The sequence below is a fragment of the Erpetoichthys calabaricus genome, chromosome 13 (assembly GCF_900747795.2).
Source record: "Erpetoichthys calabaricus chromosome 13, fErpCal1.3, whole genome shotgun sequence".
NCBI lineage: Eukaryota > Metazoa > Chordata > Cladistia > Polypteriformes > Polypteridae > Erpetoichthys > Erpetoichthys calabaricus.
The window spans coordinates 74,775,138-74,847,226 of record NC_041406.2 but is presented as its reverse complement, the minus strand read 5'-3'; the positions used below and the strand labels follow the sequence as shown (position 1 = coordinate 74,847,226).

General features: G+C 39.5%; 1 protein-coding gene across 1 annotated transcript; it reads right to left on the bottom strand.

Annotated features, from left to right (window-relative positions):
• Positions 1-17,680: 17,680 nt before the first annotated feature.
• Positions 17,681-69,507, bottom strand: LOC114645141 (heat shock 70 kDa protein 12A-like). Its single transcript, XM_028793036.2, has 4 exons — positions 69,152-69,507; positions 57,116-57,340; positions 44,696-44,867; positions 17,681-22,305 (listed from the first exon to the last, which is right to left on the bottom strand). The coding sequence occupies exons 1-4, from the start codon at positions 69,422-69,424 to the stop codon at positions 21,257-21,259; spliced, it is 1,719 nt and encodes a 572-aa protein (XP_028648869.2). The 5' UTR covers positions 69,425-69,507; the 3' UTR covers positions 17,681-21,256.
• Positions 69,508-72,089: the final 2,582 nt, after the last annotated feature.

Below are 72,089 nucleotides of genomic sequence, written 5' to 3'. Positions count from 1 at the left end.
AACACAGTGAATGCGCCGTCTATCTATGTCTATGGGGTGAAAGGCCAGGGGCACGGAAGACCGACCCCTGTTGTGGCCACAACTGGAGACACATTTTCGAGCCTGCATGGGGGAATTGCACATCTCAAACAAAAACAAAGTGTTAATAAACACAATAAATTTGATCACTAACTAACATAGCAAAAATAAAACTCACCTAACATCGAGGCTAATAAGAAAAAAAAAGAAAAACGCTACGGTGTACATCCACTGGATTCCCAGATATCTGCGACTGCGCTTAGCCTTGGCCTCAACTTTAAAACACCGGTCAATAAACCATAGCTGAAACAAACAGCGGAACGTCCGAAGATTACAGAAACAATCTACCAGTAACTCCAAAACCTTGTTAAATATTTTTCCCCACTGTAAATCTGCTGACAGTTGTTTATTGCTGCTTACATTAATACTTACGGAATGTCTTGCTGCTCTTTTTCCGGTTGCAGTGCTGCATTGGCGTCTTGGTGAGGCTATAGTGTCACATGATGTATCTATCCAATTTGGATTTAATGAGTGTCAAAATATCCATGGAAAATAAGATGTACAACAAACTTGCTTAAAGGCAAACGGTACTAAAGCAAAGCTAAAACTATAACCTTGTACCCAAAGAAAATAAAGTAGGAGAGTCTATGTAAAGAAAGAGAGGCTCTGTGAAGCTGAGTGCGTTGCATCCTAGGATTAGGAAGACCACCTGTAAAAGCCTTGTGTAAGTCATTAGACTTTAAGAGCAAAAACTGGTACTTGTAGAATGTGAAAATAATACTGCAGCGACAGACAGCTTCTACAACTCAGGAGGCAATGTGATGCGGGACCTAAAATCATACCTTTAATTATAATTTCTTTGATATTCAGTTTTAAATAGTTTGTACCCTAAGTTCTTGTCTATAAGCCGGACTCATGTATTAGCCGGAGACCAAAAATCATACGAATTTTTAAAATAAAATCGTATCATAGATAAGCCGGACTCATGGATAAGCCGAACGTACTATAACCTATAACTAATAGAAGGGAGGGAGGTCAGTGGTCTCACTCGCGCCCATTTAATTTCTTTAAGGGGGGAGAGAGTGTGAGATATTGCCGTCTCTCTCACTCCCCACATGGCGCGGTTGGAGCGGCCGGAGCGCGTTCTTTCTGCTCTGGGCGTCGCCGAGTCAACACGAGCGCGTAGCGGTCATTTAAATTGTGATTTTATATGTAAGCATATTTAAATATATATCGCGGATTTCTGCGGACAATGGGTCTTTTAATTTCTGGTACATGCTTCCTCAGTTGGTTTGCCCAGTTGATTTCATACAAGGGACGCTATTGGCAGATGGCTGAGAAGCTACCCGGCTTACTGTTCTCTCTCTCTTGCGCTGACTATCTGTGATCCTGACGTATGGGGATTGAGCAGGGGGGCTGTTTGCACACCTAGACGATACGGACGCTCGTCTAAAAATGCTGAAAGATTATCTTCACGTTGCTATCTTTTGTAAAGCTGATTCCTGAAAAGACATGCTGCACAGTGCTTCGCATACTTAAAAGCTCGAAGGGCACGTATTGATTTTTGACTGAAAAACAAACTCTCCCTCTCTCTCTCTTTGTCTGCTCCTGACGGAGGGGGTGTGAGCTGCCGCCTTCAACAGCTTTGTGCCGCGGTGCTTCGCATACTTAAAAGCCAAACAGACATATTGATTTGTTTGCTTCACTCCTTTGAAGAGGAAGATATGTTTGCATTCTTTTAATTGTGAGACGGAACTGTCATCTCTGTCTTGTCATGGAGCACAGTTTAAACTTTTGAAAAAGAGACAAATGTTTGTTTGCAGTGTTTGAATAATGCTCCTGTCTCTCTACAACCTCCTGTGTTTCTGCGCAAATCTGTGACCCAAGCATGACAATATAAAAATAACCATATAAACATATGGTTTCTACTTCGCGGATATTCTTATTTCGCGGGTGGCTCTGGAACGCAACCCCCGCGATGGATGTATAAGCCGGACTTATGTATAAGCCGATATTCTATTTTTTCATTTTCACAACTTTTTTCCTTAGATAAGCCGCGGCTTATTGACAAGAATTTAGGGTAATATTTAATCTTGTTGTGTAGCTTTTGTCAGTGAGAGAGTTCTATTGGACCTGAGATGGGTGGTTTTGAGTTTGCCTACCATCACTAACTGATGCTGCCTGGTGTATGTTTACCGGTATCGGGACTGAAGGAGGTAGGCTTAATTTGAGTAGTGCCGTTCATACTGGTTGTTTGTGCTACCATTTCTAAAAAAATAGTTTAAAAAGTATTTTTTTATTGATAAATCAAGAGTGTCTGTTTGTTACAATACTGTAGCACCCTCGTTCCAGAAGTTAAAGGGACATGTTCCTCAGGTGATTGAGGACTGTCCGAAGGGATAGGGCTATGAGTTTCCTAGAGATGCCAGTCCTAAAAGCAGTTACTGAGAGCATGAAAACAGGAATTGCAGACAAACCACCTAGGGAAGCACTTTGAACATGCAGCCTGGCTGGTAAAGTACATTGACCTAGGTGCATGGACTTTGGTTTGAATCTCATCTCTTAGAGCAGGGAAAAGGGGTAGCAGGTGGGTTGCCTCTGGCCCAGAATGAGTGGAGTGAGGTGAAGCAAGACTAGTGGTATGTATGTGCTGGCACAATGATGAAGCAGCCGGAGCCACTGGAATTGCAAAAGACCTGTGATGCATTGAGGAGTGGCTGATGAAAGATATATCAGATCTGGCAGCTGAAGAAGAACGCCCATATGCACACTTAAAACTGAACTTTAGTTTTATGTGAAGCATGACCCATTCTGCTGATACACAAAGTGAACTTTCTTAATAAAGCCTGAAATATATAACCCTGGTGTTATTATACACTTGGACCTGAACAGTGAAGCATGAATTAACCATATTACTAAGACTCTTTCATTTCATTAAAGAAATATTGCAAAGTGGAGTCTTTTATAACATTTCAAGAAACTGAAAAAGTATTACACTAAATTACTGCAATGAACTCCTATTAGGACTATCTAAGACATACAGTAAATTGTCTGAAACTATCTTGGAATGCTGAAAAGCACTGGGTTCCCCATCATTACAAATGCCAGGCATAAAAGAACTGGAGGTAGCATTTTGATCTTGTGCACCGAAAATCTGGAATGATTTAGCAACAGAGATACACCAGGTTAACACTGTGGAACATTTAGCAATATTTTTACAAAGTCATTTTTGTTTTTTAATTTAGCCTAACGGGAGCAGCCAAAAGAATTTAGCCTTTTATACCCTAAATTCTTGTCAATAAGCCGCGGCTTATCTAAGGAAAAAAGTTGTGAAAATGAAAAAATAGAATATCGGCTTATACATAAGTCCGGCTTATACATCCATCGCGGGGGTTGCGTTCCAGAGCCACCCGCGAAATAAGAATATCCGCGAAGTAGAAACCATATGTTTATATGGTTATTTTTATATTGTCATGCTTGGGTCACAGATTTGCGCAGAAACACAGGAGGTTGTAGAGAGACAGGAGCGTTATTCAAACACTGCAAACAAACATTTGTCTCTTTTTCAAAAGTTTAAACTGTGCTCCATGACAAGACAGAGATGACAGTTCCGTCTCACAATTAAAAGAATGCAAACATATCTTCCTCTTCAAAGGAGTGAAGCAAACAAATCAATATGTCTGTTTGGCTTTTAAGTATGCGAAGCACCGCGGCACAAAGCTGTTGAAGGCGGCAGCTCACACCCCCTCCGTCAGGAGCAGACAAAGAGAGAGAGAGGGAGAGTTTGTTTTTCAGTCAAAAATCAATACGTGCCCTTCGAGCTTTTAAGTATGCGAAGCACTGTGCAGCATGTCTTTTCAGGAATCAGCTTTACAAAAGATAGCAACGTGAAGATAATCTTTCAGCATTTTTAGACGAGCGTCCGTATCGTCTAGGTGTGCAAACAGCCCCCCTGCTCAGTCCCCATACGTCAGGATCACAGATAGTCAGCGCAAGAGAGAGAGAACAGTAAGCCGGGTAGCTTCTCAGCCATCTGCCAATAGCGTCCCTTGTATGAAATCAACTGGGCAAACCAACTGAGGAAGCATGTACCAGAAATTAAAAGACCCATTGTCCGCAGAAATCCGCGATATATATTTAAATATGCTTACATATAAAATCACAATTTAAATGACCGCTACGCGCTCGTGTTGACTCGGCGACGCCCAGAGCAGAAAGAACGCGCTCCGGCCGCTCCAACCGCGCCATGCGGGGAGTGAGAGAGACGGCAATATCTCACACTCTCTCCCCCCTTAAAGAAATTAAATGGGCGCGAGTGAGACCACTGACCTCCCTCCCTTCTATTAGTTATAGGTTATAGTACGTTCGGCTTATCCATGAGTCCGGCTTATCTATGATACGATTTTATTTTAAAAATTCGTATGATTTTTGGTCTCCGGCTAATACATGAGTCCGGCTTATAGACAAGAACTTAGGGTACTTCCACTTTTAGATTATAATAAGTACAGTTGTATCACATACTTAAAAAAGTTTTTCACTAGTGACTAACCAGTATTTTCCGTTTTCTTTTTTGTTTTTTTTTGGCACTGCTGTCATCTACTAAAAATACTGTGTAGACACCTTTGAAACTGGAAGAGCTTTGAGTGCTACAACCATTGTCATGACATGCTCCATGTAATATTTTAGGCTGGTGCATCATAACAGTAACAGGAGTGGTCCTTTTCCTTTTTTTCTTTTTTTTAATTGGTATCTACTTGGCTAGAGTTTTTGTGTTGCGCTCCACACTGGCCATTTGATCAGATAGCCTATGTTATTAAAATGCATTTGCATTCTGAATTTAGCCATTATATCTTTTAGATACTTAAATGATGCTTATAGTTTCTAGTAATTTAATTTACAGTATGATTAATTCTGTCAGGAACTCTTCCATTATTTATTGATTGATTTGTATGTTTTTTGTTTATATTTTTTGATTGTAATTGTTTCTTTTATTATTTGTAAAGCAGTGCTAAACCTTTTGTATGAAAATGTGCTCTGTATATACAAAAGAAGTTGTTGTTGTTGTTTGGATTATAGTCCACTTTCTAGCCCTGATAACAAGTGCATAATTTATTCATCAAGGGTTTCAAAAGTAATTCTTCACTCGTATCTTTGCTGACTAGTGTAGGATTGTTTTCTTTTTGGGTTCTTTCTGAAGACGAAACAAACATTTAATTTACCTTGTATAACAAAGCTTGAATTAAATAAGATCAGATATTGTAGCTCTACTTTGAGTTTCTTTCCAACTGTCTGTGTGCCTCACTTTATCTCTAAAGCGGATTCCATACATCCTGTGAAGAAAGCTTGTTTCTGCCCCTTGTATCCATAATCTAGATATTTTGGTCACTTCCCAAAGCACCTTGGCCATAGGTGAGGGTAGGAAGGTAGGTTGACCAGCCTTTCGGCTCAGCTCTTTCTTCACCATGAATGTCCGGGACAATATCCACATAACTCCTTGTCGATCTCTTGCTTCCTTCTTCTCTCAAGACCCAGAGACACTTAAACTCCTCTGCTTGAGACAGCATCTCATTCACAACCTAGAGAGGACACTTTTCCGGCTAAGAACTATGACCTCAGACTTGGAGGTGCTGGTCCTCATCCCAGCTTCTTTACACTCAGCCACAAACTGCCCCAGAACACACATGTGGCTATCACCATATGAAGCCAACAGCACCACATCATCTGTAGAGATGTCAGCCTGGCCATGTTAACCCCAGGAGTTCTGGCCATGTTAACCCCAGGAGTTCTAGCCATACCCATTACTGAGAAATTGAGAACACTGAGTATTAGGACTAAGAGTCACTGTAACAATAAGGAAGGCAGACGCAGCAGCTGCAGCAGCAATTTATTGAAAAAAATGATCAACGTTCAACAAATGCAATGCCAGGTAATACTTTAATAAATAAATAAGAAAAACAAATGTTCATTAAAAAGTACAAAAAAAGGAGAAAAAATAACCTCCCAAAAAAAAAAAAATCTTTTTTAATGTGCTCAAGGTAGTCAGCCCTTACGATTAAAGAGAAACAAAAAAATCCTTTGAGCCTGCTTTCTCTCAATATCTAAAAATGCAGGAAACACTGGCCTGCCCTGGAAAAACAGAAATAACTGTCTTCCTGTGTGGAAGTCGCCCTTAAAATGCTTTTGGCCTGTACTGACTGCAATAAATGAACTCAAACTTCTCTCGGTCTGTACTGCTCTCACCAAACTAGCAAACAGACTTAACTTTTACCCCGGATCAAACATCATCTGACCCAAATCTAACACCCCCCCTCTTCCTGGTCACTCGCCTATCCTAGGCTATACACAGAATAAGCGGAGCACTGATTTCCCTTCCTGAGTCACCTAGTGGTTTGCTAGAATCACTTTGAGTTCAACCAAAGTAATTTTCAGTGACCTCACCAAACGCCTCCCATGTTTGAGTTTTTGTTTCCCCAACTGCCATTGTTGTATTATGTGTGGCTTCTCGGTACCTGTCAGCTGCCTCCAATAGCCATCAAGCTAGGGAAGCTTGGAATGCATTCTTCCTACACCTGACAGGTTCTTTAATTGCTGGCTTCCACCACCAGGTTTCAGGGATTACTCCACAGCAAGCTTGGAGCTGCAGCTTTGCTCTGCTCCCTCAGCAATGGATGCACAGAACATGGTCCATTCGGGTTCAATATGCTCAGGCTTTTTCAAGGTGCAAGAGAAATTTATCTGGAGATGTAACTTGAAGATCTCCGTGCGTTTAGCCCTGACACGTCTGTCTAGCATCTGATCCAACTCACTACCAGGTAGCAATCAGTTGACAGCTCTGCTGCTGTCTTCACCCGAGTGTCCAAGACATACCACTACGAAATCAATCATTGATCTATGTCCTAGGGCATCCTGGTGCCAAGTGCACTAATAGTCATGTGAAAAAGTAAGTAAACCCCATTGAAATTGTTACTTTTTTCAATTCATTTCAACAGGCAAACAATAGATCTTGGGGAAAGGTCACTTGTGTGGCAAAGAGGAGCTGGGACACATTTGCATCTCTCACAGTTTTCAGTCTGATTTGGTTTGTTTAGTCATAAAAAGATGGCCATGGTGAATAGAGTTACATTTTTGTTAATCCATAGCCTCATTTGTACATGGAATGTGGGGAACGCTCATATTAACCAGACATCATTTTAATTTCCATGATCAGTTCAGTTCACACATGACAGGTGTAGGACATGGACAACTCAACACAAGTTGTCATGCCTACTGTGAGACACGTTTCCGAACACCACCAGACAAACACCGCTTCTTTATAAAAACCACACGTTTATTAATTAAACACAGTCTCACACAGCACTCAGTGCTCCCGGCACCAATCACCCTTTCTCTCCCTGTCCGTGAGCCACCTTTCCTCTCTTCACGGGAACTTCGTCCTGTTCCCACTCCCGACTCTAGCTCCCTGATTGTAGGGAGGCGGCTCCTTTTATTTCCACCTGGATGTGCTCCAGGTGCTTGATGATGTTCTTCCGGCAGCACTTCCTGGTGGGGCAGAAGTGCTGCCCTTGCACCCGGAAGCACTCCGGGCGTTGCTGGAAGGATCTTGCTCCACCTTCCCAGGTGTGGTGGAAGTGCATGTTTCCCGGGCTCCATGAGGCTCGGGGCTCCCCTGGCAGAGGCCATGGGGCCCCAGTGGGCTTGAGCCTCCTTGCTCCTTTCCCGTGATCCCCTCAACATCCCCCTCGTGGCCCGGGGGGTCATATAAGCCACCTCCCAGTCCCTGCAGGAGTCCCAGCTGGGTCTGTCCCCCAGCCTCCTGTGACACTGCCCCATTGCCATCGAAGACCCATCGGGTGCAGTGGCACGTCCTGCAAGGGCAGATTTCCCATGAAGTGGGTCTGCGACATGCTCGTCCAGGGTCCGGTCCTGCAAAATAGTAAGCAGAACCGGGGGGGGCAGAGACGTTGCCCTGACACCACTGCCTGGCATCATCCATCAAGTCAAAGGGTCAACGTTCCCCCCTTCGGCCGGCACCCTGGCAGCTGGAACCTCGGCACCCGCTCCGCTGCCTCCGTGCCCACTTCCTCGGGTTGTCTGACAGGACCGCTCGCACTCTCTGCTTCCCCGCTGACTTGCCCATCTCCATACATGAGCTCATGGGCTCACGTCTCCCTTTGTGGGAAGAGCCGGCTTCACACCTCCGGCTCTTCCTTTTCCTCTGGGGTACCCTGATGGCTTGAGTCTCCCTATGGGAAAGGAAGAGACCCCTCGCCGTCTGCACCCCTGTGGAGAGACATGAGACTGACACTGGCTCTGGCAGTAGTGCACTAAGACCCACGGCACTCATCAGCCTGCGTCTTGGCACCACCCCAACCACGCGATCAGCCCTCCGTGTCACCTCCACTGTCGGAGATGTGCCTACTCGGTCACCGGAACCGCACGATACCGGGACGCATTCACTTGTGTCTCCTTTTCTTTTTATGGTGCAGGTCCCACTTACCTGCGCCGCTACGATTCTCCGGCCAGAGATTCTAGCTCCGCATTGCTCTGCCCACTGTTGTGTCTGACGTGGCGCAATCGCCTTCCTCTCCAGCTCGACTATACAGTCTCGAAGGTTGCGTATAACCTGTAGAAATGACTCGGTGAACCAAAGGGAAACCTCCAGGTTATGCTGAGCCACAGGCACAAACAGAGCGTTAGCCAGCGAAGGACTTACCTTTTGATCGGTCCTACTCGCCGGCTGCGCCCTGTGGAGCTTTCTTCCTCCTTCCGTCGGGTCCTCCCCCAGCTCGGGATGGATGTTCGCTGGTCCCACCTCTGACCAATCGTCGATGGGAACACGACACACACTGTCCAATCCCTCGTCTGTCATGGGGAGGGACTTCCGGTTCTCCGCTGTTCTCTTCCTCCTTCTCCCAAGGGGTTGGTGAGACTCGAGGCAGCACCTTGAGAAGCTGCGGCGGATCCTCCCTTTCTTTTAGCATTGCTGCCCAGGCTTCATTGTAGGGATCGACACACAATGGCCGGCGACGCAGATCCAGGCAGTCCCCTTCTGCAACACAATACAGGGCCCAGCACGACCGACCCCCACAGGCCAACTGCCTAAGGGCCTGGGACTCACCTCCTGGATCCCATCTCTTGGAGCTCCTCGCATCCTACTGGCCGCATCCATGGATGTCCCGACCCCGGTCTTCATGGGAACAGCGAACACTGGGGAGTCCGCAGCTCTCCCGCCTCACCTGACGTTCCTCTCCACCATCATGTTGGAAACGGCGCTTCGGTGAACCACCGGCGCTCTCTGGGTGCTTCGCGGACTGTCCGCGGTGCGTGTGCGGGTCGCTTCCATGTGGCTTGTGTGTGTGGTGGTCTGAGGTGCCGGACTGCTCACAAAATTATTTAATGGGGTTCCCGCCTTGCAACTGGCGGAGAGTCCCATCTGGGATGCCATTGTGGAAACTGGCCCGGACACAGACAGGCGGACACTGATGGTTCACCCAACAGTCCATATTTACAAGTGCCACACACAGCCCCAAAACTCCCCCAAAGTCCTGGCCTCAACAATACCTTTTCCTCTCTTCCAGCCACCTCCACTCCTCTCCTCCCAAGCACTGTCTCTCTACCTCCCGACTCAAGCCATCGAATGGAGGGAGGCAGCCACTTTTATACACACCCGGCCGTGCTCCAGGTGCCTCCTGATGAGCTTCCGCCGCCCCTTCCTGGTGTGACGGAAGTACCGTCTGCGCACCCAGAAGCACTATGGGCGTCCCTGGTCTTCTTCCCCCTAGCACTTCCGGGTTGAGTGGAAGTGCTGAGGGCCAGGGCTCCATAGGCATTGGGGCACCCCCTGGCGGTAACCATGGGCCCTTATAGGGTTGAGCTTCCAAGCTCACCAAAGCCACCAGGGTGGTCGTCCCCTCGTGGTCTGGAGGAGGCGTAATCCTTCCTCCGGACCTTCTGGGCGTCCCGGCTGGGTACCACCCCCAACCACTTGCCACACTACTCAATAGCAATGAAACTTCGAAGGTACAGTATATATTAGTGAAAGTGTGGAAGGGATACAGACAGGATTACCATTAAAGAAAAAAAAAATTAAGTGCTTACTGAAGATGGAAAAGTGCTATGTTGCCTAAACACTAGATACACTAAATTATGTGAATGCCCTCCTATCAATACAACCTAAGGAAGCCATAAATCAACTGCAGCTAGTCCAAAATGCAGAAGAAAAAATCCTAACCAATAAAGAAAATATGAGCACCTCTGTCACCCATATTTTAGGTTATTTGTGATCCTGTGACAGTTTCATTCATTTGGAAATGGGAAATTCTGGGGCAACCTAAGCATTTCTGGAGGATTCCTCTGCCTTGTTTATGGGCCATAAGTATAGTAATTCAGTTAATAAATTTTGAAGAAGTGTAATTATTTATTGCCATAGGGTTATACTCAAAAATGATAGCACTCTGGACAAGTGGTCCTGTTTGACAGATGAATTGTTGAATTCTACTTATGACTGGAGAAGTCACCTGGATTTTAATTGTTGGAATAATTAGCATAGTAAAAGGCATGATCATCAATATGCAACCAGTAATGAAGAAACTGAAAAAAAAAAACTCAAGAAGATACGTTCTGCTGGTCATAATAATGTCCTTACCTTTTTGCTTAGTTTAGGAGAGACACAGCCTTTGGGACATTACCCAGCATTAGCAGATTTATACTGTAGGAATTGAAGACTTGGTCACTGGCTACACTTAGCATATGCACATTGCCCCTCAGTGCTCTGCTCTGGAAACAGACTCCAGTTCTAGTCTGGGTGCTCAGCTGGCTTCTGCTCCTGCCCCGGACCAACTGGTCCCACTGCTGCCATGGACAAGAGTGCTGTGCGTCCTTTAGAGCATGCAATGACCGGGTTGACTTAGCTCCTGCAATTAAATCTGGACATATGATTAAAACCGTGAAGTTTAAAAACATTACAAAAGTACTAAAATCATCACCTGAACCAAGTAATAGATCAAAATTTAGGAAGTCTGTTTGATGATGATGTATCACTAGGTTATGATTAAGATAATTCTCAATCTCCAAATAAAGTCTGAAAGCAAAGCAGAGCCACGAAAATGACACTGAAAGTCAGAAAGTCATACAGTTTCCCCATCAAGCACTCCTAGCACGGATAAGAAAGATATGATGGTTGCTTGTGGCCCACCAGCTAAAGCTGACACAGACAAGCGTGGGACACAAGTTCAAGGCACACCAGGTTTATTTTTCTTTTTCCCTTGTGGGAAACGCCTTCCCTGATCCCCACAAGTATAACATATTCCAAAGCACAGTACAATGCACAAACAATTAATCCTTTCATTTACTCCTTGGGTCAAACTTCGTCGCTCCTCCTCCCGACTCTGACTCTTTGAGTAGTGGGTGCTGGCTCCTTTTATAAGGCCCCTGGAAGTGCTCCAGGTGCTTGATTACTCATTTCCGGCAGCCCTTCCAGGTGTGGCGGAAGAAGTGCCCATAAGGGCTCAGCAGCTCCTGCTGCAGCACCCCCTGGCGGCGCCTTGCGGATCCCAACAGGGCTGCAGCACACTCCAACTCTCATGAAGCCCGGGGGGGTTCCCATCTAGTGTCATGGGGGAGGTAATGCTCTGGACATGCTTGCTCCCCCGGGCCTCCCAGTGTGTTGGTGTCCCGGCCGGGCAGGGCCCTGGCCACACACTACAACTATTACAGTATATCATCCATTGGCACATACAGAATTGAAAGGAATAGTTAAAAAGTTCCCAAACACTAAATAGGAATTTTTGCCAAGAGGATTTATTCAAATTTCCTTGGATGCTGACAATAAAAAGTAGCCAAGGAGTCGAGAACTTCTTTTTCCACCAAGTTCTTTTTGAAGTCCCATCAATAAAGTTTTTAACAACACATTGTGTTATTAGTCACTTTCACATAATTCCATATAATGATTTGGAAGAAGGGAACCCAGTGTCTGTCTCCGTTACTCAAAATGTACTTATTTCTGTGGGACCTCTAAGTGTTCATGCTTTGCTACTTTCACAAGTTACTCTAGTTAATTTGCTAGGTAATGATCAGGTCTAAGGGTGGCACAGTGGTTCAGTGGTAGCGCTGCTTCCTTGCAGTAACAAGACCAGTACATGTTTGCGTGGGTTTCCTCTGGGTGCACCGGTTTCCCATGACTGTCTAATTACATGCAGGTTAGGCGACTTGGCAATTGCAAATTGGCCCTACTGTGTGCTTGGTGTGTTTTCCCTGTAGATAGATAGAGTGATGGGCTGGTGCCCTGTCCAGGGTTTGTTACTTGCCTTGCACCCTATGCGTGCTGGGATAGGGTCAGAACTAAGGGGGTTAGATAATCAGTGACTGACTGACTTGGTCTATAAATAGGTTTGTTAAATATATTGCTCCCCCAGCAGGTTGTATCTTGACTTTCAGCTCATCATTTCCAGTGTCTTCACCTCAGTATTTAGAAACTCTCTTGAACCACTTACTGATTGAATGAGAACACAATTCTGCAAATATCTATATGTTTATGCTACGTAAACTATTGGAAAGCCATCAGATGAAACTTTTCTTTCAGTAACATGCACTTCAATCCTCATTCACACTTGCATCCAAAATTCACAGCCAATATATTTCAGATTTTAATGCTTATAATCAATTAACTTTCTGTTTGTGTTAGGCCTGAATTCATTCCCTCATGTCTTATGTTTTTGGCTCAAGAACCTGTTGTGAGGAATCTTGAACCAATGATTAAGTTATTGTTGCATTTACCGTCATTGTCTTTATTTTCAGTCTTATAGTGGGTAATGGAAACGGTAGCACAGCTAGGCTTCCTGTCCTCAAATTTTCAAATGTTCCTCATTTTTGTTTTGCAATCTCTTATCCTGTCCTTGGTTTGTGTAACATACCCATTTTCCCTGTCAGGAAACCACATTCTGGCATCTCGCATTTTGTTCAGAATCTTCATGCTGATAATACATCTGTAATACTTCTGCACCTCATTTGTTCCCAAACATTTCACTGTTTTGTTCTTGATCCCCCTATTGCACTGTTGTGGAACTTGGCAGTGTTATTTTCCATTACTGACAGTTATAATCTGTTTCCTTTCTCTTTTGAAGGAAATCAGTAAATAAGGACTGCCCTCCATCAAGAATATTGTGAGACATTCATTCTGTTCAGTTGAACAGTGCCGTAATCAGACCTCGTGCTCTTTTTCTGCATCACCGCTTGTCCAGTACCATTAATCCTACAACCTTTCATTCATTTGCTGCAGAAGATGAGTCACATGACTGCAAGCTTTCTGTCTCCCATATCACATTTCCACCATTCTGATTTGAAAGATTCTCCACTTTCTAACCCATACCTTGTGCTTTTTGTGGATATCTCTTGCCACCGAGCGATGCATTTCTTCACAGACTCAGCACAGTGTTTTCCTGCATTGAAAGAAATCATCTTTCTCCTTCTACTTCTGTGCAGGCAGTTAAAAGCTTCATGCTTACCCTAGCATGGAATGTAGCTAACATTTTTACAGCTACTGGAATCACAAAGATTTTTAATGCCTTTTGGAACCTTATATAGAAAGATCCCCTTGTTAATAAATCTCTTGCCTGGTCTGCTTCTTCCTCTTTTTTAAATCTATTTTATTGTGTGAGGTCCTGTGGTGACCCTATTTTCTCCTTTTATGCTCTTTATTCTCTTACAACTCTGTGATCAGGTGCTTTAGCACTTCCTTCCCACCTCCATCTGCAACCTCAGGCAATTAGACAGAGTAAAGAAACAGGCAGGAATTAATGTATACTTTTTATTATGTGTTACTGATAAATATGCCCAAAATATTATGGAAGCAGAATGCTATGTGAATATTGGCACCATACCCTTACAGCCTAAGTAGCAGTGCATCTTTCACCCATATGTGGCTCTCGGTTTATCTTTAGTCTAGGTTGTTTTGCTACCACATGGCCTTTGAATGGAGTATTGAAATAGGCCATGTGCCTGTCTCGACAGCGCTACCGAGATAGAGTTGTCTTCATCACCAGATGGTGAGAGAGGGAGATGTAAAGGCAAGGTGACCATCTTTATATAATTCTTAATCACAAAGCACAAACCAGTGGGGCATTAAAGTACAGAATGGCCTCCAATGCAAAACCAAACTTAAACAGCCATACTTTAGACCAAAAGAATTAGTTTATCTCTGTCATCTTGGGCCAGTTACCAATGAAAGCACTCAGGTACAACTCACCCTTGAGTTGCTTTGTTTAGGCAGTTTATGACCTTCCTGTGGTGGAGGGCCTGTAGCCTCATAGATCACACACAGTTGCCCTTGCCAAGCTGGTCTGATGCTCCATCCCCCTCACCATAAATTCCTCATCCTGAGTCAATTCTAAAGATTGGGGGTCTGTTAGGTAAACATCAAAGCACCTCTGTTCTCAATGAGTATGAGTAAAACATGCCTCCTGAAACACTAATATTACATTTGCTTTGTCAAATAAAGACATAAAAAATATTTACCAAGTTACTGTATATGCTAGAAATCAGTCCACCATAAGATGTTATTAAATGTGCTGCACAAACACGTGCCTATAATGAAGTATTAAAAGGAAATGCCTTCACTGCTAATGGGCCTGTTGTCTAAGCCCCTCTAAAGTGCAAAGACTGTTGCAGAGTTTTTGTTTAAGGAAGTCATCCCTAGGTTTGAAATCTAATGTACACTGGCTAGTGATAGAGGTTCCCATTTTGTAAAAAGTGCAATTGATTTGTGTGAAGGACTTCAAATCAGACAGTTGTTCTATTGTAGTTATCACCCCCAATCTACTGGAGATGTGTAACGGACTGATGGCATAATCAAGAAAGGTAAGGCCTGAAGCCTTACCTTTGTTATTAATTTCAATAAAGAGTACCTCAAAATAAAGACAAGGCTTTCCCCCAAGGTTTTAAAAATTCATCCTATGATATAATTAATCTCAGCGCATTTCACTGCTAAACAAATAGAAATGACTTTATAAATGAGAAAATGCATAATTATTGTATAGTATTAATGAAAGTGTGTAACTCTGCTTATTCACAGGTAAACGTTGGACTTCTGGAACATGTTTAAGATTCTTGCCACCACTATTTGACTGATGATTACGTGCATGCTAAAATCTTCCCAAGAAAAGATTCATTGGTTCCACATTTGGATGGTATATTCCAAGTGTTCCTAACTGCTCCCACTGCCCTTAAGCATGACAAACACCCAACATCAATTACATGCATCCCATTGGTGCCCAGTTTCTGTTACTATGGATTGGACACCCTCTTCCAGTTCCTGCCATTGACCCTCATCATCATCAGAGCTTGACTCTACTGGTCATACAGTCCTGAAGCTGACTCATTAACTCTCCTCATGGAAGCACAGCTTTGCTGGTAACACAGCTCAAAAGCAAAGACAGTCTCCCCCTTCATTTTCAGCACTAAAATATTCATTATGTACTGGAATCTGAGCTTTGACATGGGTTGCTTGGGGGTAATACCTGCCTAGCCCTTTCTCACTCTTGGGCTTCACACACCTCAAACACTTCTTGCTGGATTCTGCATTGCCCCATACTTCCTATACTTCACATCATGGCATTCCCGTTCTGTGTTCCATTCAACTTTGCTTTGATAATTTTCCACATTTCAAGTCACCAATTAATGGTCCTCTAAGCACATTTGTTACAATATCTTCAGCCTGAAAAAATAATATTTTTTGTCTAATTCTACAACAAGTCTCAGCAGCTCTGTCTGTGCTTGACATGCTGGTTACTGCAATTCTATTAATTTTTTTTTCTCAACTGTCTGTTCTCTACACCCATCCCACTTTTCAGGTTTTTTTTTATTCTGAGGGTCTGAACCACCCTATACTTAGTTCCTCAATTCTACATAACATCAAGCACTATAAAAGACAAGCATTTTTCAATCCTGTTCTTATATTTGTGAGAAACTGCACCTGCTACAAACTGGCTCCTGTCTTGCATGTGAATTTGGCCAGATCTATAAATAATGACTTTTTTGTTTGTAAACTGTTATTTACTAATTTTAAATAAGAGTGAGAATAAACAAATGAGAGAAGTCACAAACATTAAAAGGGGAAGAAAGAAAAATACCATCACTCCCTCAATTGGGATATGGCTGAAAAGAAGCAAGGAAAACAAGAGAGGCGCTGTCCTAACAACATGCTGTCCTACATATCTCATTAGGGCAAAATAAACATCTCTTAATAAGTGCAACTCCTTTTGCAAGTGATGATATTATTGAACCAAGATGAGAGATTAATGTGAATAGCTAAAAGTTCTAAAATAATTAAGTTATAAAATAAACTCCTCCAGGCATGCATTGACCTGCAAAAAGGTTTTAAATTTTATGTTCACATCCTGGATAGCTGCATTTTTAAAATATTTTGGTAGAAACGCAATGTCACGATAAGATACTTGACACACAGGCTTGGATTTGTGGCTCTTTAACTTCCTTATTTACATGAAAATTCCCCTCATAACAACTGCCTTGCAAAACACAACATACTGTATATACTTACCTCAAGAAAAATAGCAAGAAACTGTGATAAAACATATTACTTCCAAAACCCATTCTTAGTAACACATATACCTGAAACGTGGAAAGCATATTGTCTGCAATCAAAACTTTTGCAGCCTCAAGGTGTACATAATTTGTGAGGTATACAGCTTTTGCTCTACATTTGGTCTTGTGTCCTTTGGAGTTAATTTTAAATTGTAAACACATGAACAAATATTTTTAGATCAAAATTTCCCATGACAAATTAATGTACATAATGACTGTGAAACTTTGACTTAAAAAATACCACGCTTATTCTGAATACAGTAGTTGCTTCTGTTCAGCCTATGTTCATATTTCCCCTACGCCTATGATTCTCCTTCTCAACCTCTCCTTTTAACTTACTTCCTACCTTTTACCTCCACTCCTGCCCTGTTCCTCTATCAGTATTATGATCATATTCTCCCTTTTAATCCTGTTTGTGAATATGAAGAAAGGTATCCCATTCTTGATGAATTTGACTTTTACAGCCAAGAATGATTTCAGGTTGGCCCCACCATCTGTGGCTCCATCCCCAAAACACAGTTAAATATGCAATACAAAGTAAACCAATAAAGAAAATCAACAAAAACAACATTTGAAAAATAATACTACAAAGACTACAAAAATGACATTAAACACACATGCATACGAAGCAGGCATGATAGAACAGAACGATGAAGGTGTTTGCTTGAATACTACTTAGCTATAACTGCCTTGTTATATTTGAAGATAGATGTGTTCTAAAGAACATACAAGTTAATGCTTCTTTCTGATTTTACAAATGATCTTAACCAATGTAAGCTTTTTTCTTGTTTATTTTTTGTGCAAGCATACCAAGAGATGTGAGTGTAGCTGTTGCCAAAGTAAGTTCTGAAAAGTGTCATCCCAGTACAGTAACTCAGGTTATGTTTTGAATAGAACTGTCATACTTCTCAAACTAAAACCTGAAAAAGAGAATGTTCTTTATACATTATGGAAAAGATTACAAGATTATCGGCAACTTCAAAAAAAACTTCAAGCACTCCAAATAACACACAGATTTAGCTTAACAAAATATTAAGAGAGCACTTTAATGTGATTATATAGAATATATTTCAGTTTACTTCATTTTGAACATAAGACTTAACACCAATCCAATTATGTCCCTCTCCAACACACAGCCTATTTAATGCATTTTTTAAAATAAAGTGTTAGCAACTGAACATCTAGAAAAAATGAAAGTACGGAAATACAAATGAAAAATAAATTTAAACCTCTGACAGAACTATACTCATAATGATTTATACTACTAATAGCCACACATTTGGTCTTGTAGCATAAAGTAAATGTCACAGATACAATTGTACAGTTTGCTGATTAGTGTATTGCTACATGTCAAAACAGGGAGCATTGTCATGTGTAGCCTTCTGCTGCTACTTTTAAGGTTGCCAAATTCAACAATAACGTACCCAGAAAATAGGAACACAATTAAGAAAAACAGCATCCTAGAGCAAAAAAAAACCTCATCAGCACTTGATGTCAAAAAACATACTGTACATTTTTTATCCTACAAGGCATTCTTTTTGGAGAAAGAAGGAAAATACTGTAAGCAATGTTGAATGATGCTGCTTTGGTTAAATTTTGTAAGGCAGGTTATTTGTATCTAATAACACAAGCTAATTTAGAAATAACCCATGATTACCTACAGTCAACCTCAATTTGCTTGTATTTCTGTGGAACTCTGTTAGGTGCATCATATTGCTTTGCAACTCACACATCAAAGTGCTAATCGCTAGATGTCTTTAATATCAACTTAATATGATTCATGTTTGAAAGTGTATTTTTATTATTTAGTTACTTCAAGGTTAAAGTCCTTTTTTGTTTTGTAGACGTTTTCATTGTTATTTTCCAAATTTACCAATGCTCATCTGCGGTGGGTTGGCGCCCTGCCCGGGGTTTGTTCCTGCCTTGCGCCCTGTGCTGGCTGGGATTGGCTCCAGCAGACCCACGTGACCCTGTGTTAAGATATAGCGGGTTGAACAATGACTTGACTGACTGACAGTCCAATGCTCATTTGTTTGTTCCTTATCTATATTTTTGTGATGTTTATAGTATGGCCCCAGTGCCTTTCCTAAAATTACTTATTTAATGTGCACAAGTGTTACCTGAGAACCTTTTAAAAGCACATGTTGCCATAGCTAAAGCACTGTAGCGCTGGCTAACCTGTTAGTAAGTGTTCTTTGGTTCTATTTTGTGATTCTCTTATCTTGTTGTAAATTTTTTGGTCATTCAGTCATTTTCATTTTGATATTCTTGGTTTTAAAATTAGCTGTTGGTTTTGGCATTATTTCACAGTTTGAACTTTAATTAGTTAGCCTTTTTCTCTCTTTTATATTTTGGTCATGTTTTAAATATTTTTGTGTTTTGAAATTTTAGAATTTTGATCTTTTGTGCCATTTTTGGCCTTCTTCTGTTAGGGTGTAATTATAAAAATTTTAATGTGGTGTTTTCATTATTTTTTTCAACCATTTCATCATGGGTTTCCATTTGAATCTCTGCCCAATCACTCTGTCTAAAATGTACCAGAGCATACAAGGTGGTCAATGTGACACTGGGTTATTTAAACTGCAGATGATTTAATAAGAAAGAGACATAACTGTAGTTAAAGGCAAGTTATGTGAGGGAAAACTCATATTTATGTTTTATAGCACCTTTCATTACTTGTATATTATATAGTGCCTTTCATTATCTGTCAAGTCTTAGGGGAAACTTTCTGTATATACTCATATTTGCTCATGCTCATGTAATTAAGTTTGAATATTTGAATTTTATTATGATCTATGTTTATATAAGTTAACATACTTTTACATTATTAGTTAAAAACCTTTTAAGCCATGAATGGGCCCTGTAATAGTGCCTGTTTCCTGTCATGGATTATAATGACAAACTAGGAACAAACTGTTATTGTATTAAAAGTAGCCACATGTCTTTATTTATTTGCTAATATATAAGGAATGATCCAGTTCTTCAAGTTAGACGATAAATGGAAGTGTCACTAGGTATGTTTCACTTCTTCTCTGCAGTGTTGTGTGGGTTATTTGACATTGTTTGTGATATGAAACAATAAACATTAACAGATCTATTGTACAACCTCAAGTCTGAATTTTTCTAAGAGTGTTACTGTAAAGCTGGAATTGAAGCATATAGAGTTATGCCCAAACTGTTTTGATCACAGCTTGGAATTGATCACTTATTTCTCTTACACCCTCAGCAGCTCTGCCTGAAGACACTTAATAGGAAAATAATACCGTTCTAGCTTTTGAAAAATTAAATGGAATAAGTAAAAGCAGACTTTCGCAGAGTAGGAACATTTACATTGATAAATCAAACAGTATATATTTGTTATCATTTGATAAATCAAACAGTATATATTTGTTATCACAAAAGAAGATGATTAAAAAATATCTTTATCCTACAATACTAATTTCTTTTGTAAGAAAAAAATAACTCCAGTCATTGGCAGTTGACAAAAATGTCCAGAAATTCAAGTTTCATTATTTTAGGGCCCTAAATTGAACTAGAAATTAATTTGGATGTGCAAAGAAAAAGGAAAGTTGCTTTTATTAATTACAAAGGACTGCTGTGCTAAAAAAAGTCTTGCAAAGATGCATATGACTTTGGACTACTAAATTTAAGTAGATAACTTTACGCTTCACTCAGTTTACCAGGAGTAACTGCAGTATCAGTTTCTTAATTAGCTACTAATCTTACTACTGCAATACAGACATTTATTATCACTAACAGCTGCCTACTAAATTCCTCAATAAGAAAACAAAACTGGTAGGCAAATGCATTTAAATAAATGACTTCCACAGCAGAATAATAGCAGTAGTAATTTGACCTGTTTGTTACTACAGTACTTTACAAGCAAACTATTGCTAAATACTCCACTCTCAGGCAGATAGCTCCAGCAGAAATAAACATTTAATGCTAGCTATACAGATCCAGCTAGTACAAGAACCCCTAAAATTAATTTCAAACTAAGACAACAAGTCAGATTCCAAAATGAAGGCAAACCTTTCACATTCCCTTACACAAATTATAGCTTTATCACTGAAACTGGCCTTTGAATTAAGAAGATAAAATGCAGGTACTCGTACAATCAGATAAACAGAGGAATGAAACTAGCAGTTATATTCACTCTTCAGGAAAGAAACAGAGAGTCCCACTGGTGGTTTGCAGAGAGGACAGATAATAAAACATTTACTGTACATAAATCATTAGAAGTAGATTTTTGGTGAAGGTGCTGTAACACTATGGAGATCTCTTAAGATATGACTTGTTATTATTTTAAACTTAATACAAGAACAATAGTTTATGAGCCATTCTGTATTCCGTTGCACAGAGAGCTCTTGCCAGAAATGTTTACATTTTCTTATATTTCTTTTACATCATGAAAGATCTGCACATCAGACTGATATTAGGGCAGTGTTTTCATTTTTAACAATCTTTGTTAAATTTAATTGTTATGAACCCAATACTTGGGTTTTGGTTCTTTAAACAGTGTTTTGTATTCCAATAAGATGCCAAAAACTATAAATTATAATACTTTGCAGAAGCAATTGAACCATATTTTATTTATTATTGTATGATTAAACATCCTTGATTTTTCTTTCTACACTGATGCTCATTTTTCTGTTAGAAAGTTAAGCATTAATATTTGAGTCTCCTTAGAGGTCAGGTCAGTTGCTGTTGCTTCCAGTTCTGTAAAACCAAATTTAATATCCAGTCTGACACGTCTATTCCTGCCACTAGTGATATCAGGCATGTTTACAGTAAAGTGGCCAATTTGTTTAATGCCTGGCTCATCTACATATTTTGCATTCAGTTTTTCTGTAGAGAAAAATCGAAACCTCATATTAACTTGATTTTGATTTACTGGATTATAATAGTAGTTGGTCACTTGGTTGTATCCTACTGACTTCCCTTTTTCTACAAGCTTCACAAAAAGGTCTGTACAGTAAACATAATCTTCGGCATTGTTTACTCTGCGCTTATTCTTATCATGTATGGCTGGATCAAACTTGTTGCATTTGTCTACACCGTATGTCAGGGCACTGATCCGGCAGAAGATTAATTTAGGGTCATTTCCAAACAAAACTGCCCCCTTCACAATTGCCAGCTGGGCATCACAAGGACACAGCACTCTACACCTTCTGCTAAATTCATTCCGGATTGCTTGTCTTAGGATCCTGCTTGCTGCAAAACCTCCCACAAGCAAGATATAGTCAATGTTAATCTCAGGTGTTTCAAGAATGGCTTGTACCTCAGCTATGATTTTTTTAACACTATAGTCATAAAATCCTTTTAGTTTCTCATATTTTATCTTTATGCTACCACTAGACCAAGAAGCCCCTTTTACATTTTCAAAAAATTCTTCAATGTTCTTATTTTTCTGCTGTACTGACTGCACTAAGTTATAATAACATGGGATCAGTATATCTTCTTCTTGATCACTACATTTCTGAACTGAAAAATCATACATTAATTTTTGAACCTCTGAAGGATGCTCCTTCTCATATGTATCCCACAGACTGGGGTGAAAAATGTCCCTCAGGAAACCTCTAAAGTTGCTATCCACATGTATTCCTCCCCAATCACCCCCTGAGGCTTTGTGAAGTTCCTTCAGAAATCCATCTTCAATTACCTTGTGCACAGTAATGTCAACTGTTCCACCTGGAGGAAAAAAAATGAAAAAGTCATATGTCATTAAAATTACATTCTTAAAAGAATGTTATCATATTTAAACTCGTAAAAAATCCAAGTGTCTCACCAATACAGATAGAAGTCTTATTACAAAATTTACAGTAACCAATTGTCAGTAGACAAGAATAGTTATTTAACTTTTATTATTTTCAGTTCATAGAAATCAATAATTGTTTTTAATTAAACATTTTTCTTAGCAAAAATAAAGAATCCGGTGCCTAATGCAGATCTCTTTACACAAGTTTAGACTGAATTTCTAAATTTTCTTTAACAAATATTTCAATTTATAGCTGACCAGTAGGTAACTGTTTACCATTTAAAAAATGAAAGGGTGAAGAGGAGGAAATATCAAAGCACTTTCACTATGATACACACAAGAATAATCCACATAACATTCAAGTGATTATGGCATTTGCATGGTAATATTGTTTTCCTCTAAACATTTTACAGCAATTTGCCACTTGAAATTATTGCAAATATTTCATCTTGTCTGTTGATTATGTGGCACTAATAATTTATTTGATGCACAGAAGATTCAACATCCATAAATGACATATATTCAATTTATTTAAATCTACCTGATACTTAGATAGGCTTGGTTCCCGTTTAGATAGATAGATAGATAGATAGATAGATAGATAGATAGATAGATAGATAGATAGATAGATAGATAGATAGATAGATAGATAGATAGATAAAATTATTTAGTTAATCCATCAATCACATTTTATTTCACAAGGAATTATTACTATTCCTAAATGAAAATTCCGAAGGAAATGAAAACTATTGAATTTCTCCACTGTAATTAAACTGATAAAACCCTTTCTACCATTTGCCCTTTTTTATCATCTAAACTGAAAATGTCAAGCATTCAGAGTATTACATCAACATCTGGACCTCATGAAAATGTGTGTTCTGCTGTAGGTTACAACAATTGTTTTTAAGATGATTGGCTTCTGTGCAGTAAAAAAAAAAAGAGTCCTGCATCCTTCGTTTTTTGTTTTCATAATTTATAAAAGCAATGTACACAACACTCTAGTTCTTTTCCAATTTTTACTGTTAATTTTCTCATCCATGCAATCTACCACCAAAAATTAACTGATAAATCATATTCTGTATAATTCATTTTTGTATCTTATATTCTTCCTTTAGACTACATTAGGAAATAGCAATGAGTAAAATTTCAAAGTTGAAAAATCAGAAACTCTCTAAAATGATTGTGTGTGTGTGTGTTTGAAATCAAGAAGTACTCCCTAAGGTTTATTCTGTGTTCAAAAGCACTTTCTTCTTCCTCATCGGTCCCCCAAACCTATTTTCCTCCCATCCTTCCATTTGGCTCAATACACTCTCATTTGCACATTCAAGCTGCTGCACATGAAGAGAAAGGTTGTAGATGGGATGGAAATGTATGTTCTAATGGAGGGAATTTCACTAGTCAGATAACTCCATTTATTTTGCAAATTACTTTTGAGTTGTGAAACTCTAGGTTCTTGTGCAAGTTCAATTTTGCACAGAATCATTTCACTCTTCAGTACTCTTTTCAGATCCTTCATTATATAATTACATTATATCCAATATTTTTATTTTCTATGTGTAAAATTTTAAGTTTATCTACATTAAATTTCAACTGCCACATATTTGCTCAATTATGAATTCTATCCAGATATATCTGTAACAGTTTTGTTGATTCCTTGGTGCCTGCCAGTCCATCTAGTTTGTAAACTTATGAGGTTTGTTAGTTAGAATATTATGTACATCATTCATATACATTAAATATTAGAGTGAAGGATATACCGTAAAAATCCATGAACATAGTTGTTAAAAACCAGCAATTATCATTCAACTGTTCTATACAAACACAGATATAAGTTTTGATAAAAATGGACCAGTGGTTCACAAATATATTTTCTTTCAGACAAAAAAAACCCACTGCAGTCTGTTGTTTTTTTGCACCTTTCAGAATTCTTGAATCCTTGCCTAAGATAAAACCATCATGTGGCATTGGTCAGAAATGGGTTGGCCTTTCCCTAATGCCTACCTATAGTTCTTGGCCCCTTTTACCGTGTCTGTTGCTATAGTATGCAATTATTATTATGCAGCAGTCACATGATAGAGGGGAAAGGGACATAAATTACAGGAACTCCAATGGAGCTCTGCTCAAGCATTGTTTTTTTTACTCAAGCAACAGTCTGTTTCAGCTGTGTTGTTCAGCAGTTTGTATTTTCTTTTTCTTGAGTTAAGTAATTTAAACTATGGTTTTGTTTGCTAATTTCTGAGTATTGTTTAGTAAGTCTGATACCTGTTTGGATTTCCTTTTTTGACCTTCTTTTTGCTTATGATTATTGTTTTTGGATTTAGATATGTCCATTGTAATATGGTGATTGAAACTAAATCATACTAAAGATTGTTTAATAATAATAATAACAATCAATTTTATCGGTGGGCACATTTTATGACATTCAATGATACTATACATAAAAAGTATATTAAAAACAGAATAATAAAATAAACAAGATTCAAAATTTAAAACAGGTAAATACGACTGTCAAAATTACAATAAAATACACTCAGTACATATTTATATAGTTATGTCATTATATTTTAACTGTCTTCTACAGTAGATGCTTTAAAAACTAATTGAAACAGGGAACAGGGAGTTCAGCAAATTGGGAGTAGCAGTACTAAAAGCTTAATCACCTAGTGTCTTGTATTTAGTGTGCAGGACAAAAAATAATTCTTCATTGGAAAACCCCAATTTGTGACAAGGTGCGTAATATTGTAACATGATAGACTTATGATCATTGTCATAAACAGCTTTATGGTAAAATAATATTATAATAATATCCAGTGCAAAGGAAACAAGTGAAGCAGTTACATATTTCCAGGGTTTAGTATGTGTTAATATTTTGGCTGCAAAATTCTATACATGCTGTAATCTACTTAGTACCTTGCTTGAATCACTAAAGAGAAGAGCATTACAATAAACAATAATCAAGGTGATAAAAAGATGAGTATGTGTTTGAGCTGCATGATCAGTGACAGAAAGCCTAATATGTGCAATGTTAATCAGCTGAAATAAATCTGGTCTGGTAAAATTCTTAAAAGACATACAAGTTCTTGATTTCCACAGAAGAATAGATGGTCAGCCATTAATATGAACATTAAAGTTCCCAACAGATTTAAGACGAGTGTTAGAACCTATAAGCAATAACTCATTGTAAAATTTTAAACAGTTATGACCGATGTAACCAGTGAGTTTGGTGGGAAGTAGTCAGAAGTAGTCTAATTGTAAATACTGTATAAATCTGTTTATCATGCCCATAGAAATGAAAGCCCATACTATACTGACTTAAGATCTCATCCAAAGCAACAAAATAAATAACAAAAAGCACTGGGCCCAGTACTGAGACCTGAGGAACTCCTTATATAACATGGACAGAAAGGGAGTTTTGGTTCCCAATAGACGCAAATTTCTTCCTGCCAGTTACATAAGAGAAAAACGATTCCAAAGCTACATCCAAAAGACCAAAAAAAATACTCTAGATGTTGAATGGGCACAGAATGGCACACTGTGTCAAAGGCCACTGAAAGAACCAGGAGTATCTATATTACTAACCGAGAATGCTAAACCGGATGATGGACGCAGGCACATCCGGCCATGGGCCGTAGCTGCAAAAAGACGTACTGCGCAGGCGCAAAAAGAGTCCGCGAGAGTCGGCTGAGGAGCCGAGAAAGGCGGAAAAAAGAGGGCGGACAAAAGAGGGCGAGAGAGGCGGATGAGGGTCCGCGAGAGGCGCAGGCGCAAAAAGAGTCCGCGAGAGTCGGAGAAAGGCGGACAAAAGAGGGCGACAAAGGCGGATGAGGGGCCGCGAGTGGCGGACAAGACCACAGAAAAAAGGAGTGAGCACATACAAAAAGGAGTCACAGAAATGAGGCGCAACAAGCACCGAAAAAAGGAAAAGGCACATAAAAAAGTAGTCAAACGCGGGCAAAGCACGAAACACATTGCACACGAAACTAAACACATCAAAAAAAAAGAACAGACGAGCGCACAACAGCAAGGCACGACCACACCACCCCCCCCCCCACCCTACAGGCACGGGACGGGACGGGACACACACCGAGAGGGGGATTCAACAAGCCCATGGAAAAAAAAAAAAAAGAACACAAAACCACCCCACAGACCCTACAAGTAAGGGACGGGACACACACAAAGAGGGGGATTCAAACAAGACACAGGAACACAAAAAGAAAGAAGAAGCTCGCGCAACAACAATCCCCCCCACACATCCATAAGAAGTGACACCCAAAGCCACATATTCTAAAGTGACCGTCGACACCTTCACACTAGGCAGCATAGGTGTCGGCATAGGTGTCAAGCCCATGGAACACAAAAAGAAAGAAGACGCTCGCGCAACAACAATCCTCAACCCCCCCCCCCCCCATCAATAAGAAGTGACACCCAAAACCACATTTCTAAACGAAACGTCCATATTAAACATACGTCATCTGAACACCTTCACACTAGGCAGCATAGGTGTGAGCATAGGTGGATCTCCTTACAATAAAGCACTATTAACCGTTCAACTGCAGAAAAGCCTACATATTAACAGTGAGTGCGATCCTCCTTATTACTTATCCAATGCACGACGTAGACTGAAACTGACTTTTCGCAAAGCGGTGGCAAATCAATTAAAACTACAAAATAGCGCGTCACAAATAATGTACATGCAACAACGCGGCAGTCAAACGCCACAAGCAAAACATGCCCGTCGCGGACATCAACGCCAGACACCTGCTAAATGCTTACGCCAGTTGGCTGACAACGCCTTCAATAATGAGTCCACTATTGAGGAAAATTCATTGGGATTAATGAATGTTATTTGCAATCATTGTCATTCACTTAACTTCCCAGAAGAAACAACTGGCAATACAAATAATGAATTTACACGTTGTTGTCAAAAGGGGAAAATTAGACTGCCTCCTTTACATATAATCACCACGGACCAAGTGTCATTGAAACAAAACCAGAATAAAGCAAGGTCAGAAATTAACGACAGAGTAGAAAGGAAAGTAAAACGTCATAAACAGGTTGAACAAGGGGGCCACGCACATGGACAGCAGGTTACAGATAATGAAGACCGGAATTCAAAAGCTTGAAAAACATGAGCTCAACTGACCAGAGATACAAACTGAAACGAGAAAAACTACGGGGTCCACAGTAGTCCACAATGCACCACGTGATAGTACGGACGAAGCTCTATATTACCAGTGGGGGACTCCAGAATGACACGGGCAAACGCTCCGTATTAAACGTGCGTCATCCGGACACGTAGCTGCCCAGCGGGCACGGGTTCAAAACGCGGGGGGTAGGCGAGCGAAGCGAGCAGGGGCGAAGCCCCCTTGTTAGAACAGAAGAGTTACCATGGTTAGAACATTATTCACAACCTGTACCAAGACAGCTTCAGCAATTGGCTTGGCCCTAAAACTAGACTGATATGGTTCAAATAGCTTGTGCCTTTCCATACAGGAAAGTAATTGCGAGGCAACTGTATGCTGTAATACCTTAGCCAAAATGAAAGACTGGAAATGTGTCTATAATTAGAAAAAATGTCTTAAGACCATTCTTTAAAGTTGGTTATAAGAATACCAGATGCAAGAAATGTGTTAACAATATCTGTTATATGAATACATAACATAAGTATATAACCTTAACCAAGATAGTAAGTACAGTGAGAAGGAGGAAGACTAACTTAAGCTTTTTTCACAAGCTCACAAATGAAGACAGTGCCAGCTAGAGCAAATGTACCACATGTGTGCTCCGGACCGACAACAGCCCCAAATCTCACTGATAATGAAGGTGCAGTGGTGTTACATGTTGCACACTGTTGATGAAAGGACTTGAACTTTGTTTAGGAAAATAATTGTTCAATTTTTCACAAATATCAGAAGAAGAAATTGCTGAAAGATTTGAAAGTTGCAAAAGGTTATATATGGTGAAAAATAAAGCTCACTATTAATAATAATGATTGTGAAATAAATAGTTTCAGCTGAAGAAGTTGTTTGTTTTTCTGTATGTTTGTTTTTTATAAATTACCAAATGTACAGAACTATCTTTTTACATCTATTAGAGAGGTAATATTAACAAGTTTTACATTTCGAAAAATAATAATCCTCCTTGCAAGGGACTAAGGCAAACCACTTGATACAATAAATAAGACTGCCTTATGGTCTAATATCATAACATTCAAGCCTGATGGATTAAAAGATAAGACAAGAATATGGCTCTTTTTGTGATTGGGAAAATTAACATGATGACATAAATCAATGCAGTGAAGTAAATGCAAAAAAAAAAAAATCTTGATTTGTTACATCAACATGAATATTAAAATCAGTCAGAACAAGCAAAGCACAGCAGAATGAACAAACAGATGCCAGTGGCTCAGACAATTGAAAAAGATATTCTGACACAATTTTAAAGGGAAGGACAGGTAAGTATGATTAATATAATCTTTCAGCAAGAGATCTTAAAGGCTAAATATTCAAAAGATTGTACTTTTGATATGCAAACCTGTTTAATTTTAAAAAGTGAACAATACATTACTTTGCTACCTTGACAATCTAGAGGAGGTTTGTCTATTCATGAATAGCCTGATGAAGTGGCTTCATTATAGAGAAAGTATTAAACTGCACAGGTAAACTGGCCTTCTGCTTGGATATAAACAAATAAGGAGCATAGTCTCTTCCTGATAATGTTTTCATTTGCTTTACCTTTTAGTTTTTAGTTGTACATGTCGTTCCGTTAAGGCTTTTGTTATCACATGAAGTGCAATGTTATCCAATGAATAAGCCATTACTGGACAGAACCCATGACCAATGAATTAGTCAGGTAGGTGGGTCTTCAGTTCAAATGCTCAGGTACATCTGTGCTAATTTTCATTCAAAAGAACTGTTTACTTTGTTTTGGCCTAATTTTTCTTGCTTTAAATTTGCATATTGATACACCTAACTGTGTCTACCTGAAAATGATATTTGTTTTGCACTCTGGGATGCAATTGTTAAGAAGTAGGAGAAAATATCAGACCAAAATTGAAAAGAGAAGGACAGGACTCCTGCTTTCCACCTTAAATAAGGACATCGGGATATAATTTTATAATCTTGACCCAGCTGCTTACCTATTTCTATGTCTCTGCTGCCAACTATTGCTACATCCCTGTGATTTTGCAATTAAATTGTACATTTGTTCTAAAAAGCAAGGTTCTTATCCAGTTTCTTAGATCATATCTTTACACCATATTCTATGCTGCATGTGTTTTAAGGTCCTTATATGGACTGTAATATGAGTTAGAAGCCAAAACTTTTAAAACCCAGCACCACTCCAAATCTCATTCTTATTGAATTCTTATTGGATTACATAAATAGTGTATAAACAGTGTGATGGAGGGCCGGCTAAATATTCCGGCCCACACATCCAGGCCGCCAGGTAGAGCCCTCCCAACAGCATGGAGGTCCCCCGAATTCCAGCAGGGCCTTATGGACCTTGTAGTTTGTATACACAGCCCTGCTGGATACCTTGGGGACCACCGGGAGTCGCTGTAGGGAGGCTGTCGGACTCTTACGTGCCCTATAACCCGAAAGTGCGTCATGATCACATGACAAGAAGAAACGACGTGCTTCTGGGTTGAAGAAACAGACTTTTTCCCTGACCCGGAAGTAATGAGAACTTGTGGATTGTGGGACAGGAACACCTCTGGGTCAGGGGGTATAAAAGGACTCTGGGAAAGCCCAGACATTGAGCTGAGCTGGGAGGAAGGGTGGCGAAGTGTCTGGGAGAGGAGGAATGATTATTGTATTTGATTATTGGTTAGTTGTATTTGTATGTGTAGTGTGGAGTGTAGGGTGCTTTGTGCACAGTATTATTATAAAAATAAAAAGTCTTGGACTTTTACCTGGTGTTTGGCGTGCTACCTGAGGGTTCGAAAGGTCGATAACAGCCTCAACTGTTACACTGGCATAGTCGGCAGGATTCTCTGGCCATCCGTTGGCAGAGGACTTGTTATTAAATCATTTGTGCAAACAGTGAACCCCAAGAAGGTAGCGTCGAATCACCTGAACCTCGAAACGCCACGCTATTACAAGAGCGCTGTGACAGTGAGCCTTATTTTACTTCGGACCGTGATGGGGAGAAAATCCGGCAAAAAGAATGGGAGTCGCCCAAAGGTACAGGCCTTAAATGACACCGAGCGACTCTGGACATACCTGACGGGCAGTGAAGAAGACAGGGCGCTGATTGAAGCCGAGGAAGCCCGAGCGGCGCAACAGCAGGAGCGCTCTCGGAAATCAGACACGCCGGACTGCCTAAAGGACGTTAAAAACCGCCATTCAAAGCCGGAGGTATGTGCAGAGAAAACGCCCTTTACGCCGGGATCTTTCTTTACTTGTTTTTCAGAGGTCTGTCGACACGAATCAGACTGTGACTCGGACACTTACCTTATACCTGGGCAAGATGGCCGCGATTCGGAGAAGGCGAACCAGTCTAGGAGTCTCCAGGGATCCCTATTCGACGATATCGGTCACGTGGACTTTTACCTGGTGTTTGGCGTGCTTTATAAATAAAATAACAATGGATTCAAAAAGATTTCAGACACCTTCACTTTCTGCATGCATTGTGTAGCAGATTTATTTTTAAATTGATAAATTGCCATTTCTGCTCATCGATCTGCACTCAATAACCCATAACAATAAATTGAAAACATTTTCAAAAAAGGTTTACGGATTTATTAACAACTAAAAAATGATATCTCATGTAAGTATTCAGACCCTTAGTGCAGAACTTTGTAGAAGCCCTTTTGGCAGTAATTACAGCTTTGACTCTCCTTGGGTAAATCTGTACAAGCTTTGTGCACCTGGATTTAGGCAGCTTACCAAATTCCTCCTGGAAGTGTCTCTCAAGCCTTGTTAGATTGGATGGGAAGCATCTGTAAACTGACATCTTCTGGTCTCTTCACAGATGTTCTGTAGGGTTTAAGTCTGGGCTTTGGCTGAGCCCCTCAAGAACAGTTAAGAGACTTGTCCTGAAGCCACTTTAGTGTTTTTTTGGCTATAGACATCATGTTATTGTCACGCTGAAAGAATGTCCACTCTAGAGCAGGTTTTCTTCAAGCACCTTTCTGTATTTTACTGTATTCCTCCTTCCTTTAGTTCTGACCAGTCTCCCTGTCCCTGCCCCAGAAAAGTATCCCCACAGCAAGATTCTACTACCACCATGGTTCTCTGGAGGCATGGTACTAGGCAAGCAATGGGTAGTTTCTGGTCTATGCAAGATATAGTGCTTGGAGATCTGCCTAATAATTTCAATGCATTTTACTTAAGATTGGCTTCCATCTAGCCACTCTACCATAAATGTGTGATTGATGGAATGCTTCTGAGATGGTCATCCTTCCAATAGATTCTCCGATCTCAGCAGAGAACTTCTGTTAAAGTGACCAATGGCACCTTGGTTCAATCTCTGACCCAGTCCCTTCTTGCCTGGTTACTAAGTTTGGCCAGACGACCAACTCTAAGTAGGGTCCTGGTGGTTCCAAACTTCTCCCATTTCACAATTATTGAGGCCACTGTGCTCCTGGGAATACTTAATGCTTTAGGAATGGTTTTGTACCTTTGCCCTGATCTATGCCTCACCACAATTTGATCACAGAGGTCTACAAGGAGTTCCTTGGACTTCATGGCTTGGAATGGTGACAGCTTATATAAACAGGTGTGTGCCTTTCTATGCTATATCCAATCAATTCAATTTGCCACAGGTGGACTCCAATCAAGTTCTAGACTAACCACAATTTGGAGTGCCATAGCAAAGGGTCTGAATACTATACTACAAATAAGTGATTTCAGTGTTTGATTTTTAATAAATTATAGTGGGGCTACATAAAAGGTCAACTGTGTTTGTTCAAGTTTGTAAGTGTTGTGTTTGTCTGACCTTTTTCTCATGTATGTAAAAAATACCTGAATAAGAGGTTCCCTGTGGAAACTGAAAGGATGTCACTGATTACAATGCTTCACCTATTTTGGAAGTGGGGGATTTCCTGTTGTCATGTTGCAACAACTGTGCTGACACTCAGATTGTGGCAAGTTACACACTCTGGCTATGCTGGAATGAAGACCAGGCTCAGCCACGCCAAACTGCATTTACCATTTAATTTCTCATTCACCCTCACTTAAGCTTCCTAGTCAGCAGACAGATACAGTAAATGAGTCAAAGATAAAGATTATGTCAATTTAAAATGAATGCAACGACTTTGTTGTTTCTTTTCATAGTAAGATCAACACTCTCTCTATTTCCACCTACTTAAGGTCTTGTCCAACTTAATGAACTACTTATCCATTACCACTTGCTAACTTATCACTTGTTTCTATATCTGATGTCTCTGACCTTCTCTCTAATTCCAGGCTTAATACTTGCTTTATAGATGTGCCTATCCATCTTCTGAAATCATCTACTGTGATTCTACTCTGTTCATCATGCACCAGCTGGTTGTTGCCCTTACAAAAGTAGTTCCTGATCAGAAGCCAACCCTTCACTCTTTTACTAACTTCCATCCACTCCCTAGCATTGTTTTACTTTCCAGGATCTTAGCATGTATTGTCTGTGCTCAATCAACTCAGCACCTCATTTACTCATCTATTTGAAACTTTCCAGTCAGCTTTTGGTCCTAACACTAATTAACCACTTTTCTTAGCTGTGTAGTTTCCTAATGAAGTGTCCCTGAAGCCTCTCTACTCTCAAAGTTTGGTGTTTCATTCACTTTTTTAAATATGTACTGTACATGCTGCTTCTTTGCCAACACGGCATATATTTAATTCCTAGGTGGATGATACATTTCACTGCATAAGATTTATCCATATTTTAGAGAAAATGTGGACTATCTTAGCATCTACTCCCTAAACAACATATATGCTGTGACAGTTTAAAGGTCCCCGTGACCTCTTAAACCCTCAGACCAGACGTCAGACACCAGATAAAAGTACAAATATTGAATTTATTATAATAATAATGTGCACAAAGCACCACTACTCCACACTACTCCAATAATCAATAATCAATAATAAACAATCCTCCCTCCCAGACGCGTTGCCACCCTTCCACCCAGCTCAGCTCAATCCGTCTGGGATTTCCCACAGTCCTTTATAGTCCTTGACCCGGAAGTGCTTCTGAGTCCTCAGTCCATGTGATTATTCAGCACTTCCGGGTCAGGTAAAAACTTGTCTTTTTTCTTCAGCCCGGAAGTATATCATTTCTTCCGTTCCCATGACTTGGAAATATTTCCGGGCTATACGGAAAATATAAATCCCTGGGCCTCCCTGCAGCGACTCCTGGCGGCCCCCATAGTATCCAGCAGGGCTGTGCATTAAAACTCCACTGTTCATGAGGCCCTGCTAGAATTTGGGGCACCTCCATGTTGCAGGGAGGGCTCCAACTGATGGCCTGGGAGTATTGGCCGGGATGAACGGCCGGCCATATCCCACAATGCATACACACATGCATGCATGCCCTCTGACGTCTAAACCCTAAATACAAACAAAGTGGAATCTCTCCTTGAATGACCTTTAGTGCAACTGAAAAGCTTGATTCCATCTCACTAGGCCTCGGTTCCTGCAAACATTTGCTTTAATACATTATCTACAGTCTTGGGATTCTTGACATAACTGAGAACTACATCACATTAGTCTTCAAGACATATTATTAAACATTTATTTGTCAATGTTAGCATCCCTTCCTATGCTTGAATTATCAATCAACTACCAAAGGTTGTGAGGTTCCTGCAAAGACCAAATGCAATGAACACATTTCCCTTTGTCATGCTTGACTACAGTATCAAATTATGTTCAAAACTATACTTTTTACTTAAAACCTGTTAATTTAACATTCCAGATTATATATCTGTTATGTCCAGAGCAGAGTAAAATAATTAGCCAGCCATGGATAACTCAGAACGTTAACTTCTTTATTTTACGACAGGCACGAACGATCACCAATCAAGAAGACTTTCTTTTTATTCGTAGACTCCTTTGCTATCCCTTCAACAGGTAACACATTTTATAAGAACTCCCCCTAGCATTCTGGTAGAAACTACAACTGAACACAACATTTTCCTTTTTTTTTTAAAGAAAACCTTTACTTCTGCCTGCTAATGAGATTAACACGAAAAAAATTCCCAGAATTTCCACGTAATCAAGCAATGAAATAATTATAGTTAAAAAACCTGATATGTATATTCCACAACCAAAATAAAGCAAATGCAAGTATATTATTCCACAGGTTCAGCACTATTATTTTAAGTAACATAGTCCTTCAACCAGTTTGGTGGGTGAGTACTGCGTTTGGGTCTGGGTGTTTGAGGAAGCTCTGGTGGTTTGACTTCCTTCTGGACAGGTGTAGATGCACAGTCTGGAAAAGCAACCAGATGAGATGCATTCCAGGTTTTTCCATCACTCAAAATGTATGTATGAGCACCCAGTTTCTTATTGATAGTGACAGGGTTGCTGAAGTTCTGGTGTCCTTTTGGAACATACAGAGGATTTCTGACCCTCACCTTATCCCCTGTTTTGAAACTAGGCAAGCGAGCACCCCAGTTGGCATCAGTGTAGACCTTCACCCTGTTCTGGTGTTGCTCAACTGTGGTACGGACATCACTGGCAGACTGTAAACCTGAAGAAGTAGGTGGTAGTATGGTCAATTTTGTGCACATCTGTCGACCATGAAGGAGTTCAAATGGAGAAACGCCAGTAGTTGCGTGTGGAGTAGCACGGTAGACATGCAAAAAGTCTGTAATGGCAGCTTTCCAGGGACGATGTTCTTGAATAGCTAGTTGAATCGTATGTTTCAGTACACGATTGAATCGCTCTATAGGTCCATTGGCAGCAGGGTAATACAGTGAGGAGCGGTGATGTTTAATCTGTCTTTCTTCCAGAAAAGCAGCAAAAGCAGCAGAGGTAAACTGAACCCCATTATCTGTCACCAGACTCGCGGGGTTACCATGGTGACTGAAAATAGAAGACAGGAATGTGAGTACATTAGCAGTAGTTATGGAAGGGGTGAAGGCTACTTCCGGCCACTTGCTGTGGTAGTCAATCAGGGTCAAGGCATTTCTACAGTCCGATGTAGCATTGTCAAAGGATCCTACAATATCCAAAGCCACTTTTTCCCATGAGCCATCTGGAAAAGGTGTAGGATGTAAGGGAACGGAGTGTGGGTGAGCTGTTTTGTCATTCATCTGGCATGTCTGACCATCTTTGTGTCCATCTTTGGCCACCAGTAAAGTTCTCTGAGTCGTTGTTTGGTGCGTACTACACCTTGGTGACTCTCGTGTACTATTGCAATTAATGATGAACGAAGGTCAGCTGGCACAATCAGACGTGAACCACGAAACACAAAGTTGTCACTGACAGAAAGTTCCAGACGGAGCTTGTAGTATGGCAGCAGATCAGCATCCAAAGCCTTTGGAGAAGGAGGCCAGCTCCACATAATCTGTGTACGTAGCTTAGTAAGGTCTGGACATTCAGCACAAGCAGACTCCAAATCAGCAGGAGACAATGTCTTACGTGCCACAGACAGGAGAGCAACAAACTCTGGTTCAGCATCGTCAGCAGCTACAGGAGCAACAGGTAAGGGCAGACGAGACAGACAGTCAGCAGGAGCTTTCATGATGGCTTGTACATGGGCCTATCAGGAAGCAGGCCATCAGCAGACACTATATGCCCAAAGAAGGGTATGCTGGACTGACGAAACTTGCACTTGTCATTGTTTAGCTGCAGGCCAGCAGCTTCCATCCGGCATAACACAGAATGTAAGGTCTTGTCATAGGTAGTCAAGTCAGGTCCATGTAATATTACATCATCCAAGTAATTCTCCATGCCAGGTAAGCCAGCGAGAATAGCAGTCATCATTTTCTGGAAGGCGGAGGGTGCAGATGCCAACCCATAAGGAACCCGACCAAACCTGAAGAGGCCCTCATGTGTAATGAAAGCAGTCAGGTCTCGACTGTCCTCATGCAGTGGCACTTGGTAGTAGGCACTGGCTAAGTCAATGGTAGAAAATACCGTAGTCCCTCTGAGTGCAGAAAGTAGTTCATCCATATATGGCAAGGGAAAAGAGTCTACAATAACTGCTTTATTGGGCCCTCGCAGATCAATACACATACATATGTTACCAGATTTGCGCTGAGTGGCTACAATAGGTGAGACCCAAGCAGAAGCATCAATTCGTTCTATGACACCAGCTGCGAGTAGGCGATCAAGTTCTTCTGACACAGCATCTCTAACTGACAGAGGTAAGCGGCGCAGCTTCTGTCGCACAGGAGGTACTGTCTCATTGATCTTGATGCGGTGGATGAAGTTTTTAACACAGCCAATGGACAGGGGCACAGCAGTGCACTGTAAGACTGGCACAGGCAAAGTGGAAGCTGCAGCATCAGAAGGTGTAGCTTTACTGTTCACGATATGCACATGTAAAATTGACATTAAGTCTCTACCCATTAGTGGGGTTCCATTTTCCACAATGAAAAATGTAGCCACAGTCGTACGGCCATGTAAACACACAGTTACAGATAGGCACCCAAGTACGGGGATATGAGATTTTGAATACGTCACAAGTCTCACTGTAGGTTTTGTCGGAGGAATGTTGCTGAAGTGACGGGTGTAAATACAGTGTGGTAATATTGAGACTGATGAGCCAGTGTCAACAATCAGGTCCAGTGAGCAGGAATGTGAGCCTGGAGCTGAGATTTCCACAGCACAAGTAATTTTAGCAGGTGTATGTATTGTATTTTCTGTATATAGTACAGTAACTTCTGGCAATTCAACCTCACGTACTTTCTGTGTACGGTTGGGCAGAGCGACACACTTTAGCAAAATGCCCAGTCTTTTTGCAATGCCTACAAGTTGCTTTTGCGGCAGGGCAGCTCACTGAGTTAGCCAGGTGTGGCTGTGATCCACATCGAAAGCACGCTTTCCCCTTAGCAGGGTTAGCAGACATAGTAGTAGCAGGTGTCTGTCGCTGTATGGGTTTATTCCTCTGTTTATGCTGCACTGTCTGTACTGGCATGACACTGGAGTTCCTAGAAATGATTTTAGCTTGATCTGTAGCCGCTGCTATCTGAGTAGCAAGAGTTACTGCTTTATCCAACATAAGGTCTGGCTCCAACAGCAATCTTTCACGGATGCGTGGGCTATATGCATGCTCAATCAATTGGTCGCGAATCATTTCGTCTGCGCGTTCGGCAAATTCACATGTTGCGACAAGCTCACATAGTGCCATCACGCATTGTAAAACGGTCTCTTGTGATCTCTGGGTTCTCTAACGAAATGCATGGCGCTCAACGACGACGTTAGCTTTAGGTATAAAGTATACTTTCAAAGCTTCTGTGGCGGTATCGAATGTTGTACCTGTGTTAGGCAGGGTGTAGAAAATTCGCTGACCTTCGGTCCCGAGACAATGAAATAGTACAGCTCTCTTCCTAGAGGCAGGCCAAGCATCCCCAGTAGCGTCAATTACAAGCAGGTAGTTATTGAACATCTGAAGCCACGTTGCAAAAGGCACTGCATGCTCGCCCGGACTCGGAAGAAAAAAACTTGGAAAAGGCACATTAGCAACAGCCATTTTCACTGCAAACATGCACAATATAAAGAGGAGAATCTCGTCACCAATTCTGTTATGTCCAGAGCAGGGTAAAATAATTAGCCAGCCATGGATAACTCAGAACGTTAACTTCTATATTTTATGACAGGCACGAATGATCACCAATCAAGAAGACTTTCTTTTTATTCCTAGACTCCTTTGCTATCCCTTCAACAGGTAAAACATTTTATAAGAACTCCCCCTAGCGTTCTGGCAGAAACTACAACTAAACACAACAATATCATTATTACTTATATTTTACAAGCATTCAAGACCACTAAGACCACTACTAAGTATCTAAGAATTCCAAAGACCAATTTTGTAACTCTAATTGGGTGTTCTTTCAGCATTGTGGTTCCAACTCTCTCTCTAGGTCTGCAGATTAATTTTCCTTGGTGAACTCATTCATTTCCTCTTTAAAGATTCTTGCATTTCAATCAATATCTCAATTCAAGTCAATATCTGGACTTAATCACATTCAAATTTAATTGTTTTGTAACAACTATGATATTCTAAATATTAACATAATGTCATCTCCAGGTGTTCAACTACTCTATGGTATTACTAGCTGACACTCGCCATTGCATACGGCGGTGTAAGAATAGGAACGGAAAACGGTGAGAAAGGAATTCAGAAATCAAGAAGAAATAAATACTTCTTGAAAGACGCAGTTATGAATAGGTGTTTTGGTGGAGACGACAGATAATGAGTTGAAAAATCTAACCCTAGAAAAAGCCACGTACAACTGACCGTGGCTGGAGACTGGTAGGTCTGTGCTCTGGTCTTTGGGTATCCGACAGTGCATGTAGAATTTCTGGCCAAGCAGGATTACATGTGAAAGTGATAAATAAGTCAGGCTTTCTGAATTTATGTACTATGGCCATGGCATCCTGATAGTTTTGTTGCATGTATCTTGCACTTCCTGGAAATGTGGACGGTAATATGATCATTTTGCCTACACGTACGTTGTTATTTTCAGCGTTTGCTTGCAGTGCGTCTGATAGTCCTTTGTATTGTTCCATGTGCATATCTTGTTGATGTAATCTGAGATAGTTGAGACGTGCGCCCTCTGTTTTAACATACACATCTACGACGTACTGTTGGAATAGTTTGTCGCTGGAGTGCAAAATACTAAATGTACTTCTCATTGCTAATCTGTACGTGTAAAATTGGCATTGAGTAAGCCTTATTCACTTGGTGGTTCTTTTATCGGGAACATGTTGTAAATCTTTGTGCCAGCTAATGTCTCTGTAAGGGAATAAAAGTGGGTAAACCATAGGCTCGCAATTCATATTGAGCGTGGAAATCTGTTTACAGGAGTAGCCTATGGGATACATGCAAATGTCCCTTTCGGCAGGCGGTTCGCCATCTTCTCCGACGAAAATCGCTGCAACATCGCTGTGACATGTCGGGGTATTGTATTGTCGTAAATCCTGCCTAGGGTGTTCCTTGAAAACCATTTGTACAGATGCTGTTGGATTGGACTGAGCGATTTCATGCATGTGTTTGTATGATTTAGTGAAAGGGTTGATTGTTCTGAGCATGGAATCTAGCTGGAGAAGTAAATTTTCGCTGCATGCAGAGTTTGCTTTATTTTGTAAGCGTACTTCGGCATAACATCAACCCCGCGTTGTGCCACTCAAGTGAACTTCACCCCCGCGCCTCATAGGAGCGACACCGATGATGACCTCGGCGTATTTCAGCTATGCAGGCGGGGGTTCAAGGCCAGAACACCTCCATCAGCACAGGCGAGCATCTTGACTCAGAACCGATTCGACCCTCTCCGCGTCCCCAGTTTGCCTTCAGCCCCTGGTGATGTAATAGTGGTAGGTGATTCTATTGTTAGAAACCTTAATATCGCATGCCCTAATCGAAAATCTTATTTTTTCTTGTTTTTCCGGTGCTTGTGTCCGAGATGTGATGAGACGTGCGCCGGCAATCTACGAGAAGCACAAGAACAGGGCGTTTGGAGCAATTGTTTTGCATGCCGGCGTGAACAATATAAGGCACCGACAGTCGGAAATCCTCAAGGCTGACTTTGCAGCACTAATTAAAGACACGAAGGAGAGGACCCCATCGGCAAAGATCTTCATTTCGGGTCTACTACCTCTCGTCAGATAATCAAAAGCGTACTACAGTCATCTGCTAGGATTAAACAACTGGCTGCAGGGCTTCTGCAAGAATCAAGACATCGGATTCATCAACAACTGGGACCTCCTTTGGGAAAGACCGCATTTCTTCAAGCGAGATGGCCTGCATCCGAACAGTTTCGGCGCCTGGGTCCTCTCCGAAAACATATCTAAGGTAATTCGTTTATCTTGACTATCTATCTCTACTCTTAACCCCTTCCGAAATGCTACTGCTGTGCTAGGACATAATTGTTTAATAAAATCTTCCGTAAAAGTGCACAACATTAATACTGTAATAACCAATCTCAATGCACGTAGAAAATCTAGGCAATACGGCATAAACACCAATAATTTAATTAAAATTACTACTTTAGATGAACAATGTATTAAAACTATAAAAACAGACTATAGATTAAACAAGAAATACACACAGAGCGGCGCTAATAAAAATAACTTAGTTCCTGTTCCAAATATCAATAACGCACATAGTGTTCATCTCTGCCCCTCCGAAACATTAAATATGGCACTATTAAATTTAGAGCTTTAACTAACAAGACGTTTTTTATCAACGATCTTATTAGTGATAGAAAAATAGATTTTATTGCACTAATTGAAACGTGGCTTAGCTCAGATGGCACAGCTGTTTTAATCGAATCTGCGCCTCCGGATTACAGTTTTATTCGTGCGGATCGCCAAGGAAAGAGAGGTGGTGGCTTGGCAAACATTTACTCGTGCCGGTTAAAGTGTAAAGATGTCAGTTTTGGTAAATTCAAGTCCTTTGAGTATCTCGCCGTTGTTATTCATGGAGATTCTCACGTTCTAGTATTATCCGTGTATAGACCTCCTAAATTCAATGTGTCTTTCTTTGAGGAATTCTCTGACTTAATGTCAATGTTAATTACGAACTATGACACACTCTTAATAGTCGGCGACTTTAATTTTCATATAGATAATCAGTGTGACCAAAAAGTAAAAGAATTTATGAACCTCCTGGAGTCTCTTGATTTGAGACAGCTCGTTAATCAGCCTACACATAAAGCAGGTCATACATTAGACTTAGTAATTACTAAAGGACTAAAAGTTGATATAAAGCAGGTCATTGATACGGGTCTATCAGACCATTTTCTTCTACTTTTTAATATAGAAATAATGATAGAAAACACTCATGAGAAGCATATTGTTAAAAAATGCTTCTTTGACTCATCAGCAGCTTTAAAACTTACAAACATTCTAAGCAATCAGTCCATTTATAGTGCCAACTATAATAGCGAGGATAATGTAAATAGTAAGGTGGAAAGATTTAATACTAAAATGAGAGCTGCTGTTGACATAGTTGCACCTGAAAAGACAGTTAAAAATCTTCTAGCATTGTTATACCATGGAAGACCCAAAGAGTGTCTGATTTAAAGAGAACATGCCGTAGAGCTGAGCGTAAATAGAGGAAGACTACACTAACTATCCACTATGAAATATTAAAAGTCAAAATAACAGAATACAATAACACAGTCCGTCTTGAGAGGCGCTGCTATTTCTCTAAGATTATAAATAACAATGCTAGTAATCCCAGAGTTTTATTCTCGACGATTGATCGTCTGTTAAACCCAGGTAACTCAAAGGAATGCCTCCTAAGTACTTCCAGTAAAACCTGTGAGGCTATTGCTGTATTTTTCAATCAAAAAATTAATGATATTAGAAATAACATAGTACATCTCCCCAACACTGAGGATCCTCCTAAACCCCAGCATTCCGTTATAAACAAATTAAACTCTTTCACTAGGATAGATTTACCTGATTTACATAAAATAATTTCTCAACTGAAACCCTCCACCTGCATCCTTGAACCAATACCAACAAATTTTTTCAAAGAAGTATCGGGCGTGCTAATTGATAATGTTCTTGACATAGTAAATTCGTCATTAGATACGGGGGTCTTCCCAGACTGTCTTAAGACTGCTGTAGTTAAACCCCTACTTAAGAAAAATAATCTCGATCCCTCTGCTCTTGAAAATTTTAGACCCATTTCTAACCTGCCTTTCTTAAGTAAAATTCTGAAGAAGGCAGTCATTATGCAGTTAAATGAGCACCTCAATAAACATGCTATTCTTGATAAATTTCAGTCAGGTTTTAGAACAAATCACAGCACAGAAACTGCACTCGTTAAAGTAGTAAATGACTTGCGGGTAAATGCAGACAAAGGCCATTTATCTGTTCTCATCCTCTTAGATCTGAGTGCCGCATTTGACACCATTGATCATAATATTCTTAGAAATCGCCTTAGTCAATGGGTGGGCCTCTCTGGCAGTGTCTTAAATTGGTTTGAATCCTACCTGGCAGGGAGAAAATTCTTTGTTAGTTGTGGTAATTACAACTCAAAGACACACGATATCCTATATGGTGTTCCACAAGGCTCTATCCTGGGTCCTCTGCTCTTCTCAATCTACATGCTTCCGTTAGGTCAGATTATCTCAGGGCACAACATGAGCTACCACAGCTATGGTGATGACACACAGCTGTATTTATCAATAGCACATGATGACCCAGATTCTCTTGATTCACTAACACAATGTCTGACTTGTATTTCAGAATGGATGAATAGTAACTTTCTCAAGCTAAATAAAGAGAAAACTGAAATCTTAGTGATTGGCAATAATGGATACAATGAGGCTATTAGAAATAAACTGGATGCATTAGGATTAAAAGTCAAGACGGAGGTAAAAAGCTTAGGGGTAACTGTTGACTGTAATCTGAATTTTAAATCGCATATTAGTCAGATCACTAGGACAGCATTTTTTCACTTAAGAAACACAGTAAAAGTTAGACCTCTTATATCATTGAAAGATGCTGAGAAATTAGTTCACGCGTTTGTTTTCAGTCGGCTAGATTACTGTAACGCAATCCTCTCAGGAATACCCAAAAAAGACATAAATTGTTTGCAACTAGTGCAGAATGCAGGTGCTAGAATCCTAACCAGGAAAAGAAAATCCGAGCACATTTCTCCAGTTTTGATGTCACTACACTGGTTACCTGTGTCATTCAGGATTAACTTTAAATTTCTTCTTATGGTTTATAAAGCCTTAAATAATCTCACCCCATCTTATATATCGGAATGTCTGACATCTTATATTCCAAATCGTAACCTCAGATCCTCAAATGAGTGTCTCCTTAGAATTCCAAGAGCAAAACTTAAAAGAAGTGGTGAGGCGGCCTTCTGCTTTTATGCACCTAAAATCTGGAATAGCCTGCCAATAGGAATTCGCCAGGCTAATACAGTGGAGCACTTTAAAAAACTGCTAAAAACACATTATTTTAACATGGCCTTCTCATAACTTCACGGTAATTTAAATCCTGATACTCTGTATATCCAATTCATTATAATAACTATTCATGGTGGACTCAAAGCACCGTGATGTTCCAACAGTGATAGATTAAAAGCCAGAAGTCTGCATGACCATCATCATCAAGTCCTTCCGTGAGAACCCTAATTACAAAGAGGACTATTTCATTTATGTTAGGTAGAATGCTCAGAGGGGACTGGGCGGTCTTGTGGCCTGGAACCCCTGAAGATTTTATTTTTTTCTCCAGCTGTCTGGAGTTATTTTTTTTGTTTTTTCTGTCCCCCCTGGCCATCAGACCTTACTTTTTTTCTATGTTAACTAATGTTGTCTTATTTTAATTTCTTATTTTGTCTTTTATTTTTATTTTCTTCACTATGTAAAGCACTTTGAGCTACTTTTTGTATGGAAAAGTGCATTATAAATAAATGTTGTTGTTGTGCTGTGTCAAAAACATACAACTGTCCATATCCCGGAGAGGTAGAAGTGTTAGCGTATAGTGGAGAGATTTGGTGATAAATTTGCCCATGTATTTTAAAACAGTATGGTTCGTGGCCAGAAGGTTGAGTTATCGTGCACCCATGGAATCAAACGCTAGAGAAGAGTTGTATTCTCGAATGTGTTCACGATCATTTTTAGCTTCTGATGTTTGCTTTGTAAGAAGCTGTTGTAAAGACACAGGTGGCTCCCGTAAAGGTGGTAAAGCTACTTTACTGGTAGTGAGAGTGAATTGCCTTCGTCAACCATTTGTGTCAAGAAATAACCCACTGATAGGAACAGGCAGTTGCCAGATTCCAGAATAGAGATGATGTTGTACAAAAACCTGTCGACAGAGAAGATACTGTCGTTCATTTTATAACAAAGGCTTAGGAAACAACTGTTGCAGTATAACGAAAATAGTAAGGTGTATGGGAGGCCGCAGGCAGGCAGCATGGGGAAGGGATTGGAAGAGGACGAATAGGAATCGAGAAATGCCGTGTTGGTTGCGTGTGGGCGGAACTGGTTTTTAAGTGGAAGAAGGACGAACCAGAAGAGAAATATATATAAGAGATTGTATTGTTTATAACTTGTGTACATGTTAAGCCTGTACTTGTAACATAAAAGTGAAAATCCTTGTACTTATTGTTTATTTTGAAATCATTGCTATGATTGATAGGTAAAGCCTTTTGATGGTGTACTCTAATAATATAACTATTATAAAGGTATTCCTAATGTACAACTCTTACCTCCACAGTCTAAAACAATATATTCAACTCCAGGATGATTTTCTAACTTTTCTTGATCCGCCTCCTCTGATATAAATCCAGTACTAGGAAGCTGCTTGCACCACATAGATGCTGCCTCTGGCTCCAAAGCAATAACCAAATTTTCTGAATCAATACTTTTAATTAATCCAGCCTGAAAAGAAAAAATATATATACATTCATTACAAATTGGATGATTTTACAGAAATTAACTGTGCTTTGTATGATACTTTACATATATCAAAATGGCAGTTTCCTAAACAGCAAATTGGTGTGTTTCCTGCTGTACATTTGTATACAAAAGTAAAACTATCAATAAATACTTTATTATTTCATCTTTAACCTGATTTCATCTTTAACCTGAAATGGAAGGCCAAACAGCTTTGTTTCTGCTCATCCACTATATGTTTGTCTTCACCTATGTTTCTCCCAAAACTGAAGCCTAACAAAAAATTCAGGATATTTATCTAAAAATCATTATATTTGTACAATAGTAAATAATACTGTATGTATTATGCCAAAATAAGGACATAAGTTACAAAGGTTATATTTTTCTTGCTAATATGTACTTATTAATTTTAGTTTATGCCATGTATGAACTTTCTAGTGCTGATTTGTCCTGCTTAGAATGGCTGCATGTTATGGTAACTTTTCTGAAAGTATCAAAAACTGTTTTACCAATCCTATTCAAAGGATGGATTTTACTGTTGTAAATAAAATAGAAGAACACATAAAAAGGTTTGGGGTAGCCAAAAAAAACCAATAATATTTCTTTACAGATGTGAGTTCAAAACAGAACTGTCTTAATGGCAGAATGATGGCATTTTTATAGTCAGTCAGAGGAAGTTATGTCACTGGTACCGGAACTGAAACTGATGTTGACAGGCTCTGGAGGGATTTCCCTTGGGTGGTCTGCAGAAGAAAGAGAGAAAGGAGTAGTGCACACTACCACCCCCCTGGTCCGGCTTTGAATAACCATCTTTCAAGCCCTTTAGCTGCCTCCCATGCTCACGTGTATGATAATGAATAAGACTATTAAGTGTTTGATATTTTTGTACAAAAAGTCTGCTATTTCTTTCATTATGAATGCTATTTAAAATGTGAGGTTTTTGAGACCCTGAAACTTCCCCAGCTGCGTGGTGCACCAAAACTCTGTCAACGCAGGCAGGTATTGCTTGTCCATCACAGAGGTAACCACAGTTTCGCATCCTCGCTGCATAACGCAACGGTCAGCCAATGGTTGATGCAGTGAACAGTCTAACCCATCCACTAACCTGGCCCTGTGCCTGCTCGCTTGCTGTGTTACTTGAAGCCTGTGGACTCAACGTCTTCTCTTGGGTGCAAGGCAATGATTCACATGTCACATGGTACTAGAAGTGGGATCTTGCACAAATGGATCCTCAACAGGCGTATGATGTTCCTCTCCCACTGGAGCCAGATGAGGCTCCTGCAGGCACTCCTGTCATTGCCTGTCCCTGGGACATGCTGGTGAAGATGGCTCCCTTGGATGACCCCAAGTGTTTCCTAATCTGTTTTGTACGCATGGCAACGGCAACAAAGATGTGCTCAGACAAGAGAGGCTGGGCAGCTATTTTGGCCCCCCTACAGGTCATCTTCCTCATGAAAGGCTTGATGATTATGACTTCCTGAAGCAACAGATCCTCCTCTGCATCGCTATGAGCCCCTTGCCCAAGGGACATCAGTTTCGGCTGTGGCAAATTTATCCAGATTGGCCTGTACAGGAACAGGTCCAGGTTCAGCAGACCTAATTCAATGCTGGTTTCGTGGAAACACCTTCGAGTGCATTATGGAAAAGCTTACTATTGATGTCTTATCAGGGATAAACGAAGACCTTTATGATGAGATGCTCTGGAGTGATGTTCACTCGCTACTGGACCTGACCCGCAGACTGGAGGGTGCCCAAGCCACCTGGAGACAGAGGAGCTATCCTAATTTGGCACTGACTTTGACCCAGCCAGCGCTTACCTGTCTGCTGGCCAAATGCCAAAATTATAGGTCGTAGCCTCCACCTCCACCTCATCCTTGGTTCACCTCAGAGCAACGTCTGCTGCCACCCCCTGCCTTAGTTTCTCCTGCTCAAGCCCAGGTTCCTAGAACCATTGACACCACTGCTGGGGGCACACGGACTGACGCCATGGGTAGAAGACACTATTGTAGAAGCAGACATAGAGAAAAGGTTTTAAAAATTGCTCACAATCATATTGTTTTGTCATCTCAACACAAAGAAGATCAGGGATTGCATTTCGAAATACTTTTATTGACTGAATATGGGCTGAAATGTGGAACAGTGTTGTAAGTCTTGCCCCGACCGTCAAGTTGTTTCTTCTCATTGACCCGCTAAGGCTCCCCTCTCATCAATGCCTATTTTAGATGTCCCTTTTGAGAGGGTTGGGTTAGACATTAATGGTATACTTCACAACAGTAAGAATGGTTGTCAATACATGCTTATGTTGGTTGATTATGCAACAAGATACCCCAAGTTGGCCACTTTGCAGAAGGCCAAAGCCCAAACTGTTGCTAAGGCTGTATCAGAAATATTCACGCATATTGGCATTTCTCAAAAGATTTTAGCTGACCAGGGTACACCCTTCACTTTTTGCATTATGAAGCAGCTGTGGGAGATACTTGCAATTAAACAATTGAGCACCACTGTTTATCACCCACAGATGAATGGAATGACTAAATGATTTAACAAGACTTTAAAACAGATGATTTGGCGAGTGGTCTGTGATGTCCAGACCTCCTGGGACACTAGGTTGCCCTTCCTCCTCTTTGCTATTTGGGAGTCCCCTCTAGCATTCACTGGAGTATGTACTTTGCCAGCATGCCTATGTTGCTCAAACACTGGATGCTCTGCAGTCTACTTTGACTTTACGTTGTAGGAAGATAAGTAAATAAATAAATATAGGTAAACAACATTTGATGTGGCATTTATATAAGTAACATATAAATGTTTTTCATATAAAGACCATCAAAAAACATAATCGCAAAAGGAACTTTGCACGATACCTTGGCGAGCTCTGTAGGCCCTGCTGTTTCTTTGAAGGACATGTGTGGGGCAGACTGACTGGCAGGATGACACACCAACCTGTTGCTGCATCCAAACGGTGGCATCTAGGAAGTGCCAGGAATTGAACCTGCCACCTCTTGATTATGAGTCAGCAGTTCTTACCGCTGCATCACCCAAGTGGTCACGTCAGCGTTGTACACTAACCCAATTTCTTTTTCTTTGGTTATATTCTTGAATAAAAGTGCGCTTGTTTTATTATACTTGTACCTTTTGTGAAAGTGTTTATTTGATATTTGAACTTCAGACTTCACACATTATACGCTTCATGTCAAACTTTTGTCATTAGTACTATGTTTCTGTTTTAGCTATGTGTTCAAAATTTCTTGCCTCACATTTCTTGTCATCCTACATTTACCCAGATTGTTGTAGACATGGAACACACATGAAATGCATGCATTCCAAATAACATATTATTTACCACATACAACTCCAGGCACCTCACATCCAGATAAACAGACTTGAGCTGGGAGAACTTTTTGTCTGACTTGAGCTTCAGCGGTGGGGTTACAGCAGGATGTTTACTGCTTGTGCTGATTGACACATCTGCAAAACAAAAGATGCTAATGGAGAAGTACGAAGGAATTTAAGGTAGTCCAGGACTATGACTTTTTTCGTAGGCTTCAGGGATTCTAGTGTTAAGTGGGTGGTAGAGGCACTCCGCTATTACTTGTGGGGTAGACGGTTTACCTTATTAACAAATCACACTCCGCTCCAGCATCTTTACTGGCAGAAAGGTACAAACTCCCGACTCGCTAGGTGGTTTATTAGTTTGCCACGTCAATGAGGATGTCCTCTTGTGTCTGGCCGAACCCCGCTTAAACAGTCACTTCTCTCAACCCATTGAGAACAAAGCTGGGGTGGTTGGTGTGTGAGGCTTTTGAGTCCCTGAAGCTTCCCCAGCTGCAACGAAACTCTGTCAACACAGGCAAGGATTGTTTGTCCATCGCCCAGCCAACACGTCAGTCGGCTGATGGTTGATGTGGGGAACAGTCTAACCTGGACACTAACCTGGCACCGCTACTGCTTGCTTGCTATGTCTGTGTATATTAAAGTGGTAGCTCACATTTGAATAAAGACCTTGACTGTCCCTGTTTTGACTGGAATAAAGTTGGTTTTCTTAAAGCCTGTGGACTCAACGTCTTCTCTTGGGTGCAAGGTAGTGACTCACATGTCACAATATATATGAAGCAAATCATACATTTCATGTTGAGGGACTATAGCAGGACATAAATTTATTAACACACTATGGACATACCTATGTTTCAGCTCATGCTTCAGAACTATGAAGAGAAATGTTTTACTTTATGTTCATAAATTGGCAAAGGTATACACAAATCAACCCTCAATTTGTGTGTTTGTGGTTCAAATGTTGGGATAGAGTATTTTTCAGCAAATAAACCAAAAATGCTTGCTGCAATAAAGAAAATAATATAGTTTATTCATAACATAAGGATAAGAAAAGGTGGATATAAGAAAGTGCATACAGACATAACACAATAAATGAAAACACAAAACAGAAAATCTAAGTTAGCTTGGTTTTACATATCACTTTTCTCCCACAGAGGAAGGAATAAACTTATTATAAATAATATTTAGTTCTGTAACTTGTCTAAAGAATTAGAAAATACAATTCTGTTAACTGTTTTCATAAGAGATCTGGTCTGTTGGTTGGTTATATTGCTCAGTCCTTATTAAGTTACAAATGTATCAGTGTCTGCCCTGAATGCAGTGTTGATGTTGTTCACGGCTATCCTGCACTTTGTCAAGCTTCTCATACCCCCTGCTTCTTTATGAAACTGTGTGTAACAGTGTTTGAAACAGTTACAGAACTGAAGCTGCTCTAAATTAATAGAAAGTAAGTTCGTTTTTCTTATTGGATTTAGGAGGGTAACTGCTAAAGACTCACCCTTCAAATACTTTCAAATTATATGAACTCCAGTAATGAAAGTATTACCTTAACTACATAATTAAAAACAAGTAACAGTTTCAAAATCAAAACACAAGTGTACTTACTGTTTGTTGATTTCTATTGACTCAAGAGAAAGAGATGATGTTTTGTTCTGATTTCTTCCAGATCCTTGTGGAGTTTTTACTGGTACAAGTGGTAGGCTGAGTGAGCTTTTCATTTTTTGTCAGATAATTTTCTCACCCTTAATTGGTCAGACCTCAAGGTTTCCAGCTTCACTCCTGAGGTTTAACGCATATTAATACTGTACTCTTTTCTAGTATAAAGATATGTCTCTTAAGAGTTGATTATCAGGAAATGATTGTCTTCTCTTCTTACGGTCCAGCACAATTTTACCCTTTGGAGTAGAAGGGTCAGTGTACTCTTTGTTTTGACCACAACATAGGCAATAGTTTGCCTGATAAAGACCATAATTAGATCCAGGCAAGAAGTGGGCACAGAATACAGATCCTTTGCTTTCAATGCGTTATCAAGGAAGGAGTGCACATTTTGACGTTGTTTTCTTGGGTGCACATAAGCTACGCCTTTTAATGATAACTAGTACAAAGTTTTGTTCATTAAGTTTGACAAAGGTTATGTTATGATCATCTTGTTCACTGACCATTATGGTGGACAATACAGTCATATGAAAAAGTTTGGGAACCCCTCTCAGCCTGCATAATAATTTACTCTACTTTCAACAAAAAAGTTAACAGTGGTATGTCTTTCATTTCCTAGGAACATCTGAGTACTGGGGTGTTTTGTGAACAAAGATTTTTAGTGAAGCAGTATTTATTTGTATGGGATTAAATCAAATGTGAAAAACTGGCTGTGGAAAAATTTGGGTCCCCTTGTAATTTTGCTGATTTGAATGCATGTAACTGCTCAATACTGATTACTTGCAACATCAAATTGGTTGGATTAGCTTGTTAAGCCTTGAACTTCATAGACAGGTGTGTCCAATCATGAGAAAAGGTATTTAAGGTGGTCAATTGCAAGTTGTGCTTCCATTTGACTCTCCTCTGAAGAGTGACAGCATGGGATCGTCAAAGCAACTCTCAAAAGATCTGAAAACAAAGATTGTTCAGTATTGTGGTTTAGGGGAAGGCTACAAAAAGCTATCTCAGAGGTTTAAACTGTCAGTTTCAACTGTAAGGAATGTAATCAGGAAATGGAAGGCCACAGGCACAGTTGCTGTTAAACCCAGGTCTGGAAGGCCAAGAAAAATACAGGAGCGGCATATGCGCAGGATTGTGAGAATGGTTACAGACAACCCACAGATCACCTCCAAAGACCTGCAAGAACATCTTTCTGCAGATGGTGTATCTGTACATCGTTCTACAATTCAGCGCAATTTGCACAAAGAACATCTGTATGGCAGGGTGATGAGAAAGAAGCCCTTTCTGCACTCACACCACAAACAGAGTTGCTTGCTGTATGCAAATGCTCATTTAGACAAGCCAGATTCATTTTGGAACAAAGTGCTTTGGACTGATGAGACAAAAATTGAGTTATTTGGTCATAACAAAAAGTGCTTTGCATAGCGGAAGAAGAACACCGCATTCCAAGAAAAACACCTGCTACCTACTGTCAAATTTGGTGGAGGTTCCATCATGCTGTGGGGCTGTGTGGCTAGTTCAGAGACTGGGGCCCTTGTTAAAGTCGAGGGTCGGATGAATTCAACCCAATATTAAGAAATTCTTCAGGATAATATTCAAGCATCAGTCACAAAGTTGAAGTTACGCAGGGGCTGGATATTCCAACAAGACAATGACCCAAAACACAGTTCGAAATCTACAAAGACATTCATGCAGAGGGAGAAGTACAATGTTCTGGAATGGCCGTCACAGTCCCCTGACTTGAATATCATCGAAAATCTATGGGATGATTTGAAGCAAGCTGTCCATGCTCGGCAGCCATCAAATTTAACTGAACTAGAGAGATTTTGCATGGAAGAATGTTCAAAAATACCTCCATCCAGAATCCAGACACTCATCAAAGGCTATAGGAGGTGTCTAGAGGCTGTTATATTTGCAAAAGGAGTCTCAACTAAGTATTGATATAATATCTCTGTTGGGGTGCCTAAATTTATGCACCTGTCTAAGCTGGTTATGATGCATATTGTATATTTTCTGTTAATCCAATAAACTTATTGTCACTGCTGAAATACTACTGTTTCCATAAGGCATGTCATATATTAAAAGGAAGTTGCTACTTTGAAAGCTCAGCCAATGATAAACAAAAATCCAAAGAATTAAGAGGGGTTCCCAAACATTTTCATATGACTGTATACCACTGAGACATCTCTAAGCCAATACCATTGTCAAGTGACTGTCATTGATGGAGATTTGTCAGAGTTGAGAGTTAAATGTCAGAGTAGTTGCTGCAGCTGCAGATGGAAAAGCAATATTGTGAAAACAATGGCACTTTGTCCTACAACGTCAAGAATATATTGGTTTTGCCCTATTTATTAAAATTTAGGTATTTCAATAAATTTGGCATTTAATTGATTTGTCCAACATCATAGACTTGGTTTGGAATATCTAGAAACTTGGATGTTTGGAAACGGTGCAACACCAACTTATATACTGGTATCCCGATGATATCACATGCAACAATTTCTAACAGATATATTATGGCAACGGAAGTTATTGCTAAAAACAAAAAGGCTCAGAAAAGGCAGAAAACAGCAGCACCCTTTACTGGAGACTAAAGATAAAATAGTCCGACAGTAAACATAAAAATATCTCTCTATTATAAAAAAAAATCTTGGAAGTCTTGGAAGGAGAAAAAACGTGATTTTCTCGGAGACACTTTAACGTTCCGCAAGACAAGGCAGTGAGACAAAAGGACAGCTGCTGTACAGTCTTTTAAATGTACTAAGTGCAGTGCGACATGCAGATCACGCAGCTCGGCGGCAGCAGCAGCAGCAGGAAGCAAGCAAGCAGCTGATTGAGCAAATAGGAGGTTTAAAAAAAATGTATTTGTTTCCCATTGTATCACTGTTTAAGAGGGGGTTTCGGAGGAGCGTGTGCGTTCAGCCCCCCTCTTCACAATGCGAGTGGCAGAGACGCGAAGTGGCAAATATGGCAAATATCAAGAAATAAAAAATTTATGAAAATGAATGAAATGAAAATAACAATCTCTTTAAATTGTATATCCAGTTAACCAAACCCTAGGGTGGGTGACCAAAGCGAGCAGGGGGCGGAGCCCATCATCCATCCATTCATCCATTATCCGACCCGCTATATCCTAACTACAGGGTCACGGGGGTCTGCTGGAGCCAATGAGCCCATAAGTAAAACTAAACAATATAAACTAGTCCAAAATTAAAAATAATCCACAAAATAAGATCAAAGTTAAATTCTACACATTCCAAAGCCAGAAAATCATAATGTCCAGTATCTAATTCGACACAAACCCAAATGCCATCACAACACTTGCTGATACATGTGACCCGGTGACATAATTTTTGGCATACACACAATTACCTATTTAGTGTATTTTATTGAACCTACTGAAACTTTACAGAATTAAAACTCTTATTTTAGTTAGATTAGGTTTGTAGTTAATCAAAGCCTTTTTACATATGTTGTTCATCAACAATTCTGCATAATTATAAATATCATTGCAAAAAAAAAAATTAGAAGCTGTTGCAGAACAAATTTTAACTGTCTAAACTCCCAGTCTCCAACAACAATAGTTTTTAATGCATCCTTAAAAGTTTGCAACTGGATGAAAACAGATCACACTGAATGAATGTCTGAAATCTTTCTGATTGTACATATTGTGCTGGTACCACACTAAATTGTTTTCAGAAGACCATGTGTAGTACCATACTGGTCTGGCAATGGCGGATGAGGTAGGTGAGGCAGGTTTATTTTTAAAATTATTGTACTTGAAGAGGCCATGCAATATTAGAGCGTAATAACACTGATTGTTGGTTATGTCCCAAAGATTGAACATATTTTACTTGGTAGATGCCTTGCAGTTTCACACGAGGAACAATTGCCTAATCATTTTTCGTTTTTTCATCAATTTTAAACTGCTGCACATATAAGTAGTTTCTGGTTGGAGTCTTTATTTACAAAATCATGATGTACTTCATGTAAAGCAGAGTATTAATTTTTGTGTCTCTTTCGACATTATAAGCCTCTTTCTCCATAAAAGGCAATCTTTGTATGTCGAGAGCTTATGCTATCTTTCTAAAGTTTGAGATCCTCCCATAATTTTCCCTTTGGTCATGCCCCTCACTACCCATTTCGCTACACATGCCAACACTCAATCTGCATTTCACTCTAATATGCCAGACTTGAATACAAATAGTAATAATTTTAAAAAGTTAAGAAACTTAAAAGTCAGGGATCTTAAGAGGTAAATTTCTTTTGCCAATCAGTACTGTAGATTAATATAAGAGTAATGACCACCTCAGAATGTTCAGTAAATTATTTGCAGTCTAAGTCTGTTTTGCTTTAAACAGCCCTCATAATGGTTTGATCTCCATAATGATACTGAAATAACAGCCAGTGCTTCTATGTTGATCTGTGCATGATTTATTTCATTGGTCACCATTGTCTTTGAGTAAAATGCAGCTGGAGGTCCAAGATCAATATTTGCTATGTTATTAAAAACACCTATTCAACAGGGTGAAACATTGTAGGTGCAAATAAATATTTTCTCTGTAAGTAAAAATCAACAAGTATACTTCAGGAATGAAAAAAATAATGGACACAACACATGAAGCAAGTAATTGCACAGCTGCAAAGAAGAGTTATATTAAGTTGAATGCCAATCACCAGTATGTGTCAGCTTCAAAATTAGTATTATGGTATGTGACTTTGAGAGCAGCAAGAGACAACTAACAGAGTAGTAAATAAACTGATGAATAAACTTATTCCATTTTTGTGTTGCATATTAATTTTGTGCTGCACATACTTGTATTTGTTGATTTATTTATGATATAAAATAATTTACATCTTAATATCCTACAATTTCTGTGTTGTCTTTATACTTCTGTACATATTTTTAATTTGATTATACAGTATATTAAATGTTTAATTTTCATTTTTACTTTTCACTTACTATGTTCATAAATATTCAGTTTATTGGATTATGATTGCTATATTCTCTTTATTTAATTTTTTAAAAATGTTTCGTATTTTCGTGGAGTTTGCATGTTCTCCTCGTGTCTGCGTGGGTTTCCTACGGGTGCTCTGGTTTCCTCCCACAGTCCAAAGACATGCAGATTAGGTGCACTGGCGATCCTAAATTGTCCCTAGTGTGTGCTTGGTGTGTGTGTGTGTGCCCTGCCTGGGATTTGTTCCTTCCTTGCGCCCTGTGTTGTCTGGGATTGATCCAGCAGACCCCGTGACCCTGTGTTAGGATATAGTGGGTTGGATACTGACTGACTGACTGACTGTTTTGTATTTTTTGTATGGACTTTAAATATATGACTTTGATTTATACAATATAATTATTTTTTATTTTAATTCCTATCTATATTTACTGTTATTAGTTTAATTTAGCCTCCGCCAAAACAGATGGGTGTCACGTTCAAGGCACACAGGTCAGTTTGGACCCTTGGACCTTTTTCAATATTCCATACAAACTACATATAGCTCGTGATGACCATTCATTTTTTTTTTCAAATAATCCCCTTTAATGTGCATTTCTTTTTCATTTATTTGTGAATTTCCCCTTGGGATTAATAAAGTATCTATCTATCTATCTATCTATCTATCTATCTATCTATCTATCTATCTATCTATCTATCTATCTATCTATCTATCTATCTATCTATCTATCTATCTATCTATCTATCTTCACATATTGATTGTATCTTAATTTATACACATAAATTATATTTACATCTGATATTAAAATTAATTTTCAATGTCCGTTCATGTTTATTTGAGCATACGGCACACTAACCTTCTCACAATGGCTTAACAAGAAAGAAATGAAAGAAGGTTATATATGCCACACTGCCATAAAGAATTTCATTGTTTTAGAATTATACCAGAGATGTGACAGTCTCATGAAGTAGACAGTACGTCGAGCACACACACTTCTGCTGTCACTCTGCTCATTGTCAGGACTGGTCACCCTTCTCTGGATTACCCAATTGGTACTACCACCTACATGATGTTTTTGTCTTTTACATAGAGAATAATTTTATGTGCAAGTTAAAAGTGATTGCTATCTACTTCTGATAGCAATGTTCATGTGGTCAAGTGACATCCAATCATGACACATTGATTGCAAAGAGGTAGCTATTGGTTGACATATTTTGCCCTGTATTGGGTATGTATTAAAGTGTTATTTTTGGCCCTCAATAAAACTGAGCTTGACACTGCAGCTTATGAGTCAACTGAACCAGAGGAGACATTGTCATCTGACATTCCCACAGTGTTGCCTACTACTTATATTTCCATGAATATTCTTGCCTCCACACTTATAGAAAATCAACAGCACACCACTAACTGTACTCCTGAGGATGCCCCAGAAACCCAAAAGTCACTTGATGCCTCATTGACATAGACACATAGTGTACATGTTGAAGTGATGTATCAACATATTTTAACTGATTTTGAATAATATCTGTTGTTCAGTATTTGTTTAATTTTTGTATTAGTTTCAAATGGGAAGATCATTTTAACAAATATGTCTGTGCAGCATGACTGGATTATGGGAAAACAGAGTCCTATACTGGAAGTGCCCAGTAGCATAAAATAACAGTATAAAAGTTGACTTACATTGGAACAAAAAACAAGAGAAAGGAAAAGAAAGACAAAAACAGTCTACACAGAAAAGGCTATGATGCTTGACTCTCCCATGCATGGCACTTTAATAATAGTATCTCAGAGAGTTCTGTTTAAGAAGCAGGATGCTATATGGTAAAAGCTGGTAAGGTTGCACTTGATGTGATGAAGCAAGCTGACAGCAATCTGATCACATGTCTTCAACAAATTTACTTCTTTATATTTTATTGATTTTAAAAGTTGCATTATGGTGAGTACATTACATGTCAGTAAGATGATCGATACTACTTCAGCAAATCATTAATGACAGTTGATTTTACTATGTGAAGAAGTACATGTGAAAATTTTAGAAAATATGGGACCATCAAAATGGGTTTTGACTGAAATTGCTTCAGGTGTGATGCCTGAATTTAAACAATGATGCCTTCTCTTAAGGCATGGAGCAGTTATTCATCCTCTGGTTACTTTCGTCTGGATCTAATCAAAGCACTAAACAAAATAAATGCAAATATTTGCACAAACAGGAATCAAGTCATGAAAATGTAAACAGAAACTGTGAAAATCAGAAAAAACAAAATAAAAATAGAAAATTTATCTTAATTTACCTCTTGTGCAGCTACTCTCATGAACTGTTTAGCAGCAGGCTCCCAAATTGCTGGCACTGTAAGGACCCAGGTGACATCCTCTGCAGTATATTTAATAATGTCATCTGTAACATTAATGGTTTTCAGGGCATGATCTTTAAGATATTGTAGACTTTCTGAGAACACCATCAGGGCAGGAAGTGGACAATTATTCTTTGCACAGATCATTAGATTCTTGCTAATCGTCTGAAAATAACATTAACAAATCAAACATTACAATGTGACACAAGAAACTTACATGTACATTTGGTGAGGAGCTATTACGTTTAGAATAACATTCAGTGTAGTTTGCTCTCTAATAACAACAAGTAACAACAAACAGAGAAGTCACTTGGGTGTTGCATTTCAGCCAAGGTTCTTCCCCTTGCTGGGGTTCAAATGCCATTTTTAATATCTATTTCCTCCATTGTTTATGTTAACATGGTTTGATTATTTTTTTCTTTATGTTTAACCATCTTTAATCTTATTATGTGCCATGTGTTTTGTCAGTGTCTTACCCAAGAGGTGGGGCTACCTGCCCATCACCATCAAGACTGTCTTCAGTCCTACAAAGGCTGAGAACAACACACAGTCCCTTGTTGTTCATTAGAATGTGTTCATGGTGTGGTGAGTTCTCTTAAAATTATTCTGTGATTCTGAGAATTTTCTGGATTTGAATCCTTGCTCTGTTTTTTGGCCATTCTTGGATCTGGTATATGGAGACATTGTTTGCCTTGGAGTTCCTTCGTCGTTTCAGGCAGCTCCTTCGGCCTCTTGTGCTCCTCAAAGCTTATTTTGTGCCTCAGGGCATTTTTTTGTAAAAAAAAAACAAAAACTTTTTATTTATAAAGATTCTTCGTTGCCCTTTTTTGTGACTAGCCAGGGTTGGCAGAAATTTTGAGTATTTCTGGGACTTTGTGTACTTGGTAACTCTAGACTTAAAAACAGGCAAATGGTGCAGAATATTAAAATGCTGCACATACTTTAGTACCAAACCAACAAATGTGCTCATCTTATATATAAACGTCTATGCGTGGAAGTGTGTATGTCTGGCTGTCCGGCCCGGAAGTGACAGTAGTTTCTAGGACACCAGGCTTTTTCAAGCACGGGCTTACACAGCTAGTGAGTAAATAAAAGATTGATTGATGAAGATCTTAAAAACCGAGTTAAAAAAAACACTACATTATCCCCATACATAAATACTTGGTACTATTTAAATAAATATTTATCAAACTTAGAGTCATTTTAGAAATTACAAAAACTATGTATGTCATAGAAATAAGACATTTGAAGATTTATTTAATAAATCAAAGCTTTCAAAAAGTAAATGCAGACAAACCTATTTTGGTGATTGGCACAAGTGTAGCTCAGGTCTAGAGACAACCGTTTGATCTGCTTATGCTGAACTAGTAAGTCTGTTTTTTGAAGCAGCTGTCCATGTGCAGGTAAAACTGTATATGTGGTGAACTATAAAGATAATACACCCCAAATATAGAAAGTGGGTATTAACTGCTTCATTATTTAGGCTAGGGATCAGATTAAATAGAGAAATTGGTTGGATAAAAAGCCTGCATCCATGTGAGGTTTTCAAGGATGAGTTTGAGAACTCCTGTCCCATAGAATTAGCAGTCCAGAAAAACCAGTTGCCTCAGAATGGAGAAAAAAGATGACCTGTTTAATTGTCAGGAATAGGTAAAAAGAATGCAGCATGGTGGTGATTCTCCCCAGAAAGAGAATACAGTTTATTCTACTGCTATTAGAGATCCATAATGATGCCACATGTACAATTCTATCCTTACTGAGCTATAACATACAGGTTATACTGTTTAATCACTCACTCATTCCCAATGGTGTTTAGAGTTGTATTTAATTTAAATCTTCCTCTTATTCACCTACTTGCAGTTAAACAGATAAAGGGAGATTGACACCTTATGTACACAAAGAACTCTTTTGAATAAACCTCAAACATCATAATGCAGACACCTATTTTACATAACTTAAGAATTGCACAGGCATTGACTAAAAGTGTCATTAGAAAAGGGTTATTAAAAAGACAATGCAAGATCGAAATTACATTGTGTATTACTGCTGCATAGCTTTGTAATTTTATAAATATTTAAACTGTCAAATAAATTAATAAGAGGTAAGAAGTGATTTGAAACAATAAGATAATCTTTTTTTTCCTATACTGACATTGACCCTGGCATAAAAGGTCAACAGACCTCTTTGTAATTCAATTTTGGACAAACAAACCTGTTTATGAATGTACCAAGTAAAATTTAAATTAAAGTAACTAGATGGCTCTGCCCCCTGCTCGCTTCGCTCGCCAACCCCTTTCACCCCCTGCCAGCAGCCACTTCTCTGAAACCCCTATTAAACAGTGATACAATGTGAAACAAATACATTTTTTTTTTAAAACGATGTTACAATGGGAAACAAATACTTTTTTTTTTTAACTCCTCTTTGCTCGAGCAGCCCACTGGCGTGCTGCTGCTGCCCTCATGTGTGATCTGCAATTCACTCGCCTACCCTGTCCCCCTAACAAAACCATACCGCCCCCCCCCCCCCCCCCCCCCCCCGCGCGTGTTTTGGTGCTGTTGTGAAGAGGTGAGCTGAGAGCACCACAAGAAGACATGGCCGCTCCTCTGAAACCCCTCTTAAATTGTGATACATTGGGAAACAAGTAACCGGTGTTTTTATCACTTCCTCTTTGCTTGAGAAGCTGTTGGCTTGCTGCGTGCCGCATGACTTGCATTTCGTGTGGAGCTTTGAATGTTTAAAAGCCTGTACAGCACCTGAATATTCGATCTCTTTTCACTGTTCCGTTATTTCCCAGAGTAATATTTTCAGTTTGTTTGCTCTAATGCGATTGTTACTCTCATTTTTTGAGACTTTCGAATTTTCGTATTTCCATTATCTCTAACCTGCTCTGGCTATGTAGCACGGGACTTGCATCTGAGGGTTGTAGGTATGACGTGACTTGTCCATCTCACGGGAAGTGAAAGTGTCTCTGTCTATCTTCATAACATTTCTCTTCTAAAGATCACGTCTCATCCCCGGGAAAAAGTCTCTTCTTGTCGCAAGTTTTTTTTTTATAATAGAGAGATATGTTTTTGAAAATGTTAATTCTTAGCAAAATTGATATGTTAATTTACTGTATTTTGCCTGTTGTTGTTCAAATTTAGAAAAATAACTTGGTAAATCCCTAATACTGATACCTACAGTATTTCCTAAAACTTATGTTGTAAATGAAACCAAAAGTGAACACTGACATTATGAATTATTTTCAGTTTGCTTTCCTGATGAGAATCAGGAAACTGGTGAGACCAGGTATTCTCTGCATTATCAATAGTTTCCATCTACATCTGGAAAATTCTTAGGCAAAATTAGAGTTAAAATCACTAAAGCATGTTCTCATCTGTTCTTCTATCTCTTCACTGGATAGCCAAACCACTTTACTGGCCCCTCTCAATCCTGTAAAGCAGCAGTGTTAACATATATACTTATTTTATCTTGTTCTGTTCTTTCTTTTTCTTGAGTTGATTTTTAGTAGTTGTTTTAGATTAGCTTATTATTTACTTCTGAAACTCATTGCTGACCCTTGCTAGTCTAACATTTCTTCATGGATTCTCTTTTAAAATTGTTTTGTACCTCTACAGCATCTGCTGACTCTTCTTCTGCTGCAAGATAAATGCATTGCCTTTATGTATGGTATCTGTTGTTGTGCTCTTGTTGAGCTCTTTAGCAAGGCTTGATTTTCTTGAGGATTGGCACCCTAGGAAACAAAACCTAAGACCAGACTTCTAGTTTTAAAATGAGATTATAACGAAAGTATTGCACATTTTGACACTGGCTTCTAGGATGCCCGAACTGTTGGTTGGTAATAAATGCACATATTATTTTCATCAAGGCTAACAAAAATGAATTATGGTCATTCTCTTACTGACCACTGGAACTGAACAGTCAGGGGTATGCTTGAATATCTAAAAAATAATTTGCAGATATATTAAAAACTTTTAAAGACACCTTCAAAATCTAACTTTACCATTTAAATATATAAATAAACAATAATTTAATATAAATTAAATTTATATGTGAAATTTAAATAAATTTAATATATCATTAAATCACAATCAGTCATGGCTGTCCGTAGATCCGATGATGATGCCCCACTCCCCCTCCTGTGTGTACACTGGTGGGAGAGCAGGCCAATTTAGTAAAGGCAGACCCAAGGGCATGGGAATTGACCCCCAGGCACAGTGGGTTGGTTTTGATGGTGATGTCTTGTCATTCTCTTCTCCTCTTGTTGATGGGTCCATTGTTGTTCAAAGTTATGGACTCCATCATTTATTGTCCATTTCCAAAGCACGCGTTCCCCAGCAAGTGTCTCATGCTGCATGTGTGAAATGGAGTAGAACATAAGAGAAAGCTACAAGTACTCTTTCCTGCATTTCTTCAGCCCATTATGAAGTTGGGATCCTCCAGCGAGTTCACCATACAAGACCATCTTGGGAAGCCGAAACCCATCGATGCAGATAAAGTGCTAGCTGATGAGAAGCGTTCCTAGAATTTTAGTGTGTGGAACCCTGTCCTGCCAGGATCTTCTGGAGGCAGCCAATGTGGAATGCTTCTAGTGTGTGGATTTGCTTGTTGTAGGGAGTCCAAGACTTGCATCCATAGAGGAGTGTTGATATACATATCGCATGATATATCATAACCTTGGGTGCCATGCAGAGATTTTGTTTACAGAAGCCATGCTTGAATAGGTGGGCAAATGCAAAGTGTCGGTGGCAGTTCGGAGTCTCCTCAGTCACACAGGCATCACTAGATATTATGCTTCGGAGGTAGGGGAAGGATTGTGTTCCCCAAAGTCTTGTTGCCAGTATTGATATCCACTGGAGGATCTGTGTGCTGGAAGGCAGTCTGAAGGGTCAGTCTCTTGGAGGCGCTGATTTCCTGGCCAATCCAGGAATAGGCTGAGTGTATAGGCTCAGTGGTCCTCTGAAGGCTTTCTGGGAGAATAGCTACACCAGCAACATCATCAGCATACTGGAGCTCATGGATGATTGTCGAAGAGGTTTTTGAGTGGGCTGATAATTTTCGGAGCTTGAACATATTGCCATCCGGTCAACACCAGATCTGCACTCCATCATGGAGTCCAATGCATTTCTGGAGAGGAGAGTAAATGTTGAAAAGCACAGGAGCCAGGACATAGCCTTGCTTGACACCAACAGTGATTTCAAAGGGAGCAGATGTTTTCCTGCCAACAAGGACCTTTGCCCTCATTCCATCATGTCAAATGCCTTCTGCAGGTCGATGAAGACAAAGCTGACATCTCACTGGTGTTCCCGAGGCTTCTCTAGGAGTTGGCGGATAACAAAGATCATGTCAATTGTGTTGTCTGGAAGTACTCTATCTGCAACATGATGAAGCAGTCAGAGAAGCATAACATGGCCAAGGACTTTCCCAGCAACAACTAGCAGTGAAATACCACAGCTGTTGCCACAGTCTAATCGTCTTCTTCTTGTTGATAGCAACAATGGTAACATGTTTGCATGAGTCGGGAATTTTGCCAAGCTTCCAACACAGTTTGGACCAAAGAAATCAGTCAGTTTTGACAAGAAGATTAAGTCCCCCATATTTATATATTTCGGCAGATATAGTGTCTTCACCAGGAGCTTTCTTGTCCTTAAGGGCTTGGACAGCAACTTGCACTTTGTGGAGAGTTGGACACTTATCTAGTTCAGGGACCTGGGGGAGTGTGGGGATCTTCTCGAGGACTGAAAGGTTTGCTGGGTTCATTTGGTTCAACAGTTCTCAAAAGTGCTCTGCCCAACGATCCAAGATCTGTTGCTTGTCTTTGAGGAGTGTTGCACCATCTGTGGTCCAGACTGCAGCTACATTAGATTGAGAAGGACCATAAATTCCTTTGATGGCATTGTAGAAATCATTGATCATTTTTTCATTTGTGTAATGCTGGATTTCAGTGGCCTTGTTGCTCCACCAGTTGTTCTGGGTTTCATATAGTAGAGCCTGTGTTGTGTAATTGATCTAGTTTTATTCCATTTCTGCAAGACAGAAACTGATGATGCATTCATAAGAATAACTTGGAATGCTGCATTCTTGGGCTCCAGGAGGGGGAGAATCATGTCTATGGCCTCCTCCAAACAGTCTGGATTTTTTCTCTTGGAGAATCCAATAGCGAGGTCCACAGTTCATCAATGTCAGGATTAGTAGAAGATGAATTGTCAATGTGTTTCTGGTGTCAATGGTTGCAAGGAATGCAATGTTGAGGCACAACTTGGGGGATTGTCTTGTAGTAAGTGGTCTAAGTACAGCACCAAGGATAGACCAGATAAATCTTTCATCTATCCAGCATTCTGCTCTTCACACCGCTTGTGGGATCAGGACATCCTGGAGATCATGCTGACAAGACAATCATATAGTCCAGAACGTGCCAGTTCATTGATTGAGGCTGCATCCATGTCATCTTGTGTTTGTCTGGGGTCTGAAACATTGTGTTGGTAATAGACAGTCAGTGCTCTGCACAGAAGGATAAGAGACAGAGCCCATTAGCATTCATGTTTCCAGTTCCATGTTTCCCGATCACATTATTCCAGATGTCAGAGCTCATGCCAACTTGTACGTTGTCTCCAAGTAAGGTGATCTTGTCTGAAGCAGGAACATTCTGGACTGTTTTGTCAAGGGAAACACAGAAGTTATCCTTTTCTTCCTCTGTTGAATCCAGAACAGGAGCATATGCGCTGATGATTGTCATATGGGAACCTTTCGCCAGTGGAATGTGCAGGGTCATTAAGTGCGAGCTGATGACAACAGGAGACTCAGGGATTTTCGGAAGGAGTGCATTCTTGACAGTGAGGCCAATTCCGTGGTTCCGCATCTCTTACTTTGGTTGGCCTTTCCAGAACAATGTATATCCAGCTGCGGCTTCAGTGATGAATTCTTCATTAGCAAGATGAGTCTTACTGTGGGCACAGATGTGCACCGTGTAGCACTGGAGCTCTGAGGCTACAAGGGCTATTCTCCAAGGTAGTCAGTCCGTAGTGGTCCAATCCATGAGTGTGCGGACACTCCAAGAAACTAGGATACAACATTTTGTAGTTTTTCGACCACGCATAGAGGGTGGAGGGTGATTTTGGTGTGTGAATCAGTCTTCATCAGGACCTCACCTCTGGCCTTACTGCCATGAGTGGCCCTATGAGGAGTACACGACTCCCAACAGCATTGCTCAGAGCATCATTGATCATGCAAACCACTCTGCCACACTAAGGTGTGACTCAGTGGAGGGAAATCTCAATATATTTGTTTTAAAGATATCTATAAAAGATTTATAACTAACTTTAAATGAACTGCAGATATTTTAAATTACTTCTTTATTTAAACATATTTTTAAATTATTTGAAGTGATATTTAAAAGAATTACAGATTTTTTAAATCACTTCCCCTTTATTTAAATGTCAGTCAGTCACAATCAACCTGCTATATCCTAACACAGGGTCACAGGGGTCTGCTGGAGCCAATCCCAGCCAGCACAGGGCGCAAGGCAGGAACAAATCCCCGGGCAGGGCGCCAGCATACCGCAGCCTTTATTTAAATGTTTTAAAAGAATTACATGCATCTTTAAATCTTTCTCTTTTTTAAAGAAAGAGATTTGCTGGGTTTACCAGTGACCGTCTTCATCAAATTTTTCCCTGATTTTGTTGCAACTCAGAAATTCTATTCAGAAAATAAGATTGATGGTATTTTTCTTTTTTTTTTTTCACATGAAAGACACCCTATTACTACTGCAAGCAACGCCATTAAACGTTGGTACCCAGGTATGAATCGCTATCTCTCTCCTCCGGCTCACAATTCATAGCATTTGCATATCCTTTTTACCTCAACAAATCATCTCCTGCTGCTGTTATTGACATAACTGAACCTGAAATCCCAAATATGGGAAACTGTTTTCTGCTTTCAGCAGACAACTATTAATTTATCAACTAAAATGTCATACTTATAATCACTCACACTGTTTCACTATATTGGATGAATAAAAAAACATCTGCAAACTGCTGACACTCCAATTATAACACTTATGTAAATAAATTACTATAAATTCACCTGAAATGGCATCACAATATTTTTCGCAAAGCATAGCATATGAAGTACACATCCAGCATGAATTTCATATGAGGAATAAACAATTTGCAGTGTGGAGGACTATTTAATTTTTCAAATTATAGATATTATATTATTATATTATATATTATATTATTATAGATATATAATTTTTCAAATTATATATATAATATTATTATTATATATTTTGGGATATTGTCACAAATTTATTGGAAAGAATAAATGAGTCAGTCATGACCTAAAGAAGGATTTAAGCTGAAGCATCAAAAATTTTCTGTCTGACTGATGTGACATTCTTGCTTGGGTGGAATTTTATCATAATATTGATAAATCCCCCTCCCCCTGACTTTCTGTGTTCGAATGTGTGTAAAGTGTTTGTTATAATCTGTTGTTCATCTCCAAAACTAGATGTCAAGGTTCTAATGAGACTTAGCAGCAAAGTAAGCCTAGCCTCAAATTGAAGTAGCAGGCTTGCAACATGCATAAGCCTGCAAAAAAGGTATAGAAGTGCACCCTTAAAACCCCTGGCCTAAAGACAAAAAACAGTGTTTCTTTATATTTGACATCAGGCAAACATAAAAAATATATATACTATAGTCCTGCCATCTGTTTTACTGTGGAATCACACCACAAATCATTCCAGTTCACACATTTGCACTGTGGTAACTGCCGGTGGTCAGCCTTGAACCCGGAATATCTGGCCCTAAGAAACAGCTACTTACAGTGTGACCTAAAAGAGAACTGCTTATCTTATCCATGCAGAGTCTGCCTATAAAAACTGCAAGTGGAGCACTTCCTGATTACATTACATTTAAAAATGCCTAACCTGCTATTGCACTTTAAAATGGAATTGAAAAATAACAGGGTATAAAATGGAAAGTAAAAACCTTAACCCTTTTTTAAAACTAAAAGCAAACCATGTATTTTTAAAACTGTTCTCTATTTTGCTGGGGTCATTTTTATATTGCAGCAACCATGGTAGTTATATAAGTAATAAAGCAGATACCTTTGTCCTGCCTTGGTCATGCTATAGTCATAAAGTGAGACACAAATGATCATGCTGCTTCTACAGGTATATGTAGTGTGTAAAACGTCAAATAACATTAACAAACAACTTTTCATCATTTCAATTTATTTGAATCAAAATACAATTACTAAGTCTATTGTAAAATCTTAAGACATTTGAGAACATATATTTATAATTTCTATCCAATTTGGTGTCTCATAAACATTTTGTATTTAATCTGGCATTAGTCTAGTCATTTTGTTTAGGACACTGTAGAGGAGGAGGACCTAGCTGTGAACAGAGCTGCTGGCAGTTTGATGCAGTACAGGATAGAAAAGGGGTCAGGTTGTAAGATATCTGGCACAGATTACACTGGAAACAGCAACTTGTGCAACTGTTCAAATATAACAGGACCATCACCATGAAGGAATACAGTACTCCTTAATAATGAAGGTATCCCCAGAGGATGGTACTTATGAACTGGTAATGTAATGGAAGAGCAGAAGGAGACAGTGGTTAATGGCGCAGAAGTAGCCCAGTAATATACGTAGATAGCAGCAAGAAGAACCACTACGGTGGGTATGTAACCTGTGAGTTGCCAAACCCTTCAATGCTTAGCACCTATTTATTTATTATAGGTAGGGATGCACCGATACCGAAACGGGTATCTGGTATCGGCCTTGATACCACATTTTCTAAAGTACTCGTACTCGTTAAAAGTCCCCCGATACCGGGGACCGATACCACGGTCTGAGAAATGTCTATGTTTGAGTGGCGTGTAAGGGGTTAATCACAGGCGCCGAGTGCCCGCCCCCAGGCCCCGGCTGCAGCTCAGAGCGGGGAGAAGGCAAGGTGAGGCGAAACATGTCAGCCGTGTGGAACTATTTCAAAGTGAATGAAGACGACAAAACAAAGGCGGACTGCAAATTGTGCTCAGCGAAATTGTCCAGAGGAGGCTCAAAAGGTAGCGCATTTAACACAAGTAATTTAATCAAGCACCTAAAATCCCAACACGACAATGAGTACAAAGAGTTTACCCACGCTTCTAAACCAACACAACCCACGCTGCAGCAAACTCTTGCAAGACGAGAGAAAATGTCCAGAGACAATCCACGTGCTGTGAAAATAACACAGGCAATTATCAAGTACATTGCATTGAGTGACCAGCCACTCTCAGAGGTAGAAAATGTGGGATTCCTGCGTCTCCTCCATGTTCTGGAGCCCAGATATGATATCCCAAGCCACCGCTACATGACTGACACGGAGCTGCCTAAACTACACGACTCCGTGAAAAAACATATCCACAGCCTACTGCAAGCCTCCTCTGCGTTTAGTTTCACCACGGATATTTGGACAAGCAGTGTTAGCCCCGTGTCGCTAATTAGCCAAACCTCCCAGTGGATAGACGAGAGTTTCTTGTTTTTTTTTTGTTAAATTATATGACTAAAGCTGTTACCTGTAAATTTAAATCATGTTTTTATTAAGTACTCGGTATCGGCGAGTACTGAAATGCAAGTACTCGCACTCGTTTTCCAAAAAAGTGGTATCGGTGCATCCCTAATTATAGGGACACCAAGGATTTCCAAATGCATCCCTTACTGAAGACATTATCTCCAGGATCATCTTGGATGTAATACCTTTAAAGACCTTTCCATACAGCTCTTAACTGAAGGTGGAGTCAGGAAATGAGCTAGTAGCAAACATTCAACTAGCAGCTGAACAGAGGTTACAGACAAGAAAGAGAAGTAGAAGATAACAGCAGGAGGTACAGGTTAGGTAGGCAAGAGGATCAGCTACCCTACCAGACTGAACAAACCCCAGCATTGGGGTTTTATTAATCCTGTTTCTTATTGTGCATTGAAGCTCAAATTCTCCTCTAATCCTGGTATTTCAATTACTTTTTTTACAGTTTTATATATCTTAGCTTCCAAGACACTTTTGGATTTGGCAATGGCCCAAGAGCACGACATATTAATTACAACAATAGAAATTACCCAGGCCCAAGAACAGAATAAAAGTTCAGGATTATCTGTTTTTGGAAAAACAACTTTCATAACTATGAAGTTAAAGAACAGCACTCAAAAGAATTGCACTAGCAAGCACACAATGACTCATTAGTTATTCATCACTGTAAATGGAACAGCACTATCTTCAAACACAAGTATCAAAAAGTAACATTCATTACAAATCGCCAGATGCTAATTCTTTTTATGCTCTATCTATACAAAATATAATATCAGAGTTCTAGATATAACAATCGCCAGAAGCAATAATAAATTAATTCACTAAAAGATTAAAAAATTAACTAAATGAACTAAAAGAAAGTTTTGCATTTATCTATAATGCTGAATGCATGGTTTTCTTTTATTTACATTTAAATATATTGTATAGTCCTTGTGCAGAGCTTTGGTGAAATTTGTTTGATTACACAAAAATGCAATACGATACCTGTTTAAAAAGGGTCCTATACACATTACATATTAATCTTTACTATGCAAAAAAAAAAAGCTAATAATATACATATGATCAATTTAAAAGAAACTAGCTTCCAAACAAATTGATTGTGATCAAAATTGTATACTCATTGTTATCTTTTAAAACTAAACTTTGGATTTGCTGATGAAAAAAGAATACCTTTAATAATTAACAACACGTCTGTTTTTTTTTTTTAATTTCAGGAAGAAGTTGGTTAAATTTAGATATATTTTTAGCATCAAAACAGAGATTAACAATTAATTTTGAAACCAATTTTAAAAATCAAGTAAAACAGCTTTTTTGGATAAATATTTATAATACTTTTATGAACAATTGACATTAATTTCATAATCTAACTGGAATGTATTCTAAAAATAGAAACTTAAAAATCATACCTTGTTATACAGTTCCATCTTGAAGTTTTCAATAAAATAGAACTTATTGGCTTCAATGGAATTCATTTTTGTGTAAGTCATTACTGCATCAAAACCAAATTTCATAAACTTTTTATTTTCATCAAAGAGAATGCAGGTTGGAGTTTTAGGTAATCTGAACCCATACTCCATGCCCCAAAACACACTTCTAATATTTTCTTGCTTTCCCTTTACAGAGAAACAGTATCCACTGTATGCTGTCCCAAAGTCAACAGCAACAACCAGAAGAGCCATGTTACTGAAAGGTGTTTAAAGATGTGTTAGATTTTAATAATACAACAAGGATCGTACAGCTAAAAAGATTGGGGATTGGGGGAAGTACGTTGATTCAAAACGAAAGTAAAATATGAAACTGTGGACATCTTACGGTTTCGCAATGACACGAGTGGGCGTGGCAAAAGTGGACGGATTCACTTTGAGGCCCTTTCTAATAAATATCTGTACACAAGTTTGAAAACTGAGGAGCATTTTTTCCCGAGATTAGACTCCATCCGTGTTTCTCTAACATAATGGTAAGTACATATAATGTAGTTTAATGACAAGTGTATTCGTGTGCTATATCAGTAATTAGCCGTTAAAGCCAAGTGTGACGTGTCTTAGCAGTTTGCTTAACTGCGCCGCGCGGAGTGTGAGATTCAGTGCGTTTTCAAAGCGTCGTGCTGTGTTCAGTTAGCGCTCTTCGTTCCGTGGATATTTGGGAGGTATCGGGGTTATCTTTCGCTGTTTTCTTGATTTAATTATTTTTTTCATCACTGTGTGCACTTGCTGAGTGTCAGTTGGGGGTAACACAAAGGAATTAAATGACATTTTAAACGTTTTTCCCTTGTTATAGGAGTTTGCGACGGGGTTTAAGGGTGGAGTTTTTCCTTTCTGAACTTAACATAACGAAAGGAGGCTGAAGTTGGCAATTTATTCACAGCTCCTATTTGACTGGCTATTTCAGCGTCGTGTAGCCTATAACGAAGGGGTGGATTGTTTGCGTTATGTTTTCTATTGAGTTATATTGTTATTCGCTGTGTGCAGTTTGAATTGCATGTACTCTGTTTGTCTTTGCGTACAGGAGGAACAGTGTGGTTTTCGTCCTTGTCGCGGAACAGTGGACTAGTGATGTGTCGTTCGCGAACGAGCCGGCTCTAAGAGCCGATGCTTTGAAGCGAACGAGAGGAGCCGATGCCCGTCGAGCAGAGCCGAAGCTTCAGCCGCTCCTGCTCAGTTCTGCTGAAAATCCATTTGGCAGGGGCGGGACTTTACTTATATGGGCACACAGAACTTTGGCTCATAGTGCCGGCTCGGTCACGAACCCAATTGTATCCGGCTGCAGGTCGCAGACTCGGCCTTCCACGCCTCCTGCCTTCCACACCACGCCCCCAGCATTCGCGTCCGTCCTCTGTAACATCGCTTTCGTTGAAAAACTAGTAACGTTGATTTACCATGTAACCCTAAAAGACGATATTAATATGACTTCCTGCAATCACGAGGCAAGAATCCGAGTTTCTCTTTATGGTATTACTGTCGTGTTTACTTTTAGAAACAAAAAACAGTTTTATAATTTATGAGTCAGGATTCGATAGTTAAAAGAAAGAGGGCATAACATATTTTTAGATTAAGGAAACCCCATACTAAATTTGAATGTGGATGCTGTAACTGCTGTTATAGTGAATTCTATTATTCAAAATATTTGAAATTATTTTTATGGTACTTTTGTACTAAACGGCATGTCTGACATTATTTCTGGAACCTCGTTCAATAAAGGAAAATTCCGTTAATGACATTAATTTATTATGTTACAAAATAAATGATGATCAATAACACAACAAAGCAATCAACAGGCATGAAAATGAAGGTCTAAACTTTCGAGTTTAAAAGAAACTTTTAAAATTGTTTATGTTGAACAATTTTTTAAATGATCCAGCTTACTAATACAGATCATACCTTCATTTCCATTGTTTGTCTTGAATTGTGTTTTCTTAATTTTGTTCTTCGCTGCTGCTATAATGTTGATAAATTTCAAGTGGAGTTATTAAACTTTCAAACGTTTACCTGGTTTTTAATTTTAATGCATAATTGTTATCCCTGCGACCCTAACGTATAAATATGTACTTATCAAAAAAAGTGAAGCAAATCTCTCAAATTGCTTAATAGATATTATATCGTTTGTTTTTCTAAAGAAATGCAAACATTTGCATTTTGGAACTGAACTAACAGATTTTAAACTTAACTTTAAAAATGTTTTGTTTGGGTCGATACAATAATTACAAATCAATTTTTTAGTGATTTTAAATCATTTAATCGCCATATACCAGGGGTAGGCAACGTCGGTCCTGGTGAGCCGCAGTATGTGCAGGTTTTTGTTCCAACCCAGTTCCTTAACGAGAACTCAATTATTGCTGATGAAGCACATATTGCTTAAGTGACATTTTAATGCTTCATTTTAGTGGTCTCGCTTGTTAAGGTTCTCCAACCTTAATTGCTTATTTCAATCTTAAACTGCTGCATTCAGTGTTTTAATTGCTCCTTATTAGCAATAAGATGTAAAAGACAAAGCAGCCAGCAGTTCTCCAGCTAGCTTTTTTCCAATTACATCTTTGTGTGTTCGTCATGCACTGTTTGATTTAATAAAACACTGACAGACTGAAAATGATCTGTTTTAGGCTTCAAATCATTTGGATGATATCCTTGGAAAGGAAAGAAATCTACGATATAAGAGCCTTACATTGCACAGACTAACAAGCCATAAAATTAAATAAGGTCTGAGATTGGCAATGATTGGTTTCTAATTAAAGCAATTGGGTTGGAATGAAAACCTGTAGCCACTGCGGCTCACCAGGACCGACGTTGCCTACCCCTGCCATATACCATTTCTTGTATTAGGAATTTGTCAGGATTTACTTTTTTGTAA

Coding starts and splice junctions, on each gene's coding strand:
- LOC114645141 (XM_028793036.2), bottom strand. CDS start 69,424: ATGGCTCTTCTGGTTGTTGCTGTTGACTTTGGGACAGCATACAGTGGA. Junction 57,341..69,151: donor AGATGGAACTGTATAACAAG/GTATGATTTTTA, acceptor TGTTATTTTCAG/ACGATTAGCAAGAATCTAAT. Junction 44,868..57,115: donor TGAGAGTAGCTGCACAAGAG/GTAAATTAAGAT, acceptor TTTTCTTTTCAG/GCTGGATTAATTAAAAGTAT.